The sequence below is a fragment of the Silene latifolia genome, chromosome 1, assembly GCF_048544455.1.
Source record: "Silene latifolia isolate original U9 population chromosome 1, ASM4854445v1, whole genome shotgun sequence".
NCBI lineage: Eukaryota > Viridiplantae > Streptophyta > Magnoliopsida > Caryophyllales > Caryophyllaceae > Silene > Silene latifolia.
In genome coordinates this window covers 33,574,232-33,646,320 of record NC_133526.1, presented here as the reverse complement: position 1 = coordinate 33,646,320, position 72,089 = coordinate 33,574,232, and the positions used below count along the sequence as shown (strand labels likewise).

The following is a 72,089-nucleotide window of genomic DNA, read 5'->3' as shown; positions in this document are numbered from 1 at the left end:
AATTTTGTTGCGGGTTTTATTTTAATGAGTCGGGAATGCGTATACTTATAATATTTATATTATTAGTTTTGATTATTAAGTTAATTTTAGTAGCGGTGACGGAATAATGTATTTAAGCTTTTGAGTCGGGATTTTATTTTGGGAAAGTTACTATTTTTAGTAACTTGCTATTTTGGTAATCGCTACTTTGGGAAACTTCCCATTTTAGGAAACCTTCTATTTTGAGTAACTTATATTTTTAGTAATTTCTAAATTGGGAAGGTTTCTACTTATAGTAGCTCTTGAGTATGGGAACGGGAATAGTTAATTGAATTAATTATATTATGTATATGTTTAGGTGGCGAGTTTCGGGTGGAGTACTTCTGATCTGCAGTTAGCCTTTATCGCTATTTGAGGTAGGGGAATACACTGGACTTGATATCGTGTTATGTGACTGGATTAACTGAATCGGTGATTTACATGTTATAATATGATTGTTTGATTTGATTCCGTTAAGTACTATTGTTGAACTGTTTTATTATTATTACCGTGGAGTTGGTAGAGGTGGAGATGATGACGTTGTGATAAGGCCCAGGCGGGTTCTGCAGGACTTGCCCTGGTGTCCTCAGCTGCGAGCTGGCAGATCGGCTACGGTCGATAATTATAGTCTACCGGGGATCGGTATGGCTGGGTTGTCCGGGTTGTGAGTTGTGATGGCGGTGTTGGTGATGGAGGAGTATGTGTTTTGTGTTATTGTTTATCGTATTACCTACTCAGCTTCGTGGCTGACCCCGTGTATTCGTGTACGCCTGTGATGATCCAATTATTGGGGAGCAGATTGACAGGTATTCAGAGACTGATGGGAGCTGGCCGGGAAGAGAGCTTGGATGACCGACTTAGTGCCTAGCTCACCTTAGTCTTTTGAGTAGTTTTATCAGACTTATTATTTGGTCGTATTTGGAGACTTGTTTTCATTTCAGTTGTAATGTCACTATAAACATTATAATAAATTACTGTGTTTCTTTCCTTTGTTATCTCGCCTCGGGCTTCCGAGATGGTAACACCATTATTTATCCGAGGAGTCCTAGTTCAGGCCCTTAAATAAATGGGGGTGTTACAAAGTGGTATCGAGCGAACGATCCCTCGGCCTAAACCAATGAATCTAATGAATGTAGGAAGAGTCAAATAAAATGAACCCCGGGATAGAACTGTTAGGAGCACACTAAAGGTAAGGGATGAGTTAGGGGCCCCCTCACACCGAACCATTGGCCCTCTCAGTTTGACCCGGGAACCCTGAGTGCATATGAGAGGAAGGGTAGAGAAGTTGCATGATACTGAGCATAACTCCATATATTATTGCCTACGTATTAACTGATTGATATGATAATTGTTGCATAAAAGTTGATAGGAGGTTGTGGCATAATACTTGGCATGTTTTAAGATTGATTTATACTTATACATCTATTAAGTTGTGTCAGAAGGCTATGCCTAGTGATATGCGGTTATGTGATCCCTAAGCCATGCTAGATAGACAAGTAAGATAAGAGTAAAAGAATTGGCTAGAATTACCAAAGTGTTTTGTGTTGCAGCTAATCCCTAAAATTCTCTTGTAGTCATGCCTCCAAGAAGGAACACGGCTGTAAACATCACCCAGGAAGAGTTAGATCAACTACTGGCTGAGAATGAGGCCTTAAAGGCCAAACGATTGGATCCGGGAAAGATGAGTACCATTGTGGCAAGGCATAACCCCACAAAATTCACTGGAGAGGGGGAACCACAGTTGCTGGGGGAATGGTGTAGAGAGTTCACCAATCTGTTTGAACTGTTAGCATGTCCGGAAGAGCTGCAGGTGGACCAAGCTGCCCACTATCTTAGGGCCACAGCCGGTGACTGGTGGACCAGGAACAAGGTGGAGATACGAGAGGTTGCTAGGGATCTTGATACGGGACATGTATCTTGGTTGGAATTCCAAGAGCTTCTGAAGAATGAGTTTATGCCCGAGTTCCAAAAAGCCAAACTTCGGGAGGAGTTTGACACCTTCAAGATGACAGAAGATATGACAGTGGAGACTTATCACCGGAAATTTCGACAGTTATCCTCATACATTGATGACTTTGGGCAGAATGAAGCTATGTTGGCTATGAGGTTTGAGCGGGGACTCACTATGGACATCAAGAAGAGGCTCACAGCAGCTCCACCCACTACGATTCGGGACATTTACTTGAGGGCCGGTCTTCTTGAAAGACTCTCGGAACAGATCAAGGCCGATAAGAAAGGCAAGGCCGAGAAAAGGAAGTCTGGAGACCACAAGTGATAATCTTGGGGCAAAGAAGCGAGTTCGGGCAGGTATGGTGGGTACTCCACTAACGGTGCTCCGGGGGTATGAGAGCTCGAGTGGAGGTGGCTTCGGGGGCACGGTGGGGGAGGTAGTTCTGCGGGGCTTACTTGTTTTGGCTGTGGAAAGACAGGACACAAGAGGTTTGAATGCCGATCATCGGGGCGAATCGGCCCGGCGGATACAGGGCACCTATGTCCGGGTTCGGTGGCTCTCGTTGATGGGGTGCAGGTATAACAGTTATCGCACACCTATGTCGGCTATGGGGGAGGTGCGAGGTCGGGGCTAGGGCTAATGTGACTACCAAGGAAGCTACAATAACTATCGAACCGTAATCGCAGAGCAGCAGAGTGGGAGCACCAACTTTCGAAGACCGCAAATGAAGGGAACAAACAACTGGAGCAGACTTCTTCAAATCGAGTGGGGCTAAGTCCGGTGGCAAGCTCTTCGCCATGGGCAAGGAGGCAGCTAAGAATGACTCTCATGTGGTGACTGGTACATTTCCTGTTAACTCTAAACCCACCTTTGTGTTGTTTGATTCCGGAGCTACACATTCTTTTATATCTGCGGAACATGCCAGAGTCTTGAACCTTAAGTCATATGATAGAATTGTTGATTCAGTAGTGGTACCTTCGGGGGAGTCGGTATCTTGTGATAGAGTCTACACTGGGGTACCAATTCAGACCGGAGAGGTTGTGTTTCACTGTGACCTTATAGAGTTTCCCTTGGGGGGTTTTGAGGTGATTCTGGGGATGGACTGGTTAGGGAAGTACAAAGCTTTTATCGACTGCCATCAGAAGAAGATCTCTTTGAGGGGACCTAAGGGAGTTAGGGTGTCTTATAAGGGGTATGTGGTCAAGCCAAGAGTCAAATTCATATCTGTTAATACCCGAAGTCGAGTCCGAGGAAAGGGGACCAGTTAATCTTGTGTCGATGTGGGATAGTGAGTCGGAGACCCCTAAGGTGTCCGAGATTCCGGTGGTGAGGGAGTTCGAGAATGTATTTCCGGAAGACATTCCAGGGTTACCACCGAAAAGAGAAGTGGACTTTTCCATTGATCGAAGCCGGAAGGGCCGATTTCTAAACCACCTTACCGTATGGGGCCGAAAGAGATGGAGGAATTGAAGAAGCAGTTGGATGAGCTAGCGGAGAAAGGTTACATACGGCCTAGTGTTTCACCTTGGGGAGCACCGGTGTTGTTTGTCAAGAAGAAAGATGGAAGCTTGAGACTTTGCGTGGATTACCGTGAGTTGAACAATGTGACCGTCAAGAACCGTTATCCTTTGCCAAGGATCGATGATTTGTTCGATCAGTTGAGTGGAGCCGGAGTTTTCTCTAAGATCGATTTGAGGTCAGGTTATCACCAGTTGAGAATTAAGAACGAGGATATACCTAAGACCGCTTTCAGAACAAGATATGGGCACTATGAGTTCGTGGTCATGCCATTTGGGTTGACTAACGCGCCAGCAGTGTTTATGGACCTGATGAATCGAGTGTTCGGTCCCTTACTGGACAAGTTCGTGGTTGTATTCATCGATGATATTCTGGTATACTCCAAGAATGAGGAGGAACATGAGGAACATTTGAGGTTAGTCTTGAAAACCTTGGAGGAGAACCAGTTATATGCCAAGCTGAGCAAGTGTGAATTCTGGTTGAAGAAAGTTGCCTTTCTGGGCCATGTGATTTCCAAGGAAGGGGTGTCGGTTGATCCTAGCAAGATTGAGGCAGTGACGAGATGGCAGAGTCCTAAGAATGTGGGTGAGATCCGAAGCTTCTTGGGGCTAGCAGGTTATTACCGAAGGTTTGTCAAGGACTTCTCAAAGATCGCCAAGCCATTGACGTCCTTGATGCGGAAGGAGAACAGGTTTGTTTGGGATGAGAGTTGTGAGGAGGCGTTTCTAACCCTCAAAGAACGACTCACTACAGCTCCTATCCTTGCCCTACCAGATGGGAGTGATAATTTCGAGGTGTATACCGATGCTTCCAAGAAGGGTCTGGGGTGCGTATTGATGCAAAACGGGAAGGTAATCGCTTACGCTTCTCGACAGTTGAAGACATATGAGGAGAATTACCCTACTCATGATCTGGAGTTGGGGGCAGTGGTGTTCGCGCTCAAACTATGGCGACATTACCTTTATGGGGCTACCTTCAAGGTGTTCTCCGATCACAAGAGTTTAAAGTACATTTACACACAGAAGGAGCTGAACATGAGACAGAGGAGATGGATCGAATTGATTGGCGACTACGACATGGAGATACTTTATCATGAAGGGAAAGCGAATGTCGTAGCCGATGCCTTAAGCAGGAAATCCATCCATGCTTTGAGCAGTGCTAGATCTAGAGTGAGGATGCACAATGAGCTGCGGGGGATGGGAATCCACGTGATCCGGCAAGGAGAGACTCTTGGGGACTTGACCGTTGAGCCGGAGTTATATGAGGAGATCAGAGAGCTACGAGTAAAACCGATGCTAGAATTCGAAGTGGCGCGACACGGTAGAGAACAGGCGGGAGAGCGGGGTTGATTCCAGGTTTGTTATCCATGCGATGGTAGTCCGAGGTTTGGGGACGGTGGTGTGTTCCGGATAATGATGAGTGAAGAGGAAGATTCTTGCGAGGCACATGCCACGCCATACTCGGTTCATCCTGGGGGAGATAAATTATACAAGGACCTCAGGAAGACCTTTTGGTGGCCGAATATGAAGAGGGAAGTTGCTGAGTTCGTAGCTCGATGCTTGACATGCCAGAGAGTGAAGGGTGAACATAAGAGGCCGCAAGGGAAGGTTCAACCACTAGAGGTGCCAGAGTGGAAGTGGGAAAGCATTTCCATGGATTTCATTGTCGGGTTGCCTCGAACTCAGAAAGGTAACAATATGATTTGGGTGATCGTGGATAGGCTAACCAAGTCGGCTCACTTTATTCCCATGAAGGATACTTGGAGTAAAGCTGAGTTGGCCAAGGCTTATGTTCAGTATGTGGTGAAGCTGCATGGTGTACCCAAGGACATCGTTTCCGATAGAGACTCCAGGTTTCTATCCAAATTTCGGGCAGAGCTACGGATCACTAATGGGTACTCGGTTAAAGATGAGCACCGCTTTTCATCCAGCCTACGAGATGGTCGACAGAGAGGACTATTCGAGACGCTCGAGGACATGTTGAGGGCTTGTGTTTTGGAGTTCGGCGGGTCTTGGGAGGATAGACTGGGGTTGATTGAGTTTTCATACAACAACAGTTACCACGCTAGTATTGGGATGGCTCCATTTGAGGCTCTGTATGGCAGGAAGTGTAGGAGTCCTGTGTGTTGGGATGATCGCGCTGATGCGGTAGTTTTGGGGCCAGAGATGATTCAGGAGATGGTTGAACAGGTACAGATCATTCGACAGAAGATGAGGGCGCCCAGACCGGCGAGAAGAGCTACGCTGACGCTAGGAGAAGCGACGTTTCTTTCCAGGTGGGGGAGAAAGTACTTCTTAGAGTATCTCCGATGAAGGGAGTGATGAGGTTCGGGAAGCGGGGAAAGTTGAGCCAGAAGTTTATTGGGCCATATGAGATCCTGGATAGAGTTGGAGAAGTGGCATATCGGCTAGCTTTACCACCAGCTTTAGCCAGGGTACATAATGTCTTCCATGTTTCTCAGTTGCGGAGATATATGAGTGATCCTTCGCACGTTTTGAGCCATGATGTGGTCGAGGTGGACGAGCAGTTGACTTACATCGAGACGCCTAAGGAGATCTTAGACAGGAAGGTTAGAAAGACCAGGCACGAGAGAGGCGCTTTAGTGAAAGTGTTGTGGTCTAATCATAAAGCGGAGGAGGCTACCTGGGAAACCGAGGCCGCGATGAGAGAGAGCTATCCACATCTGTTCACTTGAGGTAAGTTACGGGACGTAACTTTCTTTTTAGGAGGGTAGAATGTAACACTTCGTGTTTATGTAGTCTAATAGTGTACTTTCTTTTTATATTTTCGTATGTCATGATTAGTATAGGGGCGAACTTCGGGACGAAGTTCTTTTTAAGGGGGGAAGACTGTAATACCCCGTATTTTATTATTGTCCGGGCGAGCTTTATTATTTTATGGTAGCGTAAAGGTCATGGTAAAAGCGTAAAAAGAATTGTTTAATTTATATCGCGAGATGAGTCGGGTTTATAATCGAGTGACATTTTGGGTCGAGAGGTCATAGCCCATTTACCCACTTACTACCCATTTACCCACCTACCATTTTACCTCACCAAAACCTAAAAACAAACCCTAATTTATCTTTAAAACCCTACCCCTTCCCCCTACCGTCATTTTGACAACACAAAACAACAACCCTCCTTCCTCTCTTGTTTAAGCTTTGTACACGGCCAAAGAGGGCACGCCAGTGAGGGTGGAGGTAGTAGGGTCTGCCAGGAGTCCAGGGGAGTCTTTGCGGTGGTCGTTGGTGGTTGTTCGGCCGGAAAAGCTCGGGTCGACGGCCGTCGTAGGTAAGGGTTCTCGTTTTTAATTCTGTCCCTCTGTTTTGTTTTGAGTTTTGCGTCTTTTAGGGACTGTGGTGGTGGTCGTGGGGTTGTGGGATGTGTTGTGGGTGTGGAGTCGAGTCAAATGGTGGTGGTTATAGTGGTGGTCGTGGCTGGTGGTGGTTTCTGTGGTGGTGTTTTGGTGTCGGGTTGGTGGGGGTGTTTTTGGGTAGCTTTTCAGACATAGGAAAAGGGGTGGCACCACCGTGGACTCGGGGGAGGTCGAATCGGTGGTGCCACGTGTGTCAGAGTCGCCATGCGACGGTGGTGGCAATGGTGGTGGTTAGAAGGGTGACAGGGGAGTGTCGTGGTGGTTGTCGGGTTAGAAAGGGGGACTGTTCGGGCGTTTGCGCAGCAGGGGACGCAGCGGGGGTTTTGTGGTGGTGGCCAGGACCGCCGGCGTGGGTCGACCACGTTGGTGGTGGTGGGTAGTGACCAGGCCAGACCTGGTGTCAGGCCTGGTGGTCGGCGGTGAAGAGTGGTGGTTGAGGGGTGGTTTGTGACGGGTTGGAAAAGGGGGGATGCGTGTGTCTTGTTTTCGAATTAATTTTGTTGCGGGTTTTATTTTAATGAGTCGGGAATGCGTATACTTATAATATTTATATTATTAGTTTTGATTATTAAGTTAATTTTAGTAGCGGTGACGGAATAATGTATTTAAGCTTTTGAGTCGGGATTTTATTTTGGGAAAGTTACTATTTTTAGTAACTTGCTATTTTGGTAATCGCTACTTTGGGAAACTTCCCATTTTAGGAAACCTTCTATTTTGAGTAACTTATATTTTTAGTAATTTCTAAATTGGGAAGGTTTCTACTTATAGTAGCTCTTGAGTATGGGAACGGGAATAGTTAATTGAATTAATTATATTATGTATATGTTTAGGTGGCGAGTTTCGGGTGGAGTACTTCTGATCTGCAGTTAGCCTTTATCGCTATTTGAGGTAGGGGAATACACTGGACTTGATATCGTGTTATGTGACTGGATTAACTGAATCGGTGATTTACATGTTATAATATGATTGTTTGATTTGATTCCGTTAAGTACTATTGTTGAACTGTTTTATTATTATTACCGTGGAGTTGGTAGAGGTGGAGATGATGACGTTGTGATAAGGCCCAGGCGGGTTCTGCAGGACTTGCCCTGGTGTCCTCAGCTGCGAGCTGGCAGATCGGCTACGGTCGATAATTATAGTCTACCGGGGGATCGGTATGGTGGGTTGTCCGGGTTGTGAGTTGTGATGGCGGTGTTGGTGATGGAGGAGTATGTGTTTTGTGTTATTGTTTATCGTATTACCTACTCAACCTTCGTGGTGACCCCGTGTATTCGTGTACGCCCGTGATGATCCAATTATTGGGGAGCAGATTGACAGTGTATTCGAGACCGATGGGAGCTGGCGGGAAGAGAGCTTGGATGACCGACTTAGTGCCTAGCTCACCTTAGTCTTTTGAGTAGTTTTATCAGACTTATTATTTGGTCGTATTTGGAGACTTGTTTTCATTTCAGTTGTAATGTCACTATAAACATTATAATAAAGTACTGTGTTTCTTTCCTTTGTTATCTACTGCCTCGGGCTTCCGAGATGGTAACACCATTATTTATCTGAGGAGTCCTAGTTCAGGCCCTTAAATAAATGGGGGTGTTACAAACGATCACCGGATAGGCCTCTCCCTCATCAAGGAAAGCATATTTGAGTGAGGGAGGCAAGGGTTTGAGTTGTACCTTTGGAGGGAGAAAGTCCTCCACTTTCTTTAATAGTTCCTCATCAACTTCGTGATCCTCTTTCATTGCTTCATCATGCAAAGAGATTTGAAAAACCTCTTCCATCTCCGCCTCTTCACGGGCTACCTCGTGCACTACTTCATAAATTACCTCGATTGTGCTCAATCTTTCTACACTTGGACCTTTCATCAAATTTGGCAAGTTAAATTCGATTTTGTTGCCCTCAATTTGGAAGGTTAGCCGCCCATTCTTCACATCAATGAGTACTCCTCCGGTGGCCAAAAATGGCCTACCTAGGATGATGGGAGTGTGGCTATCCTCCGGAATATCAAGGACAACAAAATCGGTGGGAATCAAAAACTTTCCAACCTTGACGGGCACGTCCTCAAGCACCCCCATAGGGCGTTTGACAGACCTATCCGCCAATTGGAGAGTCATGGTAGTGGGGGCCAAGTTTTGAATGCCAATCCTTTTTGCAACCTTCAAAGGAATAACACTAACACTTGCTCCCAAGTCACAAAGAGCTCTTGAGATAGGAACACCGCCAACTACACAAGGAATGGAAAAGCTTCCCGGGTCACCAAGTTTAGTGGGCAATTTGTTAAGGATATGAGCACTACATGCTTCTTCCATAGCCACTATTTCTTGGTCACCCAAGACTCTTTTCTTTGTCAAAATGTCTTTTAAAAATTTTGAGTAGGTTGGCATGTTCATTATCACCTCCGTAAAGGGTAGGGTAACGTCAAGTTTCTCAAGCATATCACAAAATTTGGCATACTTGAGGTTTTCCCTACTCTTTATGGCTCTTGAAGGGTAAGGAATTTTAGAAACAAGTTGGGAATTGGAAGATACCTTTGGAGGAGCCGAACTTTTTGTTACCTTTTTAGAATGTTGCAAAGGTATTCCTTCAATAGCTTCCTCCTCATAAGGGAGGTCTTCCACATATCCATCAACATCCTTGTCCACTTGAATTCCTCTTCTAGTCAAATCTTCACAAGCTTTCTTTCCTTTCTTGTCTTCATTAGCTTTACCCAAAGTCTCAATGGGTGAGCTTTCCTCTTCATCATCCATTTCTACCTCATTCCCCTTGGGATCTTCATCAACTTCCAACTCAAGGTCTTTGTAAGGGTCCTCAAGCTCTAAACCACTCCTTAGCACTACCGCATGAGCATGGTGGCTATTTGAGGCATCTTTGGAGCTTTGTCCTTGAGCCAACAAACCACCGGGCGGCCTTTGAGGGTTAGCCATAGCATGAGAAGCCATCCTAGATTCCATTTCCCTCATGTCCTTAAGAAATGTAGCTCTCAAGTTTGCTTGTTCTTGTTGAGTAGCTTTTGCAAAATTAGCTATCTCTTGGCTATGTTGAAGTTGCATGTTCTTAATCATCTTCAAAAGCTCCACTTGAGAGAGATCACCTTGAGGTTCTTGATGTGGTTGGTTGGCTATGGGTAAAGGGAACCCATAGTCATACCGAGCATTGGTACCTTGGTTGTTTTGCCCCCCACTTAGGTTAGCTCTAGGACCATTGTTGTTGAAAGTTGATCCTTGACCTTGTTCTTGAAACCCTTGAACATACCCTTGCCCGAACCCTTGGTTTGCTTGGTTCACTTGACTCCCGTGGTAAAACCCTTGGTTGCCACCAAAATCTTGGTATCCATGTGCTTGGTTCCCATAATTTTGGTTTTGATTGTTGTTTTGCCATTGGTTTTGATTTCCGGGATTAGGTCTTGGGTTAGGGAACATTCCCCTTTGTTGAGCAAAACCGGGTGGGTTGGTTGGGGCTTGTGGTTGAAGGTGTTGTGGGTTTTGAACATTGGTGCTTTTGTAGCTAAAGTTGGGGTGGTTCCTCAAACCGGGGTGGTAGAAATTGGTATTTGGATTGTAGACATTTGGGTTGTTGTAAGGAGGTCTTGCGGGTCTTGAATTGTTGTTAAAGGCTTGAAAGGCGTTAACCTCTTGAACATTCTCTTCATAGCCCCCATTGTAATTATTGCCACACAAATCATAAGTATGACCACTTCCTCCACAAAGTTCACAACTCGCGACTTGAGCAACTTCTTCCATGGGTGGCCCAAATGAGGTCCCGGCTTGGTTCACTTGATTCTTTGAAAACTTCTCAAATTGCTTTGTGAGCAAGTCGAGCTTGGCATTTGTATCGGAGTTGGAGGCATTTTCCTTAGGGAATTTCCCGTTCCTTCGTAGCATGTTCCCTCTAGAACCATAGTTTGCCTCCGAGTCTACCATTTTCTTGATCAATGCCGTGCCCTCTTCATCATTCAAGTGGTCAAAACCTCCCCCCGCGGAGGCATTTACCATCTCCTTAGTTCTTGGTAGTAGAGTTTGGAAGAATGTTTGAGTAATGTACCATTCCGGTATTCCATGGTGGGCGCAACTTGCTATCAAATCTTGATAACGGTCCCAAGCCTCACCTAAGGACTCCCCATCCTCTTGTTGGAACGTATGGATCTCGTTGCGGAGCATCGCGGTCTTTGAGGAAGGGTAGTACTTGGCCATAAATGCTTGGGCTAAGTCATCCCAAGTAGTGAAAGTATCCGGTGGGTGAATGTTCAACCACCGGTCCGCTTTGCCCGTCAACGAAAACGGAAACAACATCATTCTCAAGGTGTCTTCGGACACCCCATTCTTCTTCATCATCGAAACTTTCCTCTTAAACTTCCGGAGATGAGCATGGGCATCCTCCTCAATATGACCTCCAAACAAGTCCTTCTCAACTAACCCGACTTGGGCGGGATGCATTTCAAAGTTGTTTGGGGCCAAGGTGCCAAAATTGATGGGATTACATGAATCATTATGGTTAGGCCGGTTGTGATCTCTAAGAGCCATTTATGGTGGGTGGTTTGGTTCTTGATGTGGTGGTGTTTGAGGTGGACTATTGTAATTAAGGAAGTTATGAAAGGGGTTCTCTACTAAAGTCTCAATTGTGGTATTTGGTTGAATCGTAGTTGTTGTATCAAAATTTTGTGGGATGTGTGAGTTTGGTTGATCAATGTTTGCTTGGGTGGAATTATTCCTTACTCTTTCAAGAGTCCTAGTCCTCAAGGTTCTAAAAAGCCTCTCGGGGTCGGAGTTGAATAGAAGAGCTTGGTGATTCCTTCTAGGCATACACTTAACAAATCGTAAGTCTCCTAGTGTTTTTACACACTAGGGAAAGGCAAAAATCACACACACTCTACAAACAACAATCAACTACTAAAGCAAACTAACAATCGAGACAAGATTAAAGCAAAGACTCTAAATAAAACTAAGCATAACCTAACGCCATCCCCGCAAGAACGGCGCCATTTGATAATAGGAAATTTGTCGTCTACTTCCTATACCAAAACTATTTGTAAAACCCGAAAAAGCGTAGTATTTAGTCGGGGTCGAACTCAAAGATGGCGGGGGTTGCTACAAAGTTCGATTAGGAGTCAAGTTTAATCAAAATTAAAAGAAAGGGTTTTAGTTATAATCACTAGAGCAAAAGACAAACAAGTTGATGATAATGAATACGGTTAATTAAAAGCTAGGGCCTTCGGGGTCATCAATATGGTTTAGGGGCAAACATGAAGATCAAAAAGGGTCAATGGTGAGAGATTAACCTAAGATGAAGAACCAATGTCTTGGCTATCTTAAAGGTGGTTACTAATTTTCATTAAGTATCACACCCCTCCTAGACATACATCAAGACCCCCAAAAACTTTCATTCCAAGGGAGAATTAAGCAATAATGAAAGAAAGGCAAAAGCTTTCACTTGAGCAAATCAACAAACACCTTGAGTGCAATGAATAGGAAAGTTAAACAATTTCACCAAAGACCAAAATATTCAAAGAATCATGCCCATAAATTCCATAAAGAATCACCCTAAACCCTAGAAGGGATCTACTCACTCATGTTAAGGGAAATTATGCTAAATAGAGAAGAAAAGCAAACAACACAAGGAGGAGACATGATGAATGTTATAGCAATATCAAAAGACAAGGAAAATGTAAACAAATGATAAACAAGTAAAAGAAAGGAGAGGAATTATACCAACAAAAGGAAAGATGAATGCTTGATTGATTAATAAGAAGGAAAACCCTTCAAAATCCCCAATACAAACTTCAAAGAACAAGAGTAAACTATTGATTCTAACTAACAATTACTAGTTTTACTAAATATTAAGGAAAGATTAAGGAAAGATTAGTGCTTGATTAAGAAAGGATTACAATTAATAAGGAAAGTTCTCAGATCTAGGGTTATGTGCAAAAGGGTTTAAGGAGGGGGTATTTATAGGCTATCATTGGATTAAGGGAGGAAAGAATGGAAAAGCCCATTTGCGTGTAAAGTGCTCTGTGCGCGGGCGGGCCGCCGTCGCCGGCCTCCCGGTCCGGCAGCGCGTTCGTTAAAAAGCGAGGAAAATTGAGGTTCATGAATTCCCTGCCGGTGGTGGTCGCCCGCCCGCCGCGGCAGAGAATTCCTCTTCTTGAGATTTTCTTCCAATTCTTCATGACAGTGCCCTCTGCGGTTGACCGCCGCCGGCACTGTGCGGCAGCAGCGTCTTCACAACTTTTGCCCAAAAACTTCTTGAAATTTTCTAAGTATGGGTTTGTGTTCCTGCCGGTGGGTTTGCCGCCCTTGACAGAGAACACTCTCTTGGCTGGTTTCCTCCACTTTCTCCATATAGCCATATCCCCTGCCGGTGGGCCGGCTGCCGGTGGGCCGGCTGCCGGTGGGCCGGCTGCCGGCCTGCCGGCAGAGGATTTCTTCTTCAAAATCCTTCATCTCCCTTTTCTTCATGTAAAGGCATTAGAATGCCTTTTCTTGCCCCAATTCCTTCATACTCGACTCGGTTCCTACAAAAGGGCACACAAAATGACAAGTACGGGGATCGGGCACAAATGCAAGGAAAGGCACACGAAACCGACTCGTTATGAGCCGGAATGAGTCAAAGAAAGAGGGAAATAAGGTGTAAATAATTCACATATCACTCCTACCCCGTCTACAATGACTTCTGTAGGCGGGATTACGTCACTTATGATGCTCCGCCCCCATTTTTCCTCCTAGGCCCGAGTATCGACCGGAGGGGCATGACGCTCATTGGGTGGGGGCATCCACCCTTACTTTGCTAGTGATGTAGGAGCTTCGGGGTCCGGTGGCACTTTTATGGGGGATCCTTCTACGGGTGATAGTGGAGTGATGATGATGAGTGGAGAATTCACGGGAGGTCTCTTGGGTACCGGCGGTAGTGGAGGTAACCAAACCTTCAACCCCGATGATTTGATTCAAGACTCCGGGTTTGGTGACGGAGATAATGATGATGATGATGATGATATAGGCTCCGATTCTTGAGGGACGAGTTGGTGGCCCACCTTGCTCCCGCTTCAATCCAAATGACGAGTATGTTTTTCCCTCATATCCAAACTCTCATTCATATTTCAATTCCGCATGCATTTAGTATACTTGTATCATATGTAGATTAGTAATTTCATAATAGATGCATTCATATATTTTGCATTAGATTTCATTTCTTGTACAAATCGTCACATGTAGGTTGCTTTCATGTAGTTTAGTTGCATTGTTATTTATTTCTTGCATTTAGACTAATTCATGCATTATGCATCCTATTACTAAATCACAAAAAAAAAAAAAAAAAAAAAAAAATTGAAGAATTGAAAATTCCACAAAAACATGTTATTTAATTTTGACTAAAAATTGCCTCTTAACCACACTTCATTCGTCATTGGATGTTGTAAATAATAAGTGTGGGGAAGAGGCCCAAAAAAAATCCAAAAACATGTTCTTTAATTTCGAAAAATTCAAAAACAACAGAAATATGTTATTTCATTTCAAAAACAAATTTCAAAATCCAAACATCTGTCATTTATTTTTCTTATTCACTCCCTATACTTTGTTCCATTGAGGACAATGTAAATTTCAAGTGCGGGGAGGGAAATATCTACTTTGTGAATATTGTTTATATTTGTGCATATACTTATACACTTGTAAATTTAAGAAAAATCAAAAAAATGCCTAAAAATCGAAAAAATTCAAAAAAATCACAAAAAACATTGCATTGTATATATATATATATATATATATATATATATATATATATATATATATATGTTGTTTATTGGCTAACTTTTGGCATATGCATTGACCGTTTGAGGCAAAAAGGAAACTAGAAGACCGCTTAGTATACACGTTCTTATCTCTTTCTCCTTTTTTCATTCTTTCTCTTTTTATATTGTTGTATAATATGGAGGAGGATGGGATTTTTGTGCCTTGGATGTTCCTTTGGGGAACTATTGGATTGTTGGTGTTAATGTGCTGTTAGGTTTAGTCAACTTGTTGCATGTTTTTATTCTTGTTATGTTCAAATTTCGCATGCATATGTTCTTGTATATACTTGTTTTTAATTTCGAGTCTTGCATCAGTTTGTAAATAAAGGTTTTAAAGAAAGAACATGATCTAGGAAGGGAGTCAAATGCCCATAGGATGACTACGCTCCGATTGTGCCTTCTCCCTCCCCGTGGCTCGTGCCCGTGACCATTTGGTTAGCCATAGGAAATGGAGTCCGTTTGTTGAGTCTTGACTGCCCTGTGAGATTAAAGGCCGTAGACTAGGCCTAAGTCTCGACTTAGCTACTCAAAGGTGAGGATTAGAGCTTCCATGGGGTCAGTACATTCATACCCGGCCCCCATTTTAGGATTGTGAGTAGGTCTCCTCGCGAGACGTGTTTTGTCTAGACGCATAAGTGTGTCATCCCGTCCTTAAATCATGGGTTGCTATTAAATCTCGTCATGGCTCGGAGCACAAAAACCATGGCAATGCTCTGATATGTGTGATTTGCACAATATTTTTCTATCTTTTCCTAGGTCAAATTTGATGTATAATGCGCCCTTTAGAGCTATTCTGTCTCACATTTTGCTCATGTTTGTATCTTTTTGGAATCAATCAATCAATATATATATATATATATATATATATATATATATATATATATATATATATATATATATATATATATATATATATAACTAAAGGAGACTTTTTTTCTAATTATACTATCGTATTAGAATTAGGAGATAATTAATTATTTAAAAATTTTCTATTATAATTAGGAATATAATTAGGAATATAAAATTTGAAGAAAAAAGGACAATAAAAATGAGATGGAGGTAGTAAGATTTATTTATGCAAAATGAAATAAATAGCAAAGTTCGTGTATATATATAATATTCAAACATGTGAAAACTATCAGTCCAAGTATCATATATAAAACTATCAGTCCAAGTAGGGATGATCACATGTTTGAATATTATATATATACACGAACTTTGCTATTTATTTCATTTTGCATAAATAAATCTTACTACCTCAATCTCATTTTTATTGTCCTTTTTTCTTCAAATTTTATTATCTCATATTTATTATCCCCTTTCTAGATCTAGTAAGGAAAAACTTTAGTCAACCAACTCGTCGCAATCAACCTCAATCCCACTCAAAACAACCTGTAGCCCACTACTTAATCCCTTCGGTTCACACATAAAACGATCTAAAATGCAAAGCTTTCATCTCTCTCTTGAAAAGTCCATCTAACTAACAGAAAACTAACCCCTACTATCTGAACTTCATCATTTTTACATCCCGTAAAGATTAAGTTGAACATGACAAAAAAAAATGCAGATACTTAGGTTTTGTTTGATAACGACAGATTGAACATTTTTTTTAGCATTTTGAGAGTTTTTACACTATTTAAATAACAAATGTGCTATTTTGAGTGTTGATCATCGACATATTGAAATAGTAGATTGTGGTGTAATTTCATGTTTTACATTATGACCTTTAATTAGTATATTATAAGAAAATAAAAATTGAGTTTTTTTATCTCTGAGGAAATTAAAGATCAAACTTTATCTTTATCATAGTTATAATTAATATTCTTCACTTAAAATATATAAATTTAAGCAAGTTCAAATAAGTTAGCTAAAAGTTATAAATCACAAATTGTACGAAGCAGTATAATCATTTTTTTTATTAATATGAAATAAATGTCATAAACTTCACGAGAATATTAATGCGATAGAGAACTATAGAAGAGTTGGCAAGTACGTGACCCCCTTTTAGGTTGAAATTTTTTCATTTATTTTTATATTTTTGCTAAAGGTGGTTAAAGCATCGTATTATGCATGACGAATATGTCTCACCCTTCCCCAATTCGTATCTCTCTCTAAATTATAGTAATGATGCGCTCAATTTACAAAAAAAAAAAAAAAAAAGTTATAGCATCAACAATAATTAGTTTGCTCCATATAATTGAATAGTACCGTTTTTTGTGCATGTAAATTTGTCAGAAGAAAAGCTTGAGAGAGACGGTCTTCACTATGTTAGGGAAAGACTACTCTTACTCTTTTATGTGTTTTTCATGACTTTTTTTTAATGTTGATCGTTGCTTGAATTGAATCTTAACCTTATACATATTTCTATAATAAGTGTATCTAATTTACCTTCAAGCCTCATTCAAATCTATTTTATTACTCGTGGTACCATTTTTACTTTAAATTGTAAAACAATTGCACAATAAAGTTTTTCAAAACATTTACTCATTTGTTATAATATGATATTTCGATTCGCAAATTAGCAGGAACTTTCTTTATCTTTTAATACTCGTTGAAAAATAGATATCAAACTTTGTACTTATCAATAATTTGTGAATATCTTATTTAAATTTTGATTAATATACTTTTATATAATGACAAATGAATGTAAATAATATAATATAAACTATCAATAGAAGTTGAAGTGTATTGTGAGGGAAATAACTTTAAAATTAGTAGGAGAAATACATATGACATTTGAAAAATAAACTTTGTATTATGTATAATTAAATATGACATCAGCAATAACAAAAGACGTAGAGGCATATTTCAGCGTTCATTTTACTCTTTACATGAGTAAATTCCATATAGTACATATTATGCATGCACATTTGTCACAACCCAGTTTGGCCTAGGGCCTTTTAGCCTCATAATACCTCATTTTTTTAATCGTAATTTGTTATAAAATTGGATATTATAAATATATCAAAGGTTTTTTTTTCCTTCTAATTTAATAAAAAGTGACCAAACTGGCAAATACTACTGAATAATTTTTTAATATTAATAAATTGTAGATAATTAATTTATTTCATGTTTCTAATTATAAATTGTAAAATAATTAATTAATTCTCATTTATAATAAATCATATTCCTAATTATAATAGCAAAATTTTTAAATAATTATTATCTCCTTATTCTAATAGTATAATTAGGAAAAAAAACTTAATAAATTGTTAATTTATTTCCTATTTCTAATAGGAAAATTGTAAAATAATTAATTAATTCTCATTTCTAATAGAAAATTATATTTCTAATTATAATAGAAAATTTTTAAATAATTAATTATCTCCTAATTCTAATACTTATAGTATAATTAGAAAAAAAAAAAGCCTCCTTTAGTTATATACTAGATTTAATGCCCGTGCGATGCACGGACCGCTTGGTAGAGAGTTTTTTTAAATTCAACTTTGAGAAAGACTTATTAACAATAATAAAAAAAAATACCTTATAAAACAGTCTTATAGCTAAAGAATGACGAAAATAATTACTCATCACACGGTCCTTTGAGAAAGACTTATTAACAATAATAAAAAAAATATTATAAAACAGTAATAGTTACTTATCACACGGTCCATGATATAATTACTGTAATTAGTAACATGCATTTTTGTAAGCGTAAACCTAGCTTAATTACCGTGATTAATATGCATTAAGATTTCTTCTTATCATCTAAAAAAGCAAAATATGTTGGATTTTCGGAGTATTTTGGCCCTGCTTTATGATTCTAATTGCAGTTAATGTATTATACAACCGGTTGTATATAACAAAATTATAGCTCAATACGACTTTGTGTGAGAGCTCGATAACTTATAAAGTTGTTGTAGAATAGTATTTGTGCTCTTATTGTTTCATAGTTAATATGTACAATAGAAAATTAAACTGATATATTACTATATGGATGTATACAAATTCCCATATAAGACGACCTTATAAATAGACTTTGTAAAAGAGATCTTTTAATAATATCATTTCATTCTAGTGGATTATGTTATTGTTATTAATATATCCGTTTTAAGCAACCTTTATGTAAACAACCTCTATTTAGACGAACTTACAAACAAATAACCGGTCGGAGTAATAACTTTTGTCCTACGTTTCATTGTAACATTATTTTTCCAATCAGAACAAAATGCTTAGTCTACTACTACACAATCCTTGTTCATCTCCAACCCTACGCAAATCTCATCATCTCCAATCCTCGTTCTTCCTCTAATCCGCCTCCTCTGATAGGTCTTCACAGTTCTGTCATCCCTATTTGTACACAAATTCTTGTTTCAGACGAACACTTTTGGTCTTATTTATCAGACGGATAAAATGTTGCCATTTTTTAAGAAAATGTAACCAATTAATTTACAAAATGTTATGACTAGAGGTGTCATTTTTTACCCTGAAAATGATGTGAACAATAATGGTAACATGTTATCAAAATATAACAACATTTTATTGTAAAATAATGACATATTACCCGTCTTATTTCAGACCAAAAGCAATGGTCTTAAGAAAAACGGACCGCTATTTGTAAGGTCAATTTTTAGCTCTTTATTAACACAACGAACCTATGCATGAGGAAAGTTATAAAAAAGTAATTGTACGTGTAGTTGTAGTACGTACTTCACGAATAAAGAAGTGGTACGCATTACGAATCCGTTCTCGTTCAAATGTTTCAATGACCTATCATTTGCATATTAGAACAAAATTTAAACGTGCCTTAGCTAACTCACAATAACACACTTAGCAACGTCACTAAGTTTGTTAATTATTACTCTGTTCTTCATAATTTTAAAAACTTTTCATCAATAATAGATGCAACGGGAAATAATATCACAGATTTATACACTCTGTAATAGAGTATATTAATGAATGAAGTAGGACACATTAATACATTGTACTTGTGGTGTGCAGTGTGCTTTCCATCGATATTAATCAAGTTCCGCGTTCCCTTTCGAGTTGTTGACATCTTCATAGTTCATCCTATCATTATAACAAAAGAAATTTATTAGTAAAGACATTGTAACCAACATCTTGTATATGTAATATAAAACTGTATAGCTTGAGACTAATAAGCAGGAAAGACCAAAAATATTGTTATTGAAGGGAAAATCTAGGATGAGTTGAATTTATATATAGTATATACATTGTGTCCTACTCAAATATATAGACTATGTATAGTTATTAGGAATAAATTGTTTATTTATTTCTATTAAATAAAACTACCTATTCTACGTACTATAGCCAAACTCTATCATTTGATTATACAAACTCTATCAACTCTATCATTTGATTATACAAACTCTATCATTTGGTTATACAAACTACCTGTTCTACGTATTGTTGTTGAGGTAAGATTCAAATATTATCCTTTAAATTACAAAATTGCAAATTTAAATTGAATAGATTTATTATAGGTAGTTCGTAAAAGTTGGAGACTCTGTGATGGCTCCAAAATAGCTTCCTTTATTAATATAGATAGATATTGATTGATTGATTCCAAAAAGATACAAACATGAGCAAAATGTGAGACAGAATAGCTCTAAAGGGCGCATTATACATCAAATTTGACCTAGGAAAAGATAGAAAAATATTGTGCAAATCACACATATCAGAGCATTGCCATGGTTTTTGTGCTCCGAGCCATGACGAGATTTAATAGTATGTATCTGAGTATTTCTCTTTAATTACAAGATCAATTTTGGTGCTAGGTTGAGTAACCTTTGACTATACTCCATGAGTGGCTTCACAGTTGGTTGCACAATGGGTTCTATACTAGTCCATCTACTAAGCCAAGCTAGGGTTCTCTCAATCTCTAGATCAAGAGCTCATCAACTCGGAGCTGTTGGTGAGTGGAACGGATATTAACCATAAAATAACTTCTACACAAAAGCAACACATAGAAGTTGCTCTAAACAGAAGCAAAACAAATAGAAGTCACCACTAATAGCTGAACTTGAACAATGAACTACCTAGCACGCCGCAGCTCGTTTACAGCTCCTGCTCATATTGTAACAAACAACATGTTAACCATCATAGATTCATAGAGAGGAAGGGCTAACATGAAAAGCAGAAGAATAACTCAAAGAGAAACTCTGCAATCCCTTGTATATATACAATATCGGGTGTTGTCAGCATACACGCCTGACTTTCAACCATTCACAAATATATACAGACTAACTGCCAAAGATTAAGTACCCTCGTGTCCAAATTACAAGCTCAGTAACATAAACAGCATTGAGACATCATTCGAACTAGGACAATTAGAAAAAAATTACACTACTGCAAAGGTGACAGACGAAAAGCGCTGTCATACCCACAAAAACCTTTGAAAACGTCAAACCTTCTATTGTTATGTGAGTAGCCGCTAAATTTTACAGCCGGGATTGGGGTAAATTCTTGAATATAACAACTAGATTACTAGAAGTATCGATTCCAAAAGTTGGTTAAGATAAAGAGTTTACTCTTTTTTTTCTTAATAGATTAAACGACGCAAATGTCCCTCTCCCTTTCCCTCAAAAATCTTGGTAAGCTTTACCATTGGCTCCTTTTCTGCTAGAAACCGAGCTAACAGGATGGTGCAGACCAAATAAACAAATTAAGGCTCAGCGACGAGTCATCTTACCTGCTACTGCTGAGAGCTGATCACCAAGTTCCCAACAATGAATGAACTTGATCAAAAAAAAAAAAAAAAACTCCGATTTGTATTACGAAAAAGCTGACATGTATTCCTGGTGCCTTGTGTAGGGAAAATGTTCCCAACCTGCAAGTTAAAAAAAAAAAAAAAAGAAAGAAAGAAGAGTTAGCATTGCTTATTTGATGAGTACCAAGGATGGTCGATGGACCACCTGACTTCCTAACGCCCTATAAAATGTCTCAAAGGACACTAGGATTACTATTCAACGAACTAACAATTACAAGTATTGAATTTCTTTAATGCAATAGCTTACCTCGATGACTTTGCGCAAGTGCTCAATCTCCTACCTCCTTTTGCGAAAAGACCAGGTAAGCAATGCCAAAAACACAACTAACATTAGTAGTCATGAATAGAATGAAAAACATTTCCATTACTGGATGAGAAAAATTATGAGTAAATACTTACCTTGAACTGACAAAAGAGAGAGAGAGTGAAGAAAGGGCCTCTCGGTGGTTCCAATGAGTGCATAAATTATTACTCAAGTCCCTGCTCTTTGCTGATGTGCAATATTACGAAAATAAAAAAAGAGGAGAGAAAAAGAAAAAGAAGAATCTATGTATTGTGACTTGGTAACACACGGGTGCATGTTAGAGGCCGCTATTTTATGAACAAATCATGATATTGGACAAAAATGCAGGCTTGAAGTTCGTGCCGGGAAGGAGTGTCTTGTCGACAATCACAACACAACACGACACGCCACGCCACGCAGCTAAAGTGAAGGGTCGAAATAACACAAATTATAATGACCTGGGAATCTCTTCCCTCTTCAAGATGTTAAACCAACATAAAGGTTGAAATTCCTTCCAACCTTTAAAAGTTATAAACAAATAGTAATTCACAAATTTTCGAGGGACAAGGAATGACGACTAATTGCTTGGCTGTCAGCAGTCTTCACTGCATGCAGTGAGTCTTTTCCATAGGAAGCACCAGCTGAAGCCAATCAAAGTTTCAGATTTCTGCTCTGCACCCTAGGCATGAGAATACTGAAGAGCTGATTATATCCGAGCTTCTTTCATCTTCCTTGGAGTTGCTTCGAAACAAGGGGGATTCACCCAGAGTAACGAGAAGTATTAAAACGCTTTAGCTACTTAAACGGCTTGTTGCTTCCTTAGCAAGCCGTACTAAGCGCAATAGTCCCTCAACGTCATGGAAGTTGAAGTCTAGAGCTCTCTTGATGGAAGTGATACCATCCACGGTATCTTTGTGACCCATACTAGCACTAGCAGCTCCAAAAGCAATATGTGATTTTCTTGAAGCTTCCATTGCAGAATTTACATCTTGAGCCTGCCAAACATAAGATATGAGATCATTCCATCTTTAGAACCCTTCATAGTTCATAATTTTTCAGTTTTGCTAATTAATCATATTAAATAGGGGATTGGGGGAGGGGTGGAGAGGAGAATGTTTACTCTTAACCTGCAGGGTTATTATATGTTCCCAAATACTGTGAGAATACATTATACCAATACATCAAGAGTTCCCTCAAAACACAAGAGGGGGTGCGTTTGGTCAGATGTAAGTAGCCTTACCACAATGTCAACAATACAATAAAGGGGTTCTTCACAGTCAATCAAAAAAACACAACAAATTTAGTCAGTCATTTTCCTTTATTCCACTATAATGCACAACTGAAGCATAGTTATCAAAAGTAACCATATCATTTTCCAAGCCATAATCAAACAGCCATTTGGCTTCATGTCATCACCAGTGCTCGAAACAAAGAACTATGGTGCCAACAAATAGAAGTATCCAATATCAGAAACATATACCAGAAACCACTTGAGGAAAAACATATTATGTCAAATCAACGCAACAACAGTTTAGGCAACATACTCCAATTGTGCATTTAAGAAATGAATATGTCAACATTAGTTCACAGCAAAAACCACTTAACCACTGTCAAAATATTCAACTAAAAGAGATCCTAAAACTTCTGGTAAGTAAAAGATTACTCACAAAGCTGAGAAGTCTTGAAAAGTTTGGACGATTCCTAGCAGCAATGACAAGGTTTCCAACAAGTTGAGGAGAATCAACACTCCTAGCTTGGGCCGCCTTGTCGCCGGTTGAAGTATTGTTCAAGTTATCAATGTCAGAGGCAGAAGAAGAAGGCGATTCTCCTACATATTGAAAAGACCCAGTGTAAGCGATTGTCACATTGCTAAACAGTTATCTTACTGGAACCCTGAGCACTTAGATCAATTGGTTAGAGTAAATCTAGCCTAACTAAAGGTCTCAGAGTTCAAAACGCGGGAATGCAGTAGCGTTAAAACTTAGGAGGGAGAGCCTTGTTACCGTTTGTGTGTCTAGGGGCTCGAATCAGACTAAACCAGATGGTAAAAAAACAATGATCGTATTGCCAGCAATACTTAAAATGGCCAAAGTATATTGTTAGCAAAAAGATTGGAGATACATATTCCCCTCAGCGACCCAGTGAGACTTATTACGATGGAATACAAGTAGAGGATAAGAAAATTTGGTTAAAACTGCAAGGAAAATTGATAGACAAGTCATCCAGCAGGCCGCCTATTAATTCTACAATCTTTCCAACATTTGTCTACTACTCTACTATCTTTAAATATCCATTTATTCAACCTGAAATACCACTAATGAACCAATTCTCATCACCTACAACCAAATTTACTAAATATAACTTGAACTGATTAGCACATACAATGACAGATTAACCAATTCACTGTAGTAAAAGTCCCACCAGTCATGGAGGTCTTCAACTGGAACAATATATTACTGTAGGGTACACTGTGTAACGTCCCCAAATTCTTGTCATCCATATATTTATGGATCTACATATAGTTATCGCATATGAAAAAAAGCGTGCCACGACATGATCATCTAAATTCTAAAAATATTCAGGGTTTTACTGCATAGAGAAATTGGTATCTCAATACCACTGTCCAGCTGTCTGGAAGAATTTATGTATACAACAACAAGAAGAAGAACACTAACCCAGTGCCTAAATGGCTCCCACAAATTGTGGGGTACCTCAATGGTTGTAAACTTGTAATAGATATTAAGTACTTCATTGACCTAAACGATGTCAGATGATCATCATTTACTAACTAGACATAAGTGAAATCACTGCCTGAAATGATAGGCAGGTTATCAAGAATACGGTACACAACAAAATTGGCATATGCCAGCAAATTTCTTTACCTGGAGGAACCATCTGCAGAACAGTTTGCAATTCAGACCGATCTCTGCTTGCGATGCTGTGTGATGAATATACAACCCTCAAATATGCAACCTCCATACATTTGTATGCAAGTGCAGCTGTAGCCATGTCTTTAGACTTTTCATACTCATGGGCACAAAACCTGGTGTATTTTGTTTGGAAGAGAGTTGGTGGAGGAATTAGTGAAAGTACTACAAACAAAGACAAAAATCTTGACACAATTCAAGAACAACCACAATTGAAACAGCATTAAGCCAGTGCTTCAAGGGCTTTTGCAAATGGCAGAGTAGGTGGGCAAACGTATCATCTTACCCTTGTGTGTAATAAAACAGATAAGCTATTTCTGGATTACCAGTAATGAAAACTGCGTCGAGGATTGCATTGAAACAATTGAGCGTGAGATTGAAAAAAATTGAAAAAAATATTGTTTGGCTTAGGAAGGGATCATGAACATTTTGGAACAAATGGAAAGATAATCTACTTTCATAGATTGAAATTTCACAAAAAAAAAAATGAGCAACATTGCGACATTGCCATAATGAAGTCATTATTTTTGCAAACGAAGAATTGCTGATAAGATAGTGAACCACAAATAACATATGTGAATTTTTAAGCAAAACCTAGTAAGAATTAACAGTGATTTACTGAAACAAAGTCCTATATCTTTGTATGAAATTTGACTACACCAATGGGCATAACATGCTTGAAGCTCAACTGAACCCAAGAAATCAGCACTGCAAGAAGACCTTCAATGACATTTGAACTAACCCATATTAAATTTCAATGATGTCAGAACCTCCGTTCAGTTAATAAAAGGAAGACATTGCACAAACAAAAGAAAATGCATAAGGAGACTATACATAATCATCTGTAATTATGTATTGCATCGTACATTTTTTGTTTACAAGTAATAAAAGTTATCAATAAAATGTGTCCTTGAGTTGCATACTTACCGACAAAGCTTTGCGGTATCACTATATATTTGCATTGCTTGAACAATATCCCCTTGTTTAGCACTCTCGTTCTTTCCAGATTCTAGCAAGGAGGCTCCATGAAGAAATTTAAGTGCAGCATCGAAATACAATCCTGTACTCTCCCTTGGATCAGCATTCTGTTGCATCAGACAACAAAAGGCACAAAATTTAATATAAGAGGCGCTTATTGCTTTTCAAGGGGTGGGGAAGAAATGAGGTTATTACTACAACCTTTAGTCGATCGGCCAAGTGTTTGAGACTCTTGGCTTCTTTTATTGCACTGCTTGCCGCCTGACTTGATGACTCTCTTTTATGTGGACTAGGGACCTCTTTATTCTTAACTCTGTGCCCATTGGACGCTGGATTCTTAGACAGACCAGGATGAGGTTCTTTCGGATGAACATCAGTACACAATGCTGTCGTGTTATTACCCTGCGATGATGGTACAATATTTGAGGTCTCATTCTTCTTTCCATCAGAAGGTGGCAAACACTGAGATTTCTCTTTTATAGACACTGATTTAATGGCCTTGGGCTTTGGCTCTTCCGCGTCAAAATTTTTTGGAGGTATTTTCTCATCGTTACCCTGTTGCCCTTTGCGCTCCGGAGCAGTGAGTTCCTGGGCTCGAGTAGTAACCTCTGCACATTTATCGACATTGCTTTCAAAGTTGTCGCGAACTCTGTTTTTACTGTCGTGTTTTCTCTCTTCATAAACCTCCATATTGTCCGGCATTTCGACATAAGATTCAGACAACTTGATCTCATTCTTTTCCATATTAAATTGACAAGTCTGATTTTTATCCCTATTTTGATGTGTTACACCTTCACCACTTTTGTCTTGCATGTTAATCAGAGACTTATGATCAACTCCAGGCTCAATTGACTCTTTCCCCGCTATTCCTTTACCTCCTGATGCAAGCTTATCGGAGATGGAACCTCTCAAGGGAGACGAAGAAACTGATTCAACTGGTGAACCTTTCATTTCCTGGAACTTGTACTTCACTTTGAGAGATACTTTGGAAGAACTTGATGTGGCAGCCACATGGGCACTTGAGGAATCCTTTTGTAGAGACTCGTTATTATCAGTTATCTGTTGTGAAGTACTTCTATTCTTCCTGTCTGTTTTACTATTTCTTTTACTTGTACTAGCTTCCTTCCCTTCGGACTTGGACACCTTGTGGCGTTTGCTTCTCAAATGTTCATCACCATCCATCCTTTTTCCAGATGATGGAGTCGCGTTCGGAGGATCCTTAAAACTATCCCCTTTTCTTTTCTTGGGAACAATATTACCATCTTCTGGGAAAGCATTAAGTTCTTGTTTCGAACTTTTACCACCTGTCTCATTCTTTGAATTTCCAAAGGAAACAAATTCTGAGTTTCTCGTCTGATTCTTTCCAACTGCCTCAGCCACTACTGCATTCCCAAAGCTGGCATCCAACACCCCGTTCCCTTGAACAAGAGAAGTCGCCCTGTTACTATCACCACTTAGCGAAACCTGTGTCTTGCTTCTCTTAGATGCTTTAGGCAACTCTTGCTCAAATCCCCTTCTGCCTTTGATATTTGGGCTCTTAAAATTACCTATTTCGACGCCATGCAAAACCAATCATTGACAATAAAAATGCAGTATGAACAAAAACTTGGTAAAAAAATGCTGAAATGACTATACCTCCATCAGAATGACAATCAGGTTGCAGCTGCTTAGATGTTTTGCGCATATTTGTCTCCAGAGACATATCATTGGACCTGGTTTTTTGTGCATTCATCAATTGGTTGTCCTTTGATTTTGCTGAACTTTTGACTTTAGTTGACTGTTGTTTCTTCTTTGACGAGCTAGAAGGCCCATTTGAATTATCCCGGAAAGTTGATTTGGATGTTTTCTTCAGTTTCCCATCATTAGAAACAATAGGTTGTGATGCATCTAATGCAGTTGTGCCGGCTGCCAATTTATCAAGATGAACATCCAGTCTGGTTGGGATCTCTGGAAGCGAGTTGTAACGTGCTCTAACAACTTTAATGCATTCTTCCTCACTAATGCCGCAGTGATTCATATTAGGCCTAAAAAATGTTTAAAATTTATAAGAATTTGGCGTGAAAGAGAGAAGCAATAGAACTCTGAGGCTCAAAGCTAGGCAGTGGTACAAAAATGCTTTAGTTACAGCACAGGCAGTCACTTACATAATCATTATGATTTTTTTTGTAATGTAACACCCTATACAAAAATGAAATCATATTTTGGCCCTATCACCAAATATTCAAAATATTGTTGTTGCTATATCGATATGGCCGTGACGTAAGCTATACTGTCCCTTACGAAGGGAACAAATATTAGGGAACATTTATATTTGCAAATGGTGTATGTCTTTATGAAAAGAATGTAATAAGAGAGAAAATAGGCTATAAACATAGACAAACAGCTCGAATTTACAAACGAAGATTAACACTTTCGAAATTACAGCCATATATGCTACTAGATGTTAGTATATTACAATACATCCACGACATCCCAATACCAATAATTCATAGCCTTACAGTGGCCCAAACTGCATTTTAATATCATGGCACATGCTACATTGTGCAAGTCATGGATGTAATTGAAATGTCCAAACTTGCTATTTGTGAAAGTTGCAAGCGCGTGTCAAAATGAGGAAGCAAACATAATATATAGAAACTGAACTTACAGCCAGGTTTGAAAGCTGCAGAGCCACGTATCAGGAAGCTCATCTTCTTTGGAGCCAGGTGGAAGAAGCCGCCACTTTTTACATTCGTCACATTCAACCCATACATCTGAATCACCTCCAATAAAAGCTTGGTCAGATGTGGGTCTTCTGTTCTCTGGCACAGAAGCATTATGGGATGCCCCACTGAGAGGTGTTTGAGAAACAATTTCTCTACGTGATTTGCTGGAGTTTTTCGCTTCAGGAGTTATATCCTCAGGAGTCTGAACAGATCGTGTCTTCTCCCTTGAAATGTTCTCATATGTTAATGTAGCTTTCTCCACTAGCTCAGACGTCTTCAACCTCTCTTTAGAAAGCCCATCTGGGGAGTTAATTGTTTCACCTTCATTATCACTCAAATTCCCAAAGAAATCTGAATATTTATCTTTCATTTTCTTCATATCCTTTTCCAGAGAAAAACTTTCTGGTTCAATTTTACGTGCAGGAGACTTGGTATCGGAATTCTTCCTGCCAGTCAGTTCCTGGGTCCCATCTTTACCACTTTCAACCACCACATTCGCAGCTGCAGCAGAATCACGAACTCGATCTTTTTTTGTCTTTTTCCTACCTCGAGATGACGACATTTCTTTTAATTGGGCCACTCCATTTGGCTTCCCAAGATCTTTAAATTCAGTTGAACATTTTAAGTCAGTCACTGTTTCATTGGGATCTATTACTTTTCCTTCTTTAACCACCCCATTTGGCCTCTTAGCGGAGCTTTTTGCTCCGTCAGAGCAAACATCCTCCTTGTTACCGTATGAATCAGATAAAAGAGGAAGTTTCAAAGCATTAGAAATAAGCTCCTCACAGGACACAACATCGACGTCAGAATCCCTCAAAGGAAAGTCAAAACCAACTTGTTTGTCATTGTTCACTCCCTTATTTTGCAGACGTAGGCTTTCTTTATCTACAAAAGTCATGGTGGTCTCCCCTGATACCGTTTGGTTATCTTTGACACGATATAATAGACGTTGATTGACCTTTGAGGAAGGTCTTGCAGGAATATCCAGCAGATGTTTTGGCTTTTCACTTAACTTAAGTAGGTTGTCCATCAGCGGAGACAAAACACAACCTCCGAACAATGGAAAGGATGTCATCATCTACTCCAATACATGAAAGAGATGAAATATCATAAGGACAAAGCACTAGAAGATAGTGAAAGATGAAGGAAACAAAGAATGAACATACATGGAGAATTTGAGTGGGAGATTCAACAGAATCACCCTCTTGCCTACGAGATAGCCCTTGACTTTCCTTCAGGCTGTCATCAAAGGATGGTGAAGGAGAGCCATCAAGTCCAAGACCACTGTAGATTGCAGTATTTTTCTTCACTGACAAGTTTTCTGACCCAACTTTAATTCGAACTTTCAGTGTTCTTTGATCACGATTCTCAGATTTGGGAACAAGCTCCTCTTGAATAGCTTGTGACTTTGGAATTTGTACGCATCGCTCATTTTGAGGGATGGGGTCAGAAGCAGTGGATGAGGCAGGATGTGCAGAAGCCGGTCCACGTTTTGTAAAATGAGAGACATTGGCTGTCGCTGAAGAATTATGATTACGACCCTGAAATAAATGTTGCTTTGATAAATAAGAAGTCTGAACAGATATTATAATTTTTTTTACTTCCATATAAGTTACGTAAGCGGTACACTTTGTGTAGGAAAAGATGCTGTAAATATAAATGACATATAAAGAAGTTATAACAAAAGTACCTCTGCAGGCAAAGTACTTGAAGGTTGGCTAGTATGACGGTTTTGAACTCTTGGCGGACTTTTAGGATGAGAACCAATCGGAGATCGGCGATAAGCGGGCAAAAATGTACCATACTCTCCATTTTTTGGCCCTGTAGTATAGGGGAGATCACAAATCATCACACAATGATGACAAACACCAAACAGTCTTTCAAATTAAGGTGCGTATACAATATGTGGAATTACCCAAACTCTCAGCTGACACCAGGCCTTCAAAATCTTTCTGAAAATGTCCAAGAACATTTTGCAGTTTCTCGCCCTAGAAACAAGGCTTAAATTAGGTCATCAATAATAGTTTAATACCAATTAGCTGAACAGTTTTTGATATGTCATATTACACAGAAACAAACCATTATGAAAATGGAGATGCAGACATGCATTGCTCAAGGTGAAAAACAACCATCTCAAATACTGGAAAAAAGCATTATTAAGATACTAAACATTAATCTTATGTTACTTCAACTTGGTTCCTTATGTCAGATGTGAGACAATGTTGAAGTGACAGCAAGCCAATTTCGTGATGTTGTTCCCTTAAATGAAGTGTCCAAAAGTCAAGAGTGTCTTTGCATGTGACACATATTTGAAATGAACTCTCAAAGTAACATAACATTGATCGAGTCTCTAGAGCTTCAACCTCAACCTTCAAGCTACTCCAAAACTATAAAGGCTTCAGCATCTAGGCAGTGTACAACGACAACACCACTACCACAACCAACAACAACAATAACAACATTACTCCATAGCCTCAAGGGCTCTCGCAAATAGCGGAGTCGGAGGTCACATGTATGCAGTCTTACCTTTGTGTTAAAGGCATAGAGTAAAATTATGTCAACAATTTTACTAAACAGTGCCACTTCATAATGAAAAGAAGTACAAGTACTAGAAGCCGTAGAAGGTCAATTAGACCAAGTAAATTGGAGTTTGGAGACGATCACGAATGTACTAAAATGTTAGATGTAGTACCAGACAATCTAGATAAGTCTTAGATAACATACCAAACAACAGTTAACTACAATTGTGCCTACCAAGTCTTGAACCCATGCAGCCCAGCCAAACATGTTCAAGTACAGCCCCCCTAACCCAGTGAGTTATCAAGTTTCGTATGTATAATTAGCTCATGATTTCTAATTATTCAAACACTTGTAAGGTTTCCCCTGATGATGTGCACTTAGGTTCACTATTGAGATCAAGTAACTTCCATCCACTGATTTCTAAGTTGTTCTAGCAGGTTACAGGAACAAACTGTTGCTGGCTACTTGCTGCCTATCAGCATCTGAGAGATCCTTAATCATTGCCACTAAAGTTCTCCGCTTATCTCTTAGTGGGTTTTTACAAGATGCACACAAACCTCCTAATGTTTCAAAACACCAAGTATAAACTAGAAAATATCAGACTCGATCAATAATGAACCTGAAACTCATAATTCTACCCAATCTTAACACAATTCCCATCAAATATCTTGCAAGCACCCAAGCCTTTTCCAACGACACATAACTAATCCTAAAGTGTACTCCCCAACAAATACCCGACATTGTCCACAAAGTTACCAATTGGACTCACTTCAATAGACTACACCACTAACTCTCAACTAAGCAGTCATCATCCTATACTGCTATACATCTCAATAACACACAAGGTCAGCCACGGATAACAGAAGCTTAATCACCCATAACAAAAACCCCAACTTACCAACTCTAGCTAAACAATACTGAAACTCATTAATAGACAGTTTTCGCGAAACCACAATGGCAAAATGCATACACAAGCTCAAAAGGCAAAAAATTTCAGACTATTATATAATTCATGTTCTAAAACACCACCATCAATGAGCTAAAGCAATCAGATTGCAAAACATCAGCTCAAAACATATGAGTAGCACACAACAATAACAAATTGAATCAAGTTCGAGTTCGAGTAAATTAGAATTAAAGAGGGCATACAATGTAAGAAAGGGCAACATCAGGGTCAATGGCAGGATCATCATCCTGGTAAGAACAAGCTTCACCTTCTTCAAGTTCAACATCAACATCATCATCCATAACAATATCTCTTCTATTACTATAACTACTAAATCCTTGCTCCATCCTATTTCTTCCTTCTCTACTTCCCATAGAAATCATCTTCAAAAACAAAACAAAAACTTCAGAAACGTTTCGAAACGTTTCTGATTATTCCACAAAATTAATTACAACTCACAATTTCAACAACAAACTCCAAAACTGTTTCCTACCCATTTCAGAACACGAAAATCCAATTAAAACACACCAATTATTTAACCAATTGGATCAAGATCAAAACCTTAATTGTAAAAATTAATTAAATTAATTGAAGTAATTATAAAGAAGAAAGGTAAATTTTTTGTGCAGGGAATTTGGTGGGTAAATGAAAAACTTATTAATAGGTTTGGGATCGTAAAACTACGATCTTGTATCAAAGTCGGAATTTGTATAATTTGATTAGCTGATGAACAACAGAACTATGGTTTTTGGTGTAAAGCAGCCGCGTTTTTTCTTTTATTTTTATTTTTTTTTCTTTTAATGTTATGGTTTATTTTCCTATTTTCTACCCCTAGTTTCTTCTAAATGTCCGAGGAAATTAATTGAGCATTATTTTATTTAGTCTATTGATATAAAATTAATAAATCAGTGTGTTATTGAGTATTTTTTTAGTTTTGGTTATAGATGTAAAGAAAATTTTCAAAATATCACTCTACTCGCTAGGAGCATCAAGCATGACTTTCTAAGTCATCATATATGTATGTTTGAATAACCCGACCAGAATAACCCGACTCAATATTCGAACTGAGGACTCAAGCATAACCCGAAATTTGAACTGATCCGAAGGAATTTAACCCGACTCAAATGTTTATTATTGTAAACTAACAGTCGTCCTTAAACAACTTGATAATAATAAACTCGGAAATAACTCGAACCCAAAATGATCAGACTATAGCCGATGTGACCTGAATTCTTACAAACCTGAAAATGACCTGTCTCGAATTGACTGACACAAACCCGGCCCGAGTGACCTGTTTGCCATAAAAATACAAATTACTAGTAATGAATAACAAAAGGTAAGATTACTACATAATTATTAAGTTAACTATGGTTACTAACTTGGATTAAATTTATTATGAATTAGCTTAACCTACGGAGTAGTTTTATTTTAACTAATAATTTATAATAAAAAAAAGATAATATAATAATAAGAGTAATGAGAATTATATTTAGTCGAGTAGTTTTTAACTTAATTATTTCCGTCATTTTCGTCTCTTTAAATTGTATAAATAATTGCATATTCAAGAATAAACAATGTAGTAATTCGTGTTAAGTTATAAAATACGGGATTATAAAGTCAGAGTTATAAGTCATAACATATTTTTATTATATACTAACACATTTTTATCATTATAAAATACTATATTACAAAGAAAAGAAAATGTGATACATTAAAAATTTTAATTAAAAACACTACCATATAAATAAAATTACACTATTTCTTTGTGCCGATAGATTATCTCGTTGAAAATTTAAAAAAAAAAATCGGTAAAAATGGTTGATGTAACTCAAAGAAAAAAGGATCACATACTAAAGTAGCATATTCTTTTCCATTAAATTGCCTTGATTCAACTAAAAGAAGGAATGTCAACAAAAATTTCACTGATTTTTCATATACCAAAGAAGTTTCGGAAAAGTAACTGAATAATAAATTTCACCAATCACATTTTCAATATATACGCCTAATTTAAATGGTGACTTGGCTTTTCTTGTTCTTCCTCGAGAACTTCTAGCGAGCTTCTCTTCATTTTATCTTTTGGAGAAGACATAAATAACAAAATATAAGAGAGTGCTTCATTTTAAGGGGAAAATAGTTATTTTGCTCTCAAATGTAGGGGTCATCTTGCTGAACACTAGTAGAGGTTTTTTAAATGCTATTATTGTTCATGCTTTCAAAATTAAAGAGGATTTAGTTTAGTAATCAAGACGAAAAATACTATAGATGATATATTATAGCCACTTATTGTAGGTTCAAATCCTCTTCTTGTATCAAGATAAGAAAAAATAACCTTAATTTTTCTATTCGTAGTGAGTTGAATGTTTTATTAAGGAGAGTTGTTACGAAACATGTTAACAAGTGTCTCTCATGTCTCAATGGCTAGACATCGTCTTGGCAGTTTTGCCTATGAGTGTACCTCATATAAGGCCACAATGTCGACAATTATCACCTAGTTTAACCTATAAAGTCATTAAGTTCTAAATCTATAAAATCTAATTAAAAGGGTACCTAAAATACTATGACATGGCAAATTTTAATGTGACGTGGCATATTTAAATGTGACGTCTCTTATTTTTAATGTGACATGGCGAATTAATGTGACATGGATTATCAATTTATTATTACATGACATTAATTTAATTTATTTATCTATAAATTAATTTAATTCACTTATTTATAATATTGAAGGATATTATCATTATTCGTAAATTTATTTTGTACATTAAATATATTGTTTTCCAAAAATTTTGTAACCTTTACAAATTTACATCAAAATTTTATAATTTATAACTAATATTGACATTTTAATTAAATTTTTGTAACAAAACATGTTAATAAATTTCATAATTTATAATTAAAATTGACATTTTAATTGAAATTTTTATAATAGAACATGTTAATAATTTAATTAAGACTCTTCATATTACTTAACACCCACCATTTTTATTAACATTTTTCCTATTTAATTAATTTTTTAATTAAACACATGGTAATAAATTGATTAAAACTCTTCATATACTTAACACCCACCAAATTAATTAAAAGTTTTTACTATTTAATTAATTTTTGTAATATAATATGTTAATAAATTGATTAAAACTCTTTATATTACTTAACACTCATAATTTTCATTAACATTTTTTCCTATTTAATTCACCTCTTGAGTTCCTCGGTAATCAATTATCTAATTTAATAATACCACAAAATAAATTAAAAATATAATTAAAATATGGGAATTTGTGGTTGTGTAATGACTATAAAACCTATAATATGTATAGTGGCTTTTAACTCACTCTATTTACTAGTTGAAAAGCTCGTGCGATGCACGGGGCTTTTATTAAGATCATCTGTATAAATATATTTTATAGTTGATAAAAGAAGTTCAATTTTAAAATCATTGGAAAAAAAAGTTCGTGATCAGTGTAGTTGATCATCAATGAAGTATTAGGGCTTTCAACATAGAAGTTTTGTCATTTAGTAATTATCATTTTAGTTATGAAACATCAAGTAATATAGTAAGAGTGTGTAATTAGTTTTTCCATTATTGTTATAGATATATATCACTGGTTAGTTTTAACTAAATACAATAATTATCTCCATAAATATAGTGTAGCTCACCAAATGAAATGAACTGCCCTTAATAACTGAGACATGCCTTTATGAGTTTTGCAAATTATTGTAACCTATAACAACTACGTAAAACTAAATGGTGTTACGTAAAGCAACGGGATCATAATTATCTATATTTAGTGTCTTTAGAGAAAATGTTAGATCTCCGATAGCATAAGTTTACCTTGAGTATCTACAATTAAGAGAGTGTTTTTCTCTTTATATATTTCTCGTAAAATCAAATCCATACTGAATTCCAATAAAATTAATAGCTGATGACCGGTTTTTGCCGTCACTTCCGGTACCAAAAACTATTTATAAAGAACCCAATAAAAGTAGTATTTATTCGGGTGTCGAACACAAAGATGGCGGGGGTTAGATACTTGGTTTGTTTAAGTCTTTAGTTTAGCCAAATAAAAATAAGATGTTGATTAATATAAAACTAAGATGCAAATAAGAAATAAAATTAAACTAAATGAAATTGTTTTTTAATTAATAAGGGGAGGCTAAGGTCTTTGGCCTGGGTTCACAAAGGGCAATTAGGGGGAGAAACAAGGTCTAACAAGAAAAGGGTAATAATGGTGGTCAAGGGTTTAAGACTAATTTCTTAGTCACCTTAAGCTCCTTAATAAGTTGTCACTTGATCGAGATGAACTAGCTACAAATAAAGCATAAAGACTACCCAATAGCATGAGCACCAAGATGGACCGAATGCATCAAAGAGATGTCCTAACTTTCATTAAAACTCATCGATAAACACTTCTATAACCAAATAAAGCATAAAGACTACCCAATAGCATGAGCACCAAGATGGACCGAATGCATCAAAGAGATGTCCTAACTTTCATTAAAACTCATCGATAAACACTTCTATAACCATCTAATAGCACAATGCACCAAGGTAAGCCAAACATGTTAAGGTAATGTCCAATTTTCATTGAGTCATTTCTACAAACACTTCAAATGCATTAAGAGTAGAAACCACATAATCACCCAATTCAAAAGGTTCAACCCAAATTCATCCCCTTAATTACCCAAATTCCCCCTAGACCCTAGATTAGACTACTCACACATGTTCATGGGTGAGAATTCAACAATAAATTGCAACAAAACACAAGTAAACATTGTAAACATGATAAAGATTACTACTTTAGATGAATAATGATTAAACAACATAAGAAATGTAAACTAATGAAGTAAATGTAAACAAAAGATGAGAATTGTACCAACAAAGAAGAAAGGAACAAGCTTGGACAATAATGGAAGAATGAATTTCTTCTAGTCTCCCAAATACAACCCAATTGACTAATTGTATACTAATGAGAAATGAAGAACTTGGATAAATTAAAGAGCAATTACATTAATTTTTAATAAAGATTACAACTTGAGTCTAGGAAAATTGAAGGGAGGAAAATAATTTCTAGGGTTCAAAGATATTTAGAGGGGAGAATGAACTAATCTCATTTTCTAGTCTAAAATGTAGTCTAATTTCTATTCTAATTTATGGTCTAATTGATAGTGTCTCCAAAGTCTCCTTTTTATACAAGTCTAATTAATAATACAACTAATATTCTAATAATAATAATATTAATATTAATATTAATAATCTAATAATACACTCACTCACCCCACAAATACAAAACACACGACTCAAATAAAATAAGGGGGAAGGGGAATGTCGTTCAAAACAAAACAAAAAGGAGAAACAAAAAAGGGAAAAACGAGATCTGAAATTTCCAAAAAGGGGTGCCACCCGGCTCGCCGGCCGCCGACTGTGAATCGGCACAAAACCCGCTGTAACTTTGAGGTGAAATTTGATAGGATTTAGAGCCGATGAGGGGATCGTCTGCCTGTAGGCCGGCTGAGATCCATAGTAGAGATTTGTTGCGGGTTGGGAGCCGGTGAGGCGGCAGACGGCGGGTCGGCTAGGAAAGACTGGTGCTTCAATTGTTTCCACTCAACTCGGTCTCGATTCCGAGTTCAAGGATTGAACTAGAGGATGCTCATGGAGATGGTGCGAAAGGGGTTGCTGCTGGGATTGGGGGATTGAGATGGCGGGTTGAATTGGACAGCAATGGTGATGGAAACTGGTGGTGGTTTTGTTTGTCGTGGTGGTGTAGGTAGAGGATGGTGATGGAGGCAAAGGAAGATGAGGGTGGTTTGCAGGTGTCGGGTTTCGAAAATGGTGATGAAGGTGATTGTTGTTATTGATGCCGGTGGTGAATCGTGGTGAATGGAGAAATGATGAACGGTGATGACAGGTTGTTGGTGAGTGAGTTGTGATGATGGTGCACGGACGAGGTTGAAGTATGGATTTGCAGGGGAGTTGAGCCGCTGGTTTTCGTTCAGGCGAGATGCAGGGGAGGTGAGCAGCTGGTTTTCAAAGGTGAATGGTGATGAGGTTCGAGTCTTGGTGCGAGAGGCAGGGTGAGAGCAGGTGAGGTGATAAATGAAGATGGTGAAGATGAAGGATGAATGAATGGTGATAACTGGTGAAGGAGGTGAGTAAATGTCGGGTTGCTGCTGTTGTTTGAGGTCGCTGCTGGTGTATAATTGATGGACGAATGGACGAGTGATGATGAAGGAGGTGAAGACGGGTTGATGCTGTTGTTGATGATGAGTGGTGTTGGTAAATGGAGGGGTTTGTCAAAGTCAACAATTGACTTTCATTTTGGTTTCATTTGATTTATTTTGCACTTTGACCCGTTTCAACTTGCTTGCATCACCATTCTCCGTCTTTATTCCGCCTTGCTTTCCCGTCTCGCCTATACATTAAAATAATATATTAATAAATTAATACTAATAATACTAATATTATATAAAACCGACTAATTATTAAATTTAACTAATACGACGAATTATTATAAATTAGTAATTAAATGAGCTATTTAAACATTTAACACACACAAAATCGAGTTGAATAAGAGTAAAAGTATGGGTAAAATACGACTAAAATGCTATTTATCAAATCTCCCCACACTTAAACTTTACTCGTCCTCGAGTAAGCTCATTAAAACTAAATCGAGACCCTTAATATACAAGTACTATCTAAACTACTAATATCCGATAAAAGGCAATTAACGGGCCTTCTCCGTCCCTTCAACTCACACCGAGACACAATGAGGTATGCATTCCGATGCAAGGCAAGTGGGGACTTGCGGAAAATCTAGACACATCCAACATTTAAGCACGTAATCAATCATAACATGCATCAATAAAAAAGTCAAACCACTTTCCTCATCTAAGCGGCCGTTTTGTTTTGAGAGATTAAAGGTTTTGGTCGGGAGATACCGTCTCATAGTCTTGACTGGGTGTCAATGCCCTAGTGGTGGCTCAAGCAACCTCAATATGACAACCAAATGCCTAGGAAATAAATTCAAAGGCGGGAAAGGGGGAAGCAAAGCCTAACCTTCAAGATTTACACGACACACACAAGATTCGACCAAATTGACCCATGACTAAGAGGACCTAGACTACCGACTTCCTCACGGTTTTCACTAGTCTCTCATTTCCTTTTTAGAAAGGGTGATTTTTGTTCAAAAAGTAACCAAAATCACTCAACTACTCGACTCGTGAGACATGCCCGCAATCTAAGATGGAATCCTCTCCTACAAGACCATTCATGAGATGCAAAAAAGGAAAATATGCATAAAGAGAAACAAGGGTTGTAACGGGCTAGGTGACGGGACGAAACGGGGTTGGTGCGACCACCATTTTGGGAAAAATGTGGAGGTACACATCAAGAAGTTGCCAAAATTCCATTTCTTCCACTTTTATTACAACAAATGAGTAACGTCTATACCCTAACAAAAATTGGTTTCCCGAATTAATGCAAACATTGTGCAAACCCGACTCACTTTGGAAAAACACGAAAATTATCACCTTATTGCAACCAATGAGTAACGTCTACACCCTAACAAGAAATTGGCTTGCCAAAATCAAGCAAAAATTGTGTAAACCCGACTCACTTAGGAAAAACATCAAGTGCCCTTTTATTCTTGCAACGCCTTTTTCTACTCCAGTGATGAAAGGAGTGTTGCTTGACTTTTTCTCATCAAACAAAGTATAAGTGCAATTTTTACTTCTTTTTCTTTACATTTTTCTCCTTTTCTATTTCCTTTTCTTTTCTTTTTCAAAACCTCTTTATTCAAACCAACCAAATGAATGCAATTATTCCGACTCAAATCATCAACTAGGACTCAAAACACCCTTCTTCATACAACCAACAACATGTAAACAACTTTCTTGATAAGGGAAGGTTGTTTATGGTATGTAGCTAGTTTTGTATGTGCCAAAAGAGAGGTTCAAGCTCAAAAGGAGTTAGCAAAATAGGACCTAGTCTAAAGGGTCGAAAAATTTGGCTTATTTGGCAATGTGAGGATCAAAAAATGAAATGCAACTAATTATTTCAAAATATGCACATAAATGAACATCTCATGGTCTAAAAAGGAAAGGACGCCATGCTTGTGCGTCGTGATGTAACATGCCACGCAAGGAGTCTACTCACACCTAAGGGAGACCGGGTATGGATGTACCGGTCCCAAGGAGGCTCTAAATCTCACATGTAAGTAGCTATGTCGAAATCTAGGCCTAGTCTACGGTCTTGGTCTCACACGATGGTCAAAACTTTCAGGTCTAGCCTCATTTCCCGGGTATTTGCAAGCAAACACCCTAACAAGGAGGTCACAAGGTGCAAGCCACTAAAAGGGGAAAGACACGGCCTAGATAATATCATCATAGAGGGTATCATGCTCCCTTCCTAGACCAAATTTTGTTCAAAAATTTATATACAAACTCAATGCAACAAGAAGGAACACAACACATATATACATGTGAAACGAATGCAAGCAAGAAATGGAAATGAACATAAGGTAAACATGCAACAATTTTGACTAATCCTAGTAACACATCAACACCAACAATCCACAAGTTCCCCAAGGGAACATCCAAGGCACAAAATCTCATTCTCTTTCAAATATACAAGAGATAAAAAGAAAGAACGGTAAAGGAGTAAGAGATTAGAACGAGTTTACCAAGCGACTTCTAGCTCCTTTTTGCCTCAAATGGTCGATGTCTATGCCAAAGGTTAGCCAACAAACAACATATATATATATACAATGCAATGTTTTTGTAATTTTTTTTGAAATTTTTCAATTTTTAGTCATTTTTTGAATTTTTATCAAATTTAAAGGTATATACAAATATAAACAAATATTCACAAAGTGGATATTTCCCTCCCCACACTTGAACATTACTCGTCCCCGAGTAAGTCTCCAATGGAATAAGTCTAGGGAGAGAAGAGGGAAAAGAAAGGAACATATTTTTGTAATTTTTTTTTTCAATTTTTGAAAATAAAAATAACATATTTTTGGTATTTTTGTTTTTGAAAATGAAAATGACATATTTTTAAGTTTTTTTTTTAGGACCTCCCCACACTTATTCATTTACATGGGAGGGCAAGTTGGAGGAATAAAAGAACTTGTTTTTGGAGTTTTGAATATTTGAAAATAAATAATATGTTTTTGTATTTTTAAATGATGGAATTTCCTCCCCACACTTATTTATTTACATATTTCCGATGGAAATAAATGTGTGGAGGAAATTCGGAAATGAAATACATGTTTTTGTTAATTTTTGATTTTTCAAATTTTTAGTGGTTTTCAAATAAGCATGCAATGCATGATCTAACCTATATGCAATATTGAAATACGATGCAAGCTATACTATATGAATGCAAAGAGAGCTAATTTAGATTAGCTCCTTTTTGAATCATGTCACTAAATGCAAAATGCGGTAAAAACTTAATTAAAGAGAAAGAGAATATATACATTGCGGTGGTTCTTAAGTAACTCCACCAAACCTCTTCATTCAAAGACTTCATTCAACCGGGATCAATATCCCGGAATCCCACCAACCTTCCACCTTCAACACAAGAGTCAACAACACACGAACCCTTGGTCTTCATCATCAAATCATGCAACTTACTCATGGCATCTTGAATCTCTTGCCATTTTCGGTTCATTTCTTTTTCAAACTTTTCCTTAGTCTCTTTGTCAACATTAAGGTCACATACCCTATTTTCTTTCGATCTCTTCCTCCATCTTTTTGGTTTCTTCTTTTAAATTCTTGGTTTTGAATTTGGAGGGGCATTTGTGCTAGAATCGAACTTGGTTTCCCAAGTCTTACTCATTTCCCCACACTTATCTTTAGCATTCACTTGTTCTTCAAGGAACTTACCCGGTGGCTCATCATCAACTTTCGGCTCACAAGAAATTAAGAGCTCCATGTTCTCATCTTCATTCTCATGGAATTCTAAAGTTTCCACGACAAACGTGTTTTGAACCACGGTTTTCTTTGAAGCATGTGGTAGCTTGAACTCAACTTTTTCCTTCCCAACTTTGAATGACAATTTTCCCTCTTTGACATCTATAGAATGGCCTACCAAGAATGACACGAGAGCGTCTTCCCATAGGGATGTCCAACACAACAAAAGCTTTCCAATTTGAACCATGATATCCTTGAGAATCCCATTTGGAGATTTGATTGTCCCGTCGGCAAGCTTTATTGTAATGGAAGTGCGGGCTAAGCTTGAAATATTCAACCTCTTCACAAGGGCAAGTGGTATGACACTCACACTTGCCCCTAAGTCACACAAAGCACTATCCACCGTTTGGTCACCCACGGTACATGGAATTGAGAAACTCCAAGGGTCATCAAGTTTGACGGGGATTTCTTTATACTTGACCACATTGCACTCTTCACTTGAGGCATCAAGCTCATGTCTACTAATGTCCACTCTTCTAGAAATGAGTTCTTCTTGCTTGGCCAAAGAGTGTTCTTCTATCATCACCATCTCTTCTTCTTCCGAGTTCTTCTTAACTTCTACCACCACATTTGGTGCTTCCACAATTTCTTCAAGAATAAATTCTTCACTCATAATGGTTGGTGTAGTCATAACCATCTCTCCCTTATCCGGGTCGACTTCAACATCCAAGCTTGTACCATGAATTGTCATTATTTGCTCAAGCACATAGTCTTCTATGCTCTCTTTTTCGGGCTCATGGTCAACTTCTTGGAATGTTTCCATATCCATGGAAAAGGGAGTAGTGTAAGATAACCTCTCTTGACTTGGCAAATCAAATGACTCTTCTTTTTCCTCTTCAACTCCAACCATGATAACATTAACTTCCTTTGCCTTCATAGGGTCTCTTAGATTTTGCCCTTGTCTTAGAAATACACCCGGTGGTTTTTGAGAACTCATGAGAGCTTGGGAAGCCACTTTAGCTTCAAGATTCTTGATTTGTTGTTGGGTATTACTTGCCAAATCCCCTATCACCTTCACTAAGTTGTCATATTTATCATCTCCCATGGTATTACTTGCTTGAGGTGGTGGCTCTTGGTTGAAAGGTTGGTTGGAAATTAGAGGAGGAAAGCCATATCCTTGATCTCTAAAGTTGGAATTTTGGTTGTTCCCTTGTTACCCTTGATTGAACCCTTGGTTTTGCCCTTGGTTGTACCTTTGATTATTGTTGTATCCTTGGTTGAACCCATTGTTGTTGTTCCATTGATTGAATCCTTGACCAAACCCTTGGTTGGCTTGGTTTCCTTGGTAAAAGTTTTGATTACCTTGGTTCCCTTGGTTACACCCATAATCTTGGTATGCTTGAGATTGGTTGATAAAGTTTTGGTTGGAACCTTGGTTGTTGTTGAATGAGGGCCTTGGTGGACGGTTGGAGAAATTGTTAAATGTTTGGAAAGCATTCACCTCTTGCACATTGTTCCCATCAAAGTTGTTGTAATGGTCATTTTCACATACTTCATAAGTATGACCCATCCCTCCACATGACTCACATGTTGATCTTTGCATCACTTCCTCCATGGATGGTCCATGAGAAGTGGTAGTTTGATTTACTTGGTTCACTTGCTTCTTCTTACTCAACTCTTCAAGTTTTTTGGTGAGCATATCAAGCTTAGCATTGGTCTCCACATTCACTAAGAATTCGGGAGGGTGCTTACTTCTTCTCAATACATTCACTCTTGTGCCATAGTTTGCCTCGGAGTCCACCATTTTCTTGATTAGAGTAGTGCCCTCCTCATCACCCAAATGGTCGAATCCCCCTCCCGTGGAGGCATTCACCATTTCTTTTGTTCTTGGCAACAAAGTTTGGAAGAAGGTTTGGGTAACATACCAATCCGGAATCCCATGGTGAGGGCAACTAGCAATGAGGTCTTGATACCGGTCCCATGCCTCACCCAAAGACTCTCCCTCATCTTGTTGAAAGGTATGAATTTTATTTCGTAGCATGGCGGTCTTCGAAGAGGTATAATACTTTGCCATGAATGCTTTGGCCAAGGCATCCCATGTGGTGAAGGTGTCCGGAGGGTGAATGTTCAACCAACGGTCCGCCTTACCCGTTAAGGAGAACGGGAACAACATCATCCTCAAAGTATCTTCGGATACCCCATTTTTCTTCATCATAGAAACCTTCCTCTTGAATTTTCGTAAGTGGGCGTGAGAATCCTCTTCAATGTGTCCCCCAAACAAGTCTTTTTCAATCAACCCGACTTGGGCGGGATGCATCTCAAAGTTGTTGGGAGCCAAGGCGCCAAAATTAATTGGGTCACAAGCATCACTGTGGTTAGGACGGTTATGGTCACGTAAAGCCATTGGTGGTGGTGGATTTGGTATATGAGGGGGTGGTGTTTGAGGTGGAGTATTTGGGTGTTGGAAATTGTAGAAAGGATTTTCTAGAAGGTGATCAATGGTGTTGTTTGGTTGTTGTTGTGTTGTGCTTTCAAAGAGAGGTTGGGTGGGTGAATTTGCTTGGTTTATGGTTGGTTGAGAAGAGGTTATAACCCTTGCAATGGTCCTATTCCTTAAGGCTCTAAAAAGCCTTTCGGGATCGGAGTCAAAGAGCAAAGCTTGGTGGTTCCTCCTAGGCATACAACTTGACAAACCGTAAGACTCCTAGTGCTTTTACACACTAGGGTAAGGCAAAAATCACACACACTCTACAAGAAGCACACAAACTACACAAACAAGCAAACAACAAGTAAAGACTAAAGCTAGAAACTTCAACTAACTAAGCATAACCTAACGCCATCCCCGACAACAGCGCCATTTTGATGACCGGTTTTTGCCGTCACTTCCGGTACCAAAAACTATTTATAAAGAATCCAATAAAAGTAGTATTTATTCGGGTGTCGAACACAAAGATGGCGGAGGTTAGATACTTGGTTTGTTTAAGTCTTTAGCTTAGCCAAATAAAAATAAGATGTTGATTAATATAAAACTAAGATGCAAATAAGAAATAAAAGTAAACTAAATGAAATTGTTTTTTAATTAATAAGGGGATGCTAAGGTCTTTGGGTTCACAAAGGGCAATTAGGGGGAGAAACAAGGTCTAACAAGAAAAGGGTAATAATGGTGGTCAAGGGTTTAAGACTAATTTCTTAGTCACCTTAAGCTCCTTAATAAGTTGTCACTTGATCGAGATGAACTAGCTACAAATAAAGCATAAAGACTACCCAATAGCATGAGCACCAAGACGGACCGAATGCATCAAAGAGATGTCCTAACTTTCATTAAAACTCATCGATAAACACTTCTATAACCATCTAATAGCACAATGCACCAAGGTAAGCCAAACATGTTAAGGTAATGTCCAATTTTCATTGAGTCATTTCTACAAACACTTCAAATGCATTAAGAGTAGAAACCACATAATCACCCAATTCAAAAGGTTAACAACCCAAATTCATCCCCTTAATTACCCAAATTCCCCCTAGACCCTAGATTAGACTACTCACACATGTTCATGGGTGAGAATTCAACAATAAATTGCAACAAAACACAAGTAAACATTGTAAACATGATAAAGATTACTACTTTAGATGAATAATGATTAAACAACATAAGAAATGTAAACTAATGAAGTAAATGTAAACAAAAGATGAGAATTGTACCAACAAAGAGGAAAGGAACAAGCTTGGACAATAATGGAAGAATGAATTTCTTCTAGTCTCCCAAATACAACCCAATTGACTAATTGTATACTAATGAGAAATGAAGAACTTGGATAAATTGAAGAGCAATTACAAATTTTTAATAAAGATTACAACTTGAGTCTAGGAAAATTGAAGGGAGGAAAATAATTTCTAGGGTTCTAAGATATTTAGAGGGGAGAATGAACTAATCTCATTTTCTAGTCTAAAATGTAGTCTAATTTCTATTCTAATTTATGGTCTAATTGATAGTGTCTCCAAAGTCTCCTTTTTATACAAGTCTAATTAATAATACAACTAATATTCTAACAATAATAATAATAATATTAATATTAATAATCTAATAATACACTCACTTACTCACCCCACAAATACAAAACACACGACTCAAATAAAATAAGGGGGAAGGGGAATGTCGTTCAAAACAAAACAAAAAGGAGAAACAAAAAAGGGAAAAACGAGATTTGAAATTTCCAAAAAGGGGTGCCAGCCGGCTCGCCGGCCGCCGGCTGTGAATCGGCACAAAACCCGCTGTAACTTTGAGGTGAAATTTGATAGGATTTAGAGCCGGTGAGGGGATCGTCTGCCTGTAGGCCGGCTGAGATCCATAGTAGAGATTTGTTGCGGGTTGGGAGCCGGTGAGGCGGCAGACGGCGGGTCGGCTAGGAAAGACTGGTGCTTCAATTGTTTCCACTCAACTCGGTCTCGATTCCGAGTTCAAGGATTGAACTAGAGGATGCTCATGGAGATGGTGCGAAAGGGGTTGCTGCTGGGATTGGTGGATTGAGATGGCGGGTTGAATTGGACAACAATGGTGATGGAAACTGGTGGTGGTTTTGTTTGTCGTGGTGGTGTAGGTAGAGGATGGTGATGGAGGCAGAGGAAGATGAGGGTGGTTTGCAGGTGTTGGGTTTCGAAAATGGTGATGAAGGTGATTGTCGTTATTGATGCCGGTGATGAATCGTGGTGAATGGAGAAATGATGAACGGTGATGACAGGTTGTTGGTGAGTGAGTTGTGATGATGGTGCACGGACGAGGTTGAAGTATGGATTTGCAGGGGAGTTGAGCAGTTGGTTTTCGTTCAGGCGAGATGCAGGGGAGGTGAGCAGCTGGTTTTCGAAGGTGAATGGTGATGAAGTTCGAGTCTTGGTGCGAGAGGCAGGGTGAGAGCAGGTGAGATGATAAATGAAGACGGTGAAGATGAAGGATGAATGAATGGTGATAACTGGTGAAGGAGGTGAGTAAATGTTGGGTTGCTGCTGTTGTTTGAGGTCGCTGCTGGTGTATAATTGATGGACGAATGGACGAGTGATGATGAAGGAGGTGAAGACGGGTTGATGCTGTTGTTGATGATGAGTGGTGTTGGTAAATTGAGGGGTTTGTCAAAGTCAACAATTGACTTTCATTTTGGTTTCCTTTGATTTATTTTGCACTTTGACCCGTTTCAACTTGCTTGCATCACCAGTCTCCGTCTTTATTCCGCCTTGCTTTCCCGTCTCGCCTATACATTAAAATAATATATTAATAAATTAATACTAATAATACTAATATTATATAAAACCGACTAATTATTAAATTTAACTAATACGACGAATTATTATAAATTAGTAATTTAATGAGCTATTTAAACATTTAACGCACACAAAATCGAGTTGAAAGAGTAAAAGTATGGGTAAAATACGACTAAAATGCTACTTATCAATAGCCTCTAAACAACAGTACAAAAATATATGTGATTCTATTACATAGAATGCATGAGACTCCATTAGGATCATCTTTAACAATATGCATGTTGAATGTAATACGAATTCAAACGTTGGTTTACATTATCATGGTTTGATAGTAGAAGTCAACTAAGTTGATAAAAAAAAAGTTTAACTATGTTGAAAATCGGAACACAGAAAACTTTTGGGTTGATTTAGTTGATTGTTGATGGATCATCAGTCCCTTTACAATTCATGGATTATACAACCCATTGTATATGTTGTACAGTGTAGAATATGAGCTTTGTGATAAAGTATCCGAGCTTTATGTTAAATAATATGAGTTTTATTAGAAAGTATTGAACTCATCCATTTACACATTAAAAACATGAACTTTGAATTAGCTCAGAAAAAATACATATAAGCTCGGATTCTTATACCTTGGTTGTACAATGTTTATGCTACAACTGGATGTATAATCCTATTTCTAGTCCCTTTAACATAAAAGTTACTTTTTTTGGTATTAATTATATCAGTTGTATAGTATCCGAAGTTGTATAACATCCGAAGACACAGTTGTATTATGTAATTACCTATTTGTATTATGTAATTACCTATTTTTATTGTTGTACGCACTATCGATTTTAGTTAATTTAAAACGTCATTCCCAAAAATGTGGTTTAATTCCATAAAATGAACACGTGATAATTGAGACTGGTTTTATAAGATTCACAAATTAGATTAACTTACAACATCTACCAATATTCCATTTTGTAAGCATACGACAATGTAAATGTTGAATGGTGGTACGCAAAACAACATGTATCTCAATTATATATGTAGCGGCCTGTTTGGAGGATTTTTGTTAGATCTCTAAAAAATAAAAAATTATTTTTGGCTATCTACCATTAATATTGGTTGTTCCCTATGAACTTCATGTGAAATATAAAATACAAAATCTAATTTTTTAGATGTGAGATATATTTTTGAGTCAATTAACGGTCAAACTTTTCAAAATTTGACCTCCAAAAAACAAATCAGGAGTTTTGTGTGGATTGGAGGGAGTAGGATATTAGGATACTACTCATAAACTCGACTAGTTTTAGATTAATTCTATTAAAACTATAACTCATTTTTGTTTATTTGAAATGTTATCTATTAACAAAATCAAGTTTCATTATGTTACATTTTTATTCTACTCTTTATTTATAATAAGAAAATGAACAAAATTTCAGAACATAGTTTCAATTTTAAGAAATGGCTTCAAATTAGTAAATATATATGTACAATCGTTTCACTTCTTAACCAATATATATGAGTTTGACCTAATTTATTACACTAAGGAGTACTTTATATTCAACTAAACTCATATGGGATACCTTATAGTTAACCATTAACAAAAAAAAAGGACTATTTCCACTTTAATTTGCTGTCCTGAGGATTAGCCTAATTTCATTTTAGTGTCGTGAGGTTTGCATAATTTCACTTTGGTGCCCTGAGGTTTTGACTACTTACCACTTTAGTGACCTATACATAACATTCTTAGTATTTTATACTCCCTCCATTCATCTTTTATCTTCCCATTTCTCTAATATATATGGGGAGTATTTTATTGAAATGGGAAGATAAAAGATGAATGAAGGGAGTACTAAAAAAATATTTTAAACGTAAAGGCTTTTTTTTTTGCAATATTATGTTGATTATACTATTTTGTATGCAGTTTAATATCCAATTTTGCAGTTTATTTTACTGAAAATGTAATTAAGATAAAAGTTGACTATTGAATGTTTTAGGTCACCAAAATGAAATTTTATTTAATACTCAAGTTACCAAAGTGGGAAGTAGTTGAAAACTCAGGACACCAAAGTGGAATTATGCAAACCTCAGGGCATTAAAGTGGAATTAACCCAAACCTCAGGGACCAAAATGGAAATTTTTCAAAAAAAAAACTACGAAAAGCTACTGTAAAAACTATTACACTTTTAAATATACAATCAGTCTATGACCAAGTAATAAGTCTAATAACCAGCCATACGCAAACCGCGGTAATAACTAAGTGAATAAAAACACATAGATGAATTGGAGTTTAGAAAGTAAAAAATTGACGTAACCGCATAATTTTGTATATTTGGCAGTTCGATACATTTTTAACGTCTATTATGGATTTGATATGAATTTGAAACCAGTTTGAAGAAAAAATAGGTGATATAATAGTAGATTATTTATAGTTATTACAATTTTTCTATATATTTATCGTACACTGATTTATTCATAGTTAGCTGGTTCTTGGATTATTAGTCCCACATAAAATCGTAATTCTTGACTTTGTTCATTTGCATTTAATTTTTTGGCTCATTTGACAAAATCGATATGAGATTTATTTAATATTTTTAAATGGTAGCTCAATTTTTTTTTAATCTTATGTGAATATTATTGGTAATCTAATCATACACATTTGATACGTTATAGAAAGTCAGAGTTAAAACTATTTCATGCCATCATTGAAGTTGTTTATTTTTAATATTGTCACTGTAGAAATTTTTTTCTGCCAAATACTAAGTAAATCTTATCTTTACTTCTTTTTCCTATTATGACATGTTACTTTTTCCGAAATATTTTTTTTTCAAAATAAAAATTAGTTTTTTTCTAAGGTTTTTTTAAGACAATTACGGGTTTGGTTATAATTAACAACTCGAATCTTTTGTAAATATTTTAAATATTCAAAAAAAAAATTACATAAAATTATCTTTGTTACTACACGAGTTTCACTAAGTAGTAAAAATCGATTTTTGACAATATTTTATATTTGTAAGAAATTAAGATCTCTTTTTTTTTTCTCACAAAGATTAATTGTATGTTTATAAAATAAATTTTTTAACACTTTTATACGTTTATTATATGATTTTTTTTTGCATTATAAATATTTCTAAAATAAATATTCTTTATAAAGTTATTTTTCTATTATTATTTTTGTAACGTATAATCGATAAATTATTAGATCTACTTCTATTAGTATTATTATTTACTTCGATTAGGATTACTTTCTCATAAATTATTAGATCTACTTTGATTATGATAATTTTCTCATAAATTATTAGAAGGGAAAAGCTAGATCTACACTTATTAGGATTTCTAAAAAAGTTGGACTCTCTAATATCGCTCGAAAAGTTTCTACTTTATATATATGTATGTATTGATTGATTGATATATATATATATGGAATATGATTGATTTTATTCACCAACAAATACTTAAGCGTTAGTTTAATTTCTGTTTATTGATTGAATAAATTAGAGTTTTTAGACCTCTAACTAGTTTTGTCACCCGTGCAATGCACGGGATAACTTTGTCTTAGGATTTTGACGTTTATTTTATCCACAAAATTGAACGTCAATGTTTGAATATAAATGTATAACAAATTATTGTACAAATTACGATATATAATACAAGACAATTACGTATTTTTGAAAAAATATAAATAGTTTAAATTACGAAGACAAATATTTTTTTTCTATGTCAATTACGAAAACAAATATATTTGAACAAAATAGTAATTCAAAATTTGCACCGAAACTTTCCAATCCATTGACATAAAATATGTACTCTTTTATTTGAGTCTATCTTTTAATAAAACAATACACTCATAATTTATCAGTTTATACCTTACATTTTTTTACCTTTAATTTTAACTCATTTTTGTGCCTTTTGTATTTCTTCCCTCTTCAGATTACCCATGTGATACTTTGCTTTATCTGCATTCACATACGTTTAATAATGTTTTAAAGTTTATATAAAAAAATATATTGATCAAAAGGTAAAACATTAACATGGCAAGAACTTGACAAATGAATCAGAATATTGTCACATGTAAATTATTTAAATAAAATAAAATGGAAAACATGAATTCAAATATAAAGCCAATGATTCATAAAAACCAACAACATAACAAATTAAAATATACTTTATTGGACACAACAACAACAACAACGCCCAATATCTCACTATAATCAAAATAAATAAATTAAACCATAAAATATAATCCACAACTTAGAAACGCATGGGCAAAGTTATCCCGTGCATTGCACGGGTGACAAAACTAGTTAGAGGTCTAAAAACTCTAATTTATTCAATCAATAAACAGAAATTAAACTAACGCTTAAGTATTTGTTGGTGAATAAAATCAATCATATTCCATAATCTTTAAGCCGATTAAAACAATAAATTATTAACGATCTCGTGGTTTCCACGGGCTCCAAAACTAGTTAGTATATAAATATGAGAATGTATCCTGTATATAAAACCATACGTGTGTATATATAAAAAATAGATTAGATCTTTTGGAAGTACAAAAAAAATTACTTAGATGTTAAACAATGTTTGCAGTTAAGCTTTTTTGAAAAACTAAAAACATCAAATAATACCTCACTTAACAATTTTTTTTTTTTTTTTTTTTTGACAATCACCTCACTTAACAATTGAATTAGGATCATCTCCATTTTGAAAGGAAATAGATGTTCATTACTAAACAGTCTAAAATAAATAAGGAAATTGAGAAAAAAGTAAAATTATCGAAGATTAAATCTCACTTAGTGTATTAATTAGATAGTAGAGAAATCGAAATGAGAAAAATCAATAGAGATACTGATTCCTAACAATTATATTGGGCTATTGCCTAATGGCTATCTTGGTTCGATTGTGAAACTGAAAAGAGATAAAAGTTTAGGTGTTCCTAAAAGTTGACTTCCTCACCTCAAAGTGAAAGCATCCTATATTTGGTTCTGGTATGTTGGTTTTTAGGTGAAGTTGATATCCTACCACAAATTTTTAAACTTAAAATAACTCCCTTTGAACTAAATGACTCACTTTCAGAAACAGAATTTCGACTGGAAGTCTGCAACCCAAAAAAAATTACTCCGTATAATTACCAAGTAACAATTTAAGCTTAAAATATAAGGTGAACTTGATGGAGTAACAATTTCGATGTTATGCCTTGCTGAAAACCACATGAAAACTTGTAATGTAAATCAAAAACAGAAATTACATTATAGTTTCCGTTGTCGTCTTCCTCACATCTTACTCCTAACTTGTATGCTTTCGCTAACTAGGAAGAGTAAAACTAGGGTTCAAAAACTGAAGTGATACACAACAGAGTTGGAGTATGAAGTAGAGTATAACTTAATCGCACATGTTCTCATTTTGACTCGGATTGCTACCCCAGCTTGAAATCCAGGCTGTCAATTCGGCTACGTTACTCGTTATGTCGTCGACGGAGTTACTCTTCATTGCTATCACTATGTCTTCTGGGTAGCTTTCTTTAGCCTCCTCAAGCAAAACTTGAAATATTTCACATTCAATATTGTTGGACAGTTTTGACCCTGTATAGCCTCTGAGGTAGGATAATCATATTAGGTGCTTCTCAACTATACATTCAATAACGATGAAAAACGAGCCTCGTATGCGACAGTCTCACACGTGTAAGACCAACCCAAATGTCTTGAGTATTCCTTACAGGATCGCTGGGATTTCACGTGTGAGGCCAACTTATATACGTTTTGTGAACAATGAAATAAGGGCGACAAAAGTAGCATTTGAGCTTGTACAGAGCTTACCTTTTACTAAGGCGATCATACAATATAGAATTCTCAGTTTGCAGCACCACAATACGATCAAACCACCGCTCTGGGAAGAAGTCACAACCATGATAATCCACAATGACACCACCCCCTTCCATCAGATCTTCAAGCTCATCAATAACCTGCCAAAGGCTCAGAGGGAAAAATGCAACAACAGACGTCAATCATAACCAAAAGCAGAGTTATAGTGCAAAACACCTGCACACATCATTGCCATCATCAATCTGAAGGAGAGATAATGATCAACACAAGAGCAAGCAATAGAAATATCAAAGCGTTGAAGAGACCAGCCTTGGTGGTAGAAATTGATTTTAGCATTCTCTCATAATCGTCGTTGCGGTCATAAATTTAGACTAAGGATCGGTTTGTGAAGTAGAAACTACTCAAACTAGTACTGTATGTCTGTATGTACCATAAACGTGGTTTCATTGTGTCAGCCCAGATTTGATACCACGAACCCAACAACTACTAATAAGTCTTTACCGAATAGATTAGCGATATATAGAATTATAGAGTACCACACAAGAGACAAATGAATAAAATAAAACAATTCATGTGCTTATATGGCTAAGTGCCTAAGTTGAAGTATAAAAACAGTAGAAACGGCCCCTCTCTTCTAATCTTTCTAAGTTCTAAGTTCATAATGTCCCGCTTTATTGAACGCCAGGGGAAGCAGCAGAAGGGACATCCGGACAAGGAACAGCAGAAAGCTGCATGCAATATGAAAGCACACATCAAACTACCTTCCTACAGTAAAGTTATCTTTAGCGGGCCTTGTTGATTAAAGTCTTTTATACAAGAAGCGTCGATGACATACACAATCAACTCCTTACCCAGAGGTTCAGAACTAGCTGTCAGCTACAAACTAGCTCCCTCGTATCCCATATTGTTCCCACTACGAGTACATGTACAAGGACTATAGTTAAGGCAAACCTAGAAGAATTTGGAAGACATTTAATGGATAACATGGTTATTAATCCCGCAACTTTCATGAATATGTAAGGATTGTAATTAGCTAGTTACTTACTGAAGTCCACCAAGATGCCTTGTAGCCAACACTTGGTATGCTATAAGATGAAGTCATCACAAATTCACAACCCATTTAGATCTTGTCTCATTACTACTAGTTGTCCACTATGAAGTATCTCCCTCGCCGTGTTTATACTCACAAATCAGCCGAGTATAGGACCTCCACAAACATAATTATAAACCCAAAAAATTCACATGGCCGCTAAGCTCAACATCCTTTTGGCTCATGATCCATAACACCCTTTGACCATTCAATTGACCCACTTTATAATACTACTATAGTACTCATTTTGTAGGGCAGAAAAAAATTGATTCTAGCAGCCAAGATGTGTTTCTCCAATTACTCCGTGTATGGCACTAAATTATCCAGTAAACCTAACACTACGAATTACAATATCCAACTCATGATGTGGTTTTCGTTTGTCATTGTAATACACCTCCTAGGCATGCAGGATAGCTTGATAAATTTCCTCATGATGTACGTCTTGTACGCATGATGTTGATCATACCATTAAAGAGCTTAACTGTAAGCCAAATTGTTTGGCGATAAGCAGGTTAACTTTCAATTGTGTTTGATCCTACTACAAGAAATTAGAGATAGTAACCCTTTGTTAGTAAGAAGTAACCCAAAGGGACACCAATAACAGAATGTAGTCAAAAGCAACACTACGAGCTAACATACAATGGCATACCCAGGCTAACTTTCAAATGCATTTGTAATCACAAGAAGTTGAGATATAACCTTTGTAAGTAGTAAGAAGTAACCCCCACGATGAAACTGAATGTCGTAAAAAGTGACACTACCTAGCTAGAAGTAGTTAACCGAAACAAACACCAAGTATCCAAACCTCTTCCGAGCCCAACTTCCACAGCCCACCCGATAACACAGCAGAATTTACAGAGCGTTGATGGCACAGAACAACCCTTACTGTAGTGAGTGATTAACCAATCAGACAATTAAATGACTACCCTCCTCATTCCTCATTCCTCATTCACATACATACAGCAGTGTAAAACATTACAAAAATACAGAATAAGCAGTAATCAGAAGCAAAGTACAAATTTCGCTTACCAGATCCTCATTAATGACATGGCAATCAAATTGATCATCCCAACCATCATGAAGGTTCTTCTCCCTGACCAAATCACCAATATTAACGTGGCGAAGCTGAGTTGCCTCTGCTAAAGCTGTGGCGGTAGTTGTTTTACCAGTCCCCGGTGTTCCAGTAATCAAAAGGTTAGGCTTGACCCTCCCCATGGTGACGTTTCTGATCCTTAACCGTTCACTGCAATAAAAGGGTTCAATTGATTGTTATTTGAAATTCCGAACACAGCGAAAAATCGACCTAAAATATGAAAATTAGGGTTTATACCTCAAACTCGAGAAAGAAGAAGGGTGGTACTGAAAACTGAAGCTGATTTTGTTCTCAACGTTGGAGAGCGGCTCGGAGCGGAACGAGTGACTAATAGACCGGTCCAATTCTAACCCGACTGTTTTTTTAAGGGTCAAGACCAAAAAAATCTCGCCTTGTACAACAGTACTTGTTTGAGCTGAATTGAAATAACATGTTATTTTAGAGTAGAAACCAAATTTAAATGGATTTGACCCATCAGATCAAAGATAAATTAATGATTTTATTAAAATATGGAGCATATTTATATATTATATTTGATAGAAAAATTAAAAAACTATTAATTTTAGGACTTTAAATTACACAATTTAAAAAATAATTTTATAACTTTTAGTAACAAAGTAAATTATTAAAATAACTTGATATAATTGACAATATATGATTAATGTAAGCATTAAATATAATTAATATTTTATATATGTTTTAATTTTCTTTAAAAAAAATGCTTAAAAAATCGGTGAAAAAAGGCTTTAGAAAGGTTTTTTTTTTTTTTTTTTTTTACCAATAATCTGACTCTAACTCAGCCAATGACTCGTATGACGCGATCCGTATTTAACAAGAGTACAAGACCCCTAATTAACCCAACCCGTACTTTGACTTGAACCCGACATGATTCCTCACCCGCCCGACCCATTTAATAGGACTAGTGACCAAAGATAATTTTAAAGATTTGCACTTGTAAAACGAGTAAAACTGATTGTACAATTGAGGCTATTAAGCCAAGAGTTATAAATTATATATTTTACTCAGGAGTAAGGACCCGTGCAAAGATGTGATTTTCTATTGAATGTATAACACTTTTTCAAAGAATTTATTATTATACAAAGTATATGTACTCGAAAACAACCTAAAATTACTTGTAAAGGACAAATATAATTATTACTCCCTTCATACCACACTAATGGTAACATTAACTTTTTCACATTTGTCGAGACACGTTTTGCAACGTGAATATCTTTAGTTACACATTATTAAAAATTATAAAAATTTGATATTTTTATATCATTTATGACGATAAATCAAACAAGATCTCCCATGACGATATTTTGTCTTATAGATAAAGAATAATATCGAAGATTCCCTACGACCATGAATAGTGCCGAGATTCTCAATGTTACCATTGATCTGATATGAAGGGAGTATAATACAGTTACGACATTTAATCGTATAGTACAAATGATGTTATCTAATCACTATAGTGATTGGATATCGTTACACTGGACACATGACCAACTCCTCCGATCCGGCCGACCGCCTACTCCCGGGCACAGTACTCCCTCTCGACGACATTAGAAGGACTCCACGCCCAAAACTTCTACCAAACTTGCCAAGTGAAATACAGAATCAACTCTCAAAAGATACCAACCCGTAAACTCACTTATCCAAGATATTTATATTAGTCCTTAACCAGAAAAAAAAAAAAGAATAAAGGAAAGTAGTTCAACTCCTTCACTTAGCCTTATCTAACAAATCATGAAAACAATGTATGTAGAAACGGTCCCCGGCAATGGTGGAGGATTAACAAAAAAAAAAAAAGATTAGGCGCTCTAATCAACACTAATTAGATGATGCTAGATATCATGAACATTACGCTGTAAAAAATTGGGTACCGTCCATCAAAAGTGATACAAACAAGCTGGTGATTGATGAATTCATGATTACAACCTGAACTGTACACTTCCTCCCTCATCATTTTTTCCAACATATGTACTCGCAATAAATTACACTATGTTATATGGTCCCCGTTACACGACCACTTGCTTAACACATTTGTTAACTTCATTAAAATGGCTGTAAAAATGAGAAATTACATATTATCGTTTAAGACAATTGTATACAACTTTAATTTAAAACGGGTTAAAATAAATAGAGAAAATAAAATGTCGATTGACTATCAAAAAGTTAATCTTATCTATCTAAATGGGATGTTATTTAACCCATTTTAAGCTTATCTTATCTTATTCCCTTTTTAACTAAAACCAACCAAAGTTGTGGTGTACTCTTGTAGAGGGACTAGGCCCTAGGGGTAATATTCGATTATGATCGGAATCCGAGTTCGGCCTTGATGCCTTCACTAAAACATTTATTTTGACTTCATTTACATTACACGAACTTGTAAATAAACTCAATTAAAGACAAATAATTTCATTTGAAGGAATCTTATTAATTGCAATTTATGTGTTTCAAGATGGTAACAACAAGATTCACATATGGGTAGGGATGACATAATAAGTTAGTTTAAAGCACAAGAAATGCTCTCAATAACCAGCGGAGGACCCTAGTTATACCGAGGGGGCCTCGGCTTCCCGCTTATTTTTATATTTAGTGTAAAATTATCATGCGACCCCTTTAGACTCAGTTTTTGGGTCTTAAATGTTCACACCCGGAGTAAATAATTTAAACCTCAGCCCCGTTATTATTTACTCCAAAATTTACCACTGTATATAACAACTCTTTTAAAAGCGACTACTAAAATAAGATTTCGTGACTAACTCTAAACATTGAAGTTGAAACAAATTTGCGATCTAAATCGATTCGCAAATTCATTATCGGAAAGTAGTATAGTTAAAAGTTAACTGTAGGAGAAACTTGAAAAAGTATGACAATATGACATAAAATGTTTGATATGAGCAATTAGTAATGCACGTGAAACAAATTTAAACAAAAACGTAGGGCTCAAAAAGGATCTTTTATTGGAGTTTGATTATGAGGTCATAGCCACCTACATAAATTATATGCAATCTATCCCAAATAGTGATTAGAAAACTGGATTTCACAATTTTAAAATTAACCCTAAATAACAAATTAGTACAGTGATTAGGCAATTGATTTGGTCCCCCCTTACTTTTCCCCTCCTGTTTGCTTTATTGGGTTCAACTCTCTAGCGTGCTTAATGCAAATGCATAATCTATGATTGTTGATATTGTGTGTTGGTCCACTCCAGATTTTTATTAGAAATATATTGCATAAATTATAAGATTATGTTGAGAAAATTGCGGGAAATTTAGCATGTTCATCAAAGACGAGTTCAAAAATAAGAGTTACTGTTGGGTTTGTGTCTTGATTGTTAGTCGTCGCTTTGAACGACTATGTGGGGTCTCGTTGATCCGTATCTGTTATTGGGGTAGGTGTTGTTCGTAAATTCCGTAGCACCAAAGAATTACGACAGGAATAAAAATGCAGTAACGAAACAAATGCCAAAGATCAGAAATACCGACAGAGGAAAGGTAGTGACACGGTACGGAACCGCTGCCTTAAAAACTATTTCTCCGGTACGACCGTGGTGGCGATCAGCACTGACCGGTAGTCCCCAAGGTTTACACTACTGCTGCCTCACAAACACGCCCACTCGAGTTTGTAAGACCTGGAACGGACTTAAGCAGAACCCAGAAATCATATAGCAGAGAGGAAGATGTGGAGAACAGAAGAGAGAAAGAGTTTTTGTTGTTGTGTATTGAACTGATGTGAGGACCTCGGTATTTATAGCTGAAGAGAGCTATAAACCGTCCCCTAAAACGCAGCAGTCAATGACTGAAAGTGGGGAGTAAACTTCTCACCCACTAACTGAAAGTGGGGAGTAAACTTCTCACCCACTAACAGTGTTGACTGACTCATTCAACAGCACAAACAAACTCAGCCCAAAAACTCTCAAAACGCAAAAAGCCCAAGAAGGTAAAATCGGGCCTTCAGCCCGCTCCGCAGGGGCTCTACCCAAACCCGAGCCCGAGCCCGAGCCGGGCCGGGCCGGCGCGCGCGCGCGTGTGTGTTGGACCCAAACCCACTGGCCCAACAAACACACACAAAAGCCTCCTTGGTCCACACAATTAACCAACCAATGGAAGGGACAAATATAAACCCCTCAAAGAGGAGTTTCCCCACCGATGTGGGATAGATGCAAAACCAAAAAATTGGTTTTTCCCTTGTTTTCAAGTCATCACTTCCAACAATCCCCCACAGATGGCGAAGAAAGAACTAAAAGATTTCTAGGTAAAGGAAGGGTTGGATACTTAGGTATCAATATCTTTCGATTTGAATTGATACTTTAGTGAAATGAGGAAACAACTTACTTACAGCTAGAGAATATCTTGCGATTTGAATTCCTAGCTGAGCTTCGGTCGATACCCCCCACAACACATATCATACCTTCTAATTAAGACCGTCCCGCGATTTCAGAGTGCAACACGCTCTTTTAGAGCTTCATGCGTTACCTTGGTACTAATAGGGTGACCTCAAGACTTCTCATAGTCTTAGAATCATCACACCTACGTAGGTGGCTCAAGTGCTTCTCGCAGCACTTGTCACACGAGCCATTAAGGACATGAGTCCAACCTGGTGTATAATTCATCAAGTGCGTCTCAAAAGCACCACCATAAAGGCTATGAATCATACTACGCCATAGGAATGAAACTTTGGACCTAGTCAATCTCAACCTTGACTTAAGGGCCTAAGCCCCATTCCCCTCGACGTATTAACGACTAATCTCTTAGTCAACCCTTTAGTAAAGGGATCAGCAAGATTACTCTCGGACTTCACATAGTCCACAGTAATCACTCCATTCTCAAGGAGTTGTTTAACTGCAGCGTGCCTTATTCGCATGTGTCTCTTTTTCGAATTGTAGACACTATTCTTTGCAACGCCAATAGCAGCTTTCGAGTCACACAGCATGGAGACCGGTGTTAGCCGTCCTCCCCATACTGGTACATCGCCCAATAGGTTTTTCACCAATCGGCTTCTTGTCCCGCCAACTCAAGAGCTATGAACTCCGACTCCATGGTAGAGCGTGCAATACAAGTCTGTTTAGAAGACTTCCACGATATCGCACCTCCACCCATGGTGAAGACATAACCACTAGTAGAACAAATCTCATCGTTACCTGCAACCCAATTTGCATCACAATATCCTTCTAACACAGCAGGAAATTTACCATAATGCAAACACAGATCAACTGTTCCTCTTAGGTATTTTAGCAAACGACGAAGAGCATTCCAATGTTCGTTACCAGGGTTATGTGTATAACGACTCAGTCTACTAACCGCATATGCAATATCTGGTCGAGTACAGTTCATAAGAAACATCACACTCCCTAGGATTTTAGCATACTCTTCCTGGGAAACACTGTCACCCAAGTTTTTACTCAAATGTATACTAGAATCATAGGGTGTTCTAGCAGGCACAACATCAAAGCAGTTAAACTTTTTCAACACTTTTTCAACATAATGAGATTGACTCAAAGAAATTCCATTGGAGTTTCGGATAACCTTAACTCCTAGGATAACATCAGCTTCTCCTAAGTCCTTCATCTCAAAGTGTGATGACAGAAATTCTTTGGTTTTAATTATCACATTTAAATTGTTACCAAAAATAAGCATGTCATCCACATATAGGCATATAATAACACAATCAGATTCTATTACTTTGGAATAAACACATGAATCAGAATTGTTAATTATAAAGCCATTACTCATCAAAGTAGTGTTGAATTTCTCATACCACTGTTTAGGTGCTTGTTTCAGACCATAAAGTGACTTGTTCAGTTTACACACTTTATTCTCTTGACCCTTAATCACAAACCCTTCAGGTTGCGACATATAGATCTCTTCCTTTAGCTCACCATTCAAGAAAGCAGTTTTAACATCCATCTGATGTATAATAAGGTTATGAATAGCAGCTAAAGCGACAAGAGTTCTTATAGTCGAAATTTTGGTCACGGGAGAATAGGTATCAAAGTAATCAATGCCCTTCTTTTGTGTAAAGCCTCTAACTACAAGTCTAGCTTTGAACCTTTCTATTGTACCGTCAGGTCTCATTTTCTTTTTAAAGATCCATTTACTCGTAATGGGTTTACTACCTTTAGGTAAATCAGTCAACTCCCAAGTCTGATTAGAAACAATAGAATCAAGTTCACTTTTAATAGCATCTTTCCAAAAATTAGCATCAATGGATTTCATTGCCTCACTATAGGTTTTTGGGTCATCCTCTATTAAAAAAGCTGAAACAAACTCATCACTTGCACAAACAGAGTATCCATATTCAGATAAATGTGTTGTAACATAATCACTGTAATCCTTTGGACATCTAGGTCTTTTACTCCTCCTAGGTTCAACAAAGATGATCAATAGGAGTGCTACTACAACTAGCATGTGAAGACATATCAATAGATGCAACAGGTAGTGAAGTAGATGAAACAACATTTTTCTGAAAAGGGAAAACATGCTCAAAAAATTCGGCATCTCTAGCCTCAGATATAGAACGGTCACTCAAAGACATAAATCTATAGGCAGAGCTATTTTGAGCATAACCTATAAAAACACAATCATAGGTCTTAGGTCCAATGGTAGGTCTCCTAAAGTCAGGTAAACCCACTTTAGCCAAACACCCCCACACTCTAAGATAACTCAGGTTAGGAGGATAGCCCTTCCAAATCTCGTAGGGTGTCTTGTCAATTTTCTTATGAGGTACACGGTTAAGAATGTGACAAGCAGAAAGTATTGCTTCCCCCCACATATCGTCAGATAGGCGTAACTTAAAAGCATAGCATTCATCATTTCTTTTAAAGTTCTTTTACGTTCACTACACCATTGGATTGGGGTAAGTAAGGTGGACTAGTCTCATGTATTAAACCGTTTTAAAGACAAAAGTCTCGCTAAATAATCGGATTTATACTCACCACCTCTATCGACCTTACCCTTTTAATCTTCCTGTCGAGTTGATTTTCGACCTCATTTTTAAAGTTTATAAACGATTGTTCTGCTTCATCTTTAGTCTTAAGCAAATAAACTCGGGTGTACCTCGAACAGTCGTCTATAAAAGTCACATAATAATTCTTGCCACCTCTACTTGCAACATTTTTGAAGTCATCTAGGTCGGTGTGAATTAACTCAAGAAGACTCGTATTCCTAGTTGTCACAGGTTTACTAGGTTTCTTTGTGAATTTAGCCTCAACACAAGACTACCACATTTAGAGAATTCTTGACTCGACAAACTTGGAATTAAACTCATGGTTTTAAGTTTTTTAATGTAGTCGATATTCACATGACCTAATCTACCATGCCAAACATCAATAGACTCAATGCGATATAAGAAGTAGATGCAATATTATTAAAAACAGAATCGGTGTTCAAGACAAAAAGACCCCAGACAGATAACCCTTGCCCACAAATTCCCCATTGCGCGACATTACAACCTTGTCAGCCTCAAACACAAGTTTCATGTCAGCTTTGTTTAACAAGGCACCAGACACGAGGTTTCGACGCAATGTAGGTACAAATAAAACATTATTAAGGGCAAGTGTTTTCCCCGAGGTGAGTTTGAGAAAGATCTTGCCTTTGCTCGTGATCTTTGCGGTGAAGAATTACCCATGTAGACGCATTCCCCATCGCCTATCTCCTCGAACTCAAGAAATAACCCCTTATCAAAGACAGAGGTGTCCGGAAGCGCCAAGATTCAAGACCCATTCAAGAAGATTACCCACCAGATTAGCTTCAACAACCACAACAAAGAATGACATCATCGTCACAAGATTGGCTTCACTTCAAGAGCGATCTTCTTATCGATTGCACTGGTAGGCTTTGTGACCCGGTTTCCCACAAACATAGCAAACCAAAGGACCCTTAGGCTTCTGAATCTTTGCAACCGGCTTGGTGTACTTCCCCGGATCGATCTTCTTTCCTTTACCCTTACCCCGACCAACCTTGGCCTTACCCTTACCCTTGAACTTTTCAAGAAAGATTTGACGGATCACCGACTCAACCAAATTAGCTTTGACAAAGCAAAGAACAGATGCATTCACAGACGGTAAACAAGCAGGGTTGTCTTTGAGGCGATTTGCCTCTTCGGTCCTCATATGATCGATAAGTTCCATAAGGGACATGTCTTTCTTTTTGTGTTTTAGCTGATTTCTATACTCAGGCCAGGAGGGAGGGAATTTTTCCAACAGCACATTAGCAACAAAAAGGTCGTCTAATTTCATGCCCTCACTAACAATATCAGCACACAAATTTTCATAGACATGAACCTGTTCCATAATAGACTTCCCATCCACTATCTTAAATTGCAGCCACTTACCCACAACATATTTCTTTTTCCCAGCGTCATCAGCCCCATATTTTTTCAGTAAGGACTCCCAAATGACTTTCGCCGATTTATTATCAGCAAATAAATCGAACAGCGGGTTAATCATGTTATTAAGTATGTGACACCTAGCAGTTTTGTTGTCCTTAACAAATTTAGCAATTTCATCTTCATTTGACTTAACTGCCTTAGCCGCAGGAGGGGTAGTCTCAGCATCAGAAGGAACAATAGGTTTTGGCGGGTCATTAAATAAAACATAATCAATTTCCAGCTGCTCAAAAAACATCAACAGTTTCTGGGACCAACGCTTATAATTCGACCATCTAATTGCTCAATTTTGAAATATCGTACAATTTTGAAATAACGGACATGGCAAACCGCACTAATTAAATAGTTTTTAAATTGTTGTTCGTAAATTCCGTAGCAAAGACAAAGAATTACGACAGAATAAAAATGCGAACGAAACAAATGCCAAAGATCGAAATACCGACAGAGGAAAGGTAGTGACACGGCACGGAACCGCCTTAAAAACTATTTCTCGAAGACGACCGTGGTGGCGATCAGCACTGACCGGTAGTCCCCAAGGTTTACACTACTGCTGCCTCACAAACACGCCCACTCGAGTTTGTAAGACCTGGAACGGACTTAAGCAGAACCCAGAAATCATATAGCAGAGAGGAAGATGTGGAGAACAGAAGAGAGAAAGAGTTTTTGTTGTTGTGTATTGAACTGATGTGAGGACCTCGGTATTTATAGCTGAAGAGAGCTATAAACCGTCCCCTAAAACGCAAAGCAGATCAATGATCGAAAGTGGGAGTAAACTTCTCACCCACTAACAAAGTGTTGATCGACTCATTCAACAAAGACAAACAAACTCAGCCCAAAAACTCTCAAAACGCAAAAAGCCCAAGAAGGTAAAATCGGGCCTTCAGCCCGCTCCGCAGGGGCTCTACCCAAACCCGAGCCCGAGCCCGAGCCGGGCCGGGCCGGCGCGCGCGCGCGTGTGTGTTGGACCCAAACCCACTGGCCCAACAAACACACACAAAAGCCTCCTTGGTCCACACAATTAACCAACCAATGGAAGGGACAAATATAAACCCCTCAAAGAGGAGTTTCCCCACCGATGTGGGATAGATGCAAAACCAAAAAATTGGTTTTTCCCTTGTTTTCAAGTCATCACTTCCAACAGTAGGTCTGTCTTGGACCTTTATTAGATCATTCTGTATTAGGTTTCAGAGAGTATTATATAACTCTCTGAGCCTCTACCTAACAGTCATGCTTATACCGTGAATCTCTAATCTGAAAACTCCTCACATATCTGTGAAGAATCCCATATTTACCCACATGTGAGTGTCCCACATTGCAGAAGAAAGAGAGATTGTATAGCTTTATAACCAAGGGGGTTACTCCTCCTATTGCCAATTGGTTTTAGGATTGAAACTCCCTTGTGTTGTTAAGTGGTCCGTCTCTCCTTCATTCCGGTAAGGCCCAGACCCATTTGCATGATTTAACAATATCAATAGAACTCTCCCCTTGCTTCTGTTACAACATTACCTCAAGTGATAAGAGTTTTCTTACCCCAACTACGAGGGTTGAGGTTCGATCCTCGCCCGCGAGGCCGATCCATCCAGATTCTAGAAGGTCGCGACCTAAGTCATTAGCCCTTCCATCCATAAACTAATTGGGTCACCACCCATTTTGTTTACCTCTTTAATTGTGTCCAACAAATATATAGCTGACTCGTGTCGGGTCATAGGGGAAGTGAAGAACATCATCCCATGACCTTATTTCACATTGGGTCATGCTAATTTTTTTGTTAATTGATGATTAAAATGATCAACTTCCTTTCCCTTCGTAACCTAGGTCATGCATGACCTTGCTTAGAGGTGGTTAGGCTAAGCTATATTTAGTGCCACAACACACTAGATAGAGGCAAAAAAGTTGGGCGTCAGAGCTCTTGCCTGATAAAATACGAGTAAAAGTAAGATTGTTGTACAACATCAAAGAATTCAGTGAATTAGCCACTGTCACATGATCATATAGTATCAGTATACTCAAAAGGATATATTCACCAACACTACCACTCGGCACTCGATCACCTTTTTCTATTCTTTTCTCTTCTTTTGTAGGTTTTGGCTCGTTACGCTAAATAGGATTATACATCCAGTTGTACCATAAGCATGGTACAACCAAGTATAAGAATCCGAGCTTATGTATATTCTTTCTGAGCTAATTTAAATTTCATGTTTTTAATGTGTAAATGAATGAACCCAATATTTTCTAATAAAGCTCATATTCTTTAATATAAAGCTCGGATACTTTGACATAAAGCTCAGGTTCTACACCGTACAACATATACAACTGGTTGTATAGTCCATAAATTGGCTCGTTACATAGCTTGTTGGTGGGAAGTCGGAGGATCAATATTATAAATATTGTTTGTGACTTATATATATATATATATATATATATATATAAAGAGATTATTTTGTCTAAGAAAACAAGAACAAGGAGAAATGAATCAAAATCAACTCCACTCGACTCAATCATAATTTTCCAATTTTTTATTATTTTATTTTATTTTTGAGGACGATTGTAAATGATATAAAAACTTCTTTTACAAATTCTGGTCATTTGTTTGGAATAAAAAGTGAGAACCAACTTTCCCACATCCTCATATTCATCAGTTAATGTATTATACAACTGGTTGTATATACAACTTATTCAATGTAGTTGAGCTTTGTTATAAAGTTATCGAGCTCTACTACAAAATTATTGAGCTATGATACAAAGTTATTGACCTTAACAAAATAATTATTAAGCTCAATAACTTTGTAAAATAGCTCAATAACTTATAAAATAGCTCAACAACTTTGTGTAAGAGCTCAATAACTTTGAGACGGTTGTACAATGCTATTATACAACTGGTTGTAAGATAGTATTTGTGCATATTCATAAGTTAGTTCTTGAGTGTTATTTATCTTATTGAATTGAGGTCTGATTTTAAGACCCCACTATAGTAAACGTAGCTATGCCACTTGACTCGATACTCAATTTTTTTCTTAAATTATTTTATTTTCATGAATTAAATGTAAAATAGTTTCATTTACAAAATTTTAATTAGTAAATTATAGTATTAAAGGAAATATCGAGCAAATTTTTTGAGCCGAGCTTAGCCTTGATCGGCCTGACTCGCAAAGGACCCGAGTTGAGTTCGAGCCCCCACGAATTGAGCTTTGATTTAGTCGATTTGGAGTTGCTCGCGAGATGTCTCTTCTCTTTCATCCCTAATTCTACTTATCACTGAAACCGGGAAATGATCCTTTTTCACCAAAAGCCCACGAAATTGATAAAGCTGATAAGAGTTCTTGGATTTGCACATTGTCTTTGTAATTTCGTGACAATAACTATTGTGTCAAAGAGTAAGGCAAATACTTCCTACATCGATTATTTGTCTATCTTTGATTAAAATTGAGAATGAATATATAAATTAGACAAATGACAACTAAAAAAGGTAATTTATAAAAGGGTTTTTCTATCCTATGCCCACTAGGCATATGATAATAAACCAAAAATAGAAAGTATTAAATGATATTTTCATGGGAAATTGTAATATCTCATCACTTTTATTTTTCTTCACAAAAAATATATTTAATACTTTTCTATTTTAGCTTCTTATCCTATGCCTATTGAGCATAGGATAGAAAAACCGTTTATAAAATAATAATTTGGTAGCTAATGAGTAATGACAAAACCCACCACACACTAATGAAGTTACAATACACCAATCACCCAACTAATAAACCTATAATTAAGCACACTGATGGAATTATAACATAATTCAAATACCCGTTCATAACACTAAAATCTAAACTTTAAAAATTGCCTTATATGTGAAAAGTAATTAAAGGGAGTAACCAAATCAAACAATTGTGGGTAATAACCTGTAGTAGTTTGTCTGTCCCTCTAGGAGAAGATTTTTAGTTAAAATTTGGGTGAAACTTCAAATACTTTCATATTTAAGATTCATCAAGAGTAATTATATAGAGGTAAAATAGTCTACTCTAGGCTATGTTTTTTAAACTTCAACAAGTATGTCACCCCTGAAAAGGGTGGTTTGACCTGTTGTATGTGGTTTGTAGGTTATCACGTATATTCAAGGGTTCTGCTCAACGTATAATAAAGGCAACAATTGCGAGTTTTCTTGTCATAAAAAAAGTGTAGGTAGACTAGGTTATACAATCGATTACCTATCATGACATAGGCCTCTATTTTGGAATAGCTTTGCATGATCTCGATCATGATACATAAGCATATAGACCCCAATACCAATACCATTATGCTTTAAACTTAATGGTCCAACCCTTCCTATCTTTACACATAATCCCTTGATTATTTAAACAAATCTTAATTCTTAATGAAGTTGCTTTCACTAAGTTATGATTATCATACACCCAAAAGCAATGCACCACATAAGGATTCTTTCTTATGTCCTCTAATTATATAATTAAAACATAAATTACAAATTAAAGAATGTAAAAGTAATGAGGAAGAAGAAAACATATCAATATTTCCTATTAACTTTTCTTCCCCACTTTCCCTACCTTTCACCGAAAAGTGTCTACATAACTTCATATTCTTGACTTTACCTTAACAAATAATTATACTCCTCAATTTTTATGATTTACCCATGAGCATTTATCTAATAAAGCAAAAGGGTACTTTTTGTATGGAGGGGTAAGACTAATTTAAATTACTATGAATCTCACTATTAATTAAAGTGTTAATTGTCCAATTGTTTAAAAAAAAGAGTGTTAATTGCTAATAGCACAAGTTTAGAATGTGCAAAAGTCACGAGCATTAAACCTTTTGCAAATGTCAATTAGCTTAGATGGTAAATCACGAGAGTTAATGTTCATGATTTGGGTTAAAACCTTTCATATATGTCTTTGTGCTATTGGAATTATACTAATAGACATACCAACTTAATTGAAGCACATATATAAAACTCTGCAATTGCAGCAATATTAAAATTTCAAAAAAAAAAGTTGTTTCATTGACTCAACTTCATTATTCCAACAAAACTCAAATAAGATTGTTATCAGCATATCATAATCTCATTTCTTAGTATACATCTTACTAATTGATTTAATTAATAATTACGTTAAATTCTGTATCATATAGTTTAGTTTTACGCAAGACCAACTATTTGCAAAAACATTTAAACATAAAGAATAATGAGTAAAGTATTCCCTAGGATAGGTCATCACTTTCCTTTTTAACCCCTACATATGAGTTCATCCGACTTTTACCTAAATCAACTCATCACTCTCACACACGCACTAGACTACTAAAAGCAAGACATACAGTTTTGCTATTCAAAACTTTTTCTCATCAAAGGCATATACAACGGCTGCATTTTCAGTAATATCCTTGACAAATATGGGGGTGGTGACTATGGGTGATCTCAAGCCTAACATAGCCGGAAAGAGAGCTTTTCGACCGAGTTCTAGTGGAAGACATGCCACCACTGAATGGTACGTAATACTTCTTTCAAAAATCACAAGGTGTTGGCTGGTGTTGGTGTTGGTGTTGAATACATTAAATGTCTTATAAGTACTGGTCTAGAGGAGACGTACGATTTCTAACCCACAATTTAATGTGGTTTCTAATTACTAGACCAGAACTTATAAGAAACTAGCTACTACAATGTTTTTGTATTACGGTTTTTTTAGGGTTGAGTTTCCATATAATTGAACCTCGAACAATTTTCAACAATTTTATTTTTACGTCTCTTAGACACATCGTCCCTAAGTATAATGTCGGATATCCTAGTAAACGTCATAATTATATGTTTTAAGTAGTGCGTTGTGTTGCTTGGTCGTCAAAGTGTGTACACAAGGATAAATTGTTAAGAGACTTATTTTCCTGTCAATTTTCCTTAGAAGAGTTGAGCATTCCTGAATTACAAAGGGTTATTCTGCTCTTACGGTCCTACCGAATGGACTTGGAATTGATAGATGACTACACACTCGAATGGGACCTAGTGATAGATGAACCACGCCCCCTCACTCGAGTGTCCATTGGGTTCGAAGAGTGGTTAGTGCACAGGCCCCCTCATACCATGTGCTGAATTTCAGCTTTGTCGTTATTGGAGACTGTCAGGATTTGAACCCGTGACCCTCGGTCACTCTGGCTCTACTACCATGATAGATGAACCATTTCAACCAAAACCTTAAGGTAATGGTTGAGGCCCAACAATTCTTGAGTGACATGAATTGTACGGAAATCATGGCTTTCCGTCTCAATTTACGGTCTCATGTCATCAATTTTATTTTGAAAATTACTCATTCTCTCCCAATAAATAGTTACCTATTTCTATGTTAGGTGTATCAGCTACTCGTAATAGTTATCTATTTCCCATATAAGTAAACTTGTGATGAAAACGAACTTGTGCGAGTAGATGAAATAATATCGTAAAGAATTGGATCTATATATACGACCTTCTCTCTTATTTCCACTTTGTGTTAATAGTAATACTCCACAATAATTGATCGGAACAAAGGAGAACGGAGTACTATTTTAAAATAGTCATAGTAACATTTTTAAAGCACATTTTTAAAATATTTTAGAAAGTCATTCTATATGGGATGATAAATTTGGCAAAGTCAAAAAAGAGATTAACCTTTAGATCACAAGATTTTCCATAAATTGTGCTAAAGAGTCATACTATTGGCAAGTAAACTTTAACAGTTTAGATTCAGGAACAACTTTTTGTCAGTAAAACAAAAAAAACATTTATTCACATTTGTTCGGTTTTTATCTTCAGTTACCTTTTTTAGTTAACAACATGAAGTCGTGAACATTTAGATCAACCGGTAAATTCTTTGTTCTAACTTAATCAAAGGCCTTACATTCGAATCGTGGGAAATGGGAATGCAACCCTCGTATAACTCATGAGGGAAATCTTTACTGAAATTGTGATCCTACTCGACTTGAATCCAGACTAAATCGAATGATATTACATTCTTCCGGTGGGGTGTCAAATTCACCGATCACAAGTACTAGGGCTCAAGGCCTACTAAATAAAACTATTTATTGAAATGAACAAGACGAGAGTCCAATATGACAAAACTGCAATTTTGTCAGATTGTTGGACATTTGAACATGTCAGTTGACATCAATATCGTAGAAAAGTTTTGTGGGGTTTTCATAATTTGTATCAGGTTCAAATAAACATTCTCTATTCATAATTTAATTCTTAGCCAAACAACCAAATTTTAATCAGTTGCTGGTTATGGATTTCATCATGAATGTTCAAGAGTCCAACAATAATTTAGATTTCTTTCATTTAATTCCTTAGAAATTGGTTGGGTGAGCTTTTCGTGTCGAGCCTATAGATAAGAACTCTAGAAGGGCAAATATGTTGCTGACGGGATTTGGGAAATGAACCCTGTTCATAACATGAGTATAAATTAGTAATCGAGCCTTAATCATTAACTTAAACTATTAGGATATACGAGTATAAATTAGTAATCGAGCCTTAATCATTAACTTAAACTTTTGGTTGAGATGCCATAAGTCTCTTACAATCAAGTCAATTACAGTATCATGTGAGCTAGATGACAGTTGGTCGTGATTTATTTTTCCAAATGAAGCTGCAATTGCCAGTTGTTATTGTACGACCTAGGACACTGTTGATAGATGTTAATGCGATTCACCATCAAACAACAGTCCCTAAGTTTGATGTACCTTTTTTTTTTTTTTTTTTTTTTTTTTTTTTTTTTTTTTTCGTGTCGACCATTTGACCATGAGCTAGCATCTCACCGCGGCCATTGGGACAGTCTTTTTTCGAGATATTAAATAAAGGTAATTAAATGGATATTCGAGATTTATGCTTTTAGGCTGAAGTGAAGCATAACAAGGCCTTCATTTCAGGCTAAGAGCATAAATCTTGAATGAAATGTCGAAGTAACATGGTATATTGGTATATCATGCTATTATCGAACTGAAAATGGCCTAACATAAGACATGACCCAACCTTATCTAATAATCTATCAACCTGTATATGAAATTATTATTATGGCATTAATTATGATATGGATGACCAATAATTTGTTAGTTAAATTAGCCCTTTCTTAAGGGGAACCAAGCATGCATGTACATGTACGGAATAGATCAATAATGTGTAAATGTAATATTGTAGTAGCTTTCAACAAATGTATCAATAACCAAATGCAGCCTCATGTATAGACCCCACTAATAAAATTCCCTCTCCATCAGGAAAGAAACTATGTTTTTCAACGGGGACGTTTACGTTTGCATAAGACAGTCTCACATGTGAGACCAGTCGAAATATATCCTATGAGATCGACCGTGTCCTCTATAAGTTTTGTGTTATGTCAAAGTCATATGAAATTCAATGCATGAAACTTCCTTTTCATCAAATGCTAACCTCTTAAGGAAATCAAATAATTGTGGTCTGATATATGTAGTGTGTCGGAATAGAGTAAACGCGTAAAGCAAAGCAAAGCAGTTTACTTCTGAGCAAAACTAAACAGGGAAAAAAAAATGTATGAAATGAGTTTATGTTTGCATTCAACTAGTTTCTTAAGTGTATTTTTGAGATAACTTTGTTCTTTCTGTTTTGTATATTTCAGGCCAATATCGGATGTTTCCAGCGACATCACCATTGAAATCGGCTCTGCAAGTTTTGCACTTCACAAAGTAAGCGATCTAAGCTGTCAATGATATTCAACTCAATAACTTTTCCAGTTTATTTAACGGATATCTGTTAACATACACCGTGATTATATGTATTTTGTGCAGTTTCCTCTTGTTTCTCGAAGTGGAAGAATCCGGAAACACA

The 72,089-nt window shown here is 37.0% G+C and overlaps 3 protein-coding genes, 1 long non-coding RNA gene and 2 other non-coding genes across 7 annotated transcripts in view; 3 read left to right on the top strand and 3 right to left on the bottom strand.

Moving 5' to 3' along the window:
* Positions 1–10,903: 10,903 nt before the first annotated feature.
* On the top strand, positions 10,904–11,010 carry LOC141620512 (small nucleolar RNA R71). The gene has a single exon (XR_012531982.1). It is a non-coding gene; the product is annotated as a small nucleolar RNA R71 (small nucleolar RNA).
* Positions 11,011–20,742: 9,732 nt separating this feature from the next.
* On the bottom strand, positions 20,743–21,753 carry LOC141602793 (uncharacterized). The gene is made up of 2 exons (XR_012524707.1): positions 21,608–21,753; positions 20,743–21,420 (listed from the first exon to the last, which is right to left on the bottom strand). It is a non-coding gene; the product is annotated as an uncharacterized LOC141602793 (long non-coding RNA).
* A 201-nt stretch (positions 21,754–21,954) lies between these two features.
* LOC141602777 (cysteine-tryptophan domain-containing zinc finger protein 3) lies at positions 21,955–32,565 on the bottom strand. The gene is made up of 11 exons (XM_074422856.1): positions 31,923–32,565; positions 30,169–30,241; positions 29,944–30,074; positions 29,420–29,794; positions 28,196–29,331; positions 27,184–27,572; positions 25,750–27,095; positions 25,498–25,655; positions 24,526–24,686; positions 23,311–23,471; positions 21,955–22,638 (listed from the first exon to the last, which is right to left on the bottom strand). The coding sequence occupies exons 1-11, from the start codon at positions 32,100–32,102 to the stop codon at positions 22,435–22,437; spliced, it is 4,314 nt and encodes a 1,437-aa protein (XP_074278957.1). The 5' UTR covers positions 32,103–32,565; the 3' UTR covers positions 21,955–22,434.
* Positions 32,566–43,565: 11,000 nt separating this feature from the next.
* LOC141621994 (small nucleolar RNA R71) lies at positions 43,566–43,672 on the top strand. Its single transcript, XR_012532818.1, has one exon. It is a non-coding gene; the product is annotated as a small nucleolar RNA R71 (small nucleolar RNA).
* Positions 43,673–51,984: 8,312 nt separating this feature from the next.
* On the bottom strand, positions 51,985–55,201 carry LOC141602761 (adenylate kinase isoenzyme 6 homolog). The gene is made up of 4 exons (XM_074422855.1): positions 55,112–55,201; positions 54,811–55,024; positions 52,686–52,831; positions 51,985–52,462 (listed from the first exon to the last, which is right to left on the bottom strand). The coding sequence occupies exons 2-4, from the start codon at positions 54,994–54,996 to the stop codon at positions 52,252–52,254; spliced, it is 543 nt and encodes a 180-aa protein (XP_074278956.1). The 5' UTR covers positions 54,997–55,024; positions 55,112–55,201; the 3' UTR covers positions 51,985–52,251.
* A 13,274-nt stretch (positions 55,202–68,475) lies between these two features.
* The window catches only part of LOC141602735 (BTB/POZ domain-containing protein At1g03010), a 5,585-nt gene continuing 1,971 nt past the window's right edge, over positions 68,476–72,089 (top strand). Inside the window, exons 1-3 of one of the 2 annotated variants that reach the window (XM_074422853.1) lie at positions 68,476–68,757; positions 71,881–71,947; positions 72,050–72,089. The exon at positions 72,050–72,089 is cut by the window's right edge and continues 1,157 nt beyond it. In XM_074422853.1, coding sequence (XP_074278954.1) covers positions 68,663–68,757; positions 71,881–71,947; positions 72,050–72,089 — 202 coding nt within the window. In that variant the 5' untranslated portion in view covers positions 68,476–68,662. Of the gene's footprint in view, positions 68,758–71,414; positions 71,794–71,880; positions 71,948–72,049 lie in introns of those variants that run through there. The other variant, XM_074422854.1, reaches the window with a different exon arrangement.

Coding starts and splice junctions, on each gene's coding strand:
- LOC141602777 (XM_074422856.1), bottom strand. CDS start 32,102: ATGATTTCTATGGGAAGTAGAGAAGGAAGAAATAGGATGGAGCAAGGA. Junction 27,573..28,195: donor TGCAGCTTTCAAACCTGGCT/GTAAGTTCAGTT, acceptor AACATTTTTTAG/GCCTAATATGAATCACTGCG. Junction 23,472..24,525: donor TCTGCAGATGGTTCCTCCAG/GTAAAGAAATTT, acceptor TTCAATATGTAG/GAGAATCGCCTTCTTCTTCT.
- LOC141602761 (XM_074422855.1), bottom strand. CDS start 54,996: ATGGGGAGGGTCAAGCCTAACCTTTTGATTACTGGAACACCGGGGACT. Junction 52,832..54,810: donor ATGTCATTAATGAGGATCTG/GTAAGCGAAATT, acceptor AGCCTTTGGCAG/GTTATTGATGAGCTTGAAGA. Junction 52,463..52,685: donor TATGATCGCCTTAGTAAAAG/GTAAGCTCTGTA, acceptor ATCCTACCTCAG/AGGCTATACAGGGTCAAAAC.